The following is a 72,089-nucleotide window of genomic DNA, read 5'->3' as shown; positions in this document are numbered from 1 at the left end:
CAGCAAACATTTTTTATTAACCAGTTGGAAGATTAATATAATTTACCACATTAACACTTTAAAGGATGAAAAGAATCATTTTAATAGATGAAAAATTACATATTAAAGCACCTATTTGTTATAATACCTCTTAGCAATTTAATATGACTCAGATAAATGTAACCCCATAAGCTTATTAAGTTTATATAGTGAATGTATTCTCTTTAAAGTCAGAGAACAAATGGTTGCCTTTCAACGATGTTTCTATGCAACATTGTGTTTGAGATCCTAGCCAGTGTAACAGCACAGAAATGTTAAGAAAATTAAAAGCAGCTATGAGATTGGAAAAAAAGGAGCACATGCTATTTTTACATGCCAACATTATTTTTATAGACAATTCAACAATAGCTACATGCAAATTCTAAGAACTAATAAGAAAGTTTGCTGAGTACAAGATTTGTACATAAAAATCAATAGTATCACAATACACTAGTGACAAAAATTGTTTAATGTTTAAGGAAAATAATATACTTAACAATACATTTTGCAATATCAGTAAAGCAATGAAGAAAACAGATAAATCTAACAAAAGATTTCACTGTTCAGAGTAAACTATAAAAATGTATTGGAGCAGATAAGAAAGACCTAAAATAAATTTAAAAATTATATTAATGGATGAAAATACTCAATATAATAAAGATGAAAATTATTTCCAAATTAATCTATAAATTCAATAAAATTATAATAAAAAATCACAATAAAGTTATGGGCAAAACTTGACAGAATGTGATCACAAAATTCATATAAGAATAGACAGTCAAGAAAGACAAAAGAAATATGAGGAAAAATAATTACAAGGGGGGACTGACACTATGCGATATCAGTATTATTTATAAAGCCATCATATTTAAAATGGAATATTATTGGTACAGGTTCACATCAAGAGAACAATGGATCCTGAAAGGAAATCCATGAATGTATGGAAACTTTCTGTATAACAGAGGTGGCGTTAAAAATAGTGGGGAAGGGATGAGCTGATTTAAAAATGGCCTGGACTTCAGATTTATCTTATGCTGAACTGAATAATACCTCAAGCCATCCCTATGGGATCTGGAGGTGTTATTTGGTCCTGCACACATTTCTTACTAGATGTCCCTAGACTGGACTGGGTTGATGCTGCCGCATAACCAACTGGTTATCTTGCTTCTCAGCAATGGTTTAGGTGTCCTCTTACTTCAAGAATTCATCAGTAGGGCTGTTTCAAGGATGAAAAACAGTTGATTTCATGTCTTGATTTCCCTCCAACTTCCTATGTATGCATAGACCCAAAGTCCAGATATTCAAATTCAAATTCCAGCATCCTTCTGCATCTCCATTAAAGGCACATCATCACAGACTGCCTAACATCATATGATTCATTTCATTCTTACCTGTGCTTGTCGCCCCGCACCTGCTCAGATTTGACAGGTCTGGCAGTGAAATAGTTCTCACTTTCATCCCTCTACCTGTTTCCATTGTCCTCATTATCCTTTATCTAGATCCTACTAACAGCTTCCTAATTGATCTTTCTGCACCTCATTTCTCCTGCCTCCAGGTTATCTCAGCCACTGTTGACAGAAATCTCAGAGCAGGGCCCTGAAGGTGTCACTCCCTTATTCTGATGCCTTTAAAGACTCCCCAAGGCCCATAGAGTCAGGAACAAACTCTTCAGCCTGGTGTCTGAGGCCCTGGTGATCTGGCCTTACTGTTCCCAGACATCTTCCCACCAGGCACACTTCCATGCTGCTATGCCTTAGTGAAGTGGGTCTTTGCTGGTTTTCTCCAACCCAGAATTCTGGTCCACAAACTGTAGACTGTTACACCTTTTTCAGCTTTCAGATCAAGTCATCAGATGTGATCTCCCTACATGTTTTCTTCCTGAACTCAGACTGGAAGCAAACGCTGCCCCTTCGGAACTGCCATGGTACTGTACCCTGTGGCATTTATTTCTGTGTATATTTTTTTTACTGTTGTATTCATTCATTTATTCATTCGACAAAGTAACAAATGCCTTGATGGTAAAAAATGCTCAGTGAATAGCTGTTGAATGAAAATAAGCTTGCTTTTTTGGTCATTTTACTTCTTTCTGTAATGAAGGAAAAGATATCATAAGCTGTTTGTGGTATAATGTGGTTTTTTTCTGTAAAATCTATTAATAAATTAAAGCCTAAAGTTAAGGATTCAAACATACTTTTTTTTTAACCTTTAAGAGAAGTTTTTATTCCATTGTTGTTATTGTTTCTTATGTCAATCACAGAGAAAAACAGGTGTTTGGAATGCTGACAAGTCATGTTTCATGACGACCTCATCAGCGTGGACCCACTTTCTTTTCTTGTAGGCTCTACCTGTTGATGGAGTGTGAAGGAGGAGTGCTTTCTGCTTCAAGAATTTATCCTCGTGTAATTTGGACAGGCATCACTTCAAAGCCTACACATGCCTCATCATCACCAAACACTTCTGACCACATACCACCAGGTCATGTTTTCCCAAAACCTTTTTTAGGTTGGCTTTGATCCTTAGAGCGGGCATCAGGTGACACGTCTAATCTCACTGTAACAGGAAAGATGCAATAATAGTATTTGTGATCTTTTCCAAAGTGGAAAAAATTGCATATTCCAGTTCTTAAGGACATGATTTCTTTGCAGTTTTCTATGCTTGCTCCTGTAGACAGTGGCCTTTAAATTTGAATATGATTCTAGATTAACTGGCATCCAATAAAGAAACATTTTATAAATGTTACCACAATTCACACCAGCACTGGGAAATGTCAATAAATAGGCTATATTTAGAAATGATTTCCATGAAATAGTCACTTTTTTCTTACAGGGCCATGATATTTTAAATGTTCTTACTTGCTTTTTTTTTTTTATCCTTTTAGTCATTTAGACATAATAAAACCTGCCTTCTAAGTAGTCCCATAATTTACTCAGCTGTGAATATTTGTCTTCTTGTTTAGCTAAAGTTGAGAGTGGAAGACCAGGCATTTATCACCTCTGTGCAATATAAGAAAATATAATATTAAAAATATTTTTTAAATTTAAAAGAGCTTTTTAAAAAGTATGTTTGAGCTCTTAACTTCAGGCTTTAATTCATTGATTGATTTTGAAGAAAAACAGCCACATTATACCATGAACAGCTCATGACATCTTTTCTGTCATTATAAGAAAGAGGTAAAATGGCCCAAAATAAAACCAAGCTTATTTTCATTCAAGAGCTGTATATTAATAACATAATATAATACAGGCATGTTTTCATTTGACTTCAGATTTGACTGCCTTTGTAAGTTGAATCTACATAACACAAGTGATCCTATATCATACTTATTCAGTCACATTTTCCTAAGCTTGCCATTTTTCCAGCATTTATAGATTTAAAAATATCTTTTTCAATGTATTTTAATGTTAGCATAAACACTTTTACGTTTGTTCCTTCTCTTTGACAAAAAAAAAACAAACCCAAATCAAAAAGGACAAAATAAATCCAAATAGAAATATATAAAAAAATAAATCCTAGATTTAGCTTGCTGCATACAAGGAACAACTGCAATAATTTGACCTCTGCTTCTTGTCAATTTCCCTCAAAGACAGCCTAGCAAGAATGAAAGCCTGACAGGCAGTTCTCATGTACTATTTGTTTGCTTTCTCTGTAGCATCATCTGAATATAAGGTTACTATTTAGGGGTATTGAAATGTGTAAAGTTTGTATTTTCCCATCACAGAAGAAAAAACCACTTCCAAACCATTCTGATTTTTAAATTTGAATATTTCCAACAGGGCGGGATGATCCTTTTAAAAGCAATTAAGATATGAAGGGCTCCAACTGACACATTTAACCCCATGAATCGACTTTTTTTGAGTATCTAACATATACAAACAGTAAATCATCTATGAAACATGTTGTATGTCAATAAGAAGAATTCAATTAAGTTGATTATGCAGTGATGAATCACAAAAATGCCATGTAGACTTTCTAGATTTTCTAGTTACTGTGGCTTGACATGGTTAGAAAATAATATATGAAGGAGGGAACTGGAGATATATTTGAGGTGGGGTATAATTTGGGGGAACATAAAATAAATTCCCCGTGTTGGGTAACACTTAAAGAAAGGGCGAAGCATGAGCATAAACAATGTTAACAGCCCAGTGGTGTCCCTGTTTGGTTTTGTACTAGAAATGTCAGTTATATTTACCATCACACATTTCCTTCCTGTAAAGAAGGATCTTCTCCATTCACAGCCTAGAAGGGGCAACCTAAACACACCTGGACAACCCTCCCACCACCTGCCCAGCCTCTGCTGATAGGTCAGTGATCACACAACAACCCAAGCCAATTTGACTTTTGTTCCAGAAATTGAGAGCAGATATGCTCAGAAACTGAGTCAGTCAGGGTTGGACACTTGAAGTGGAGGGTCATAGGTTTAGGGACTAGGGCTGCAGAACAAGATGGATTAAGCTGATGGTTGGAAAGGAACTGCCCCAGTAGGCTCCTGGAGAGTGCGAGAGAGCTTCGAAAGAAGTATCTGTCTAATGACTCCAGTCCCTGTGAAGTCCCATTGTGTTCCCTCAACTTGATTTCTTTCATCTAAACCTGTTTGAGTGTTTTTTTCTTCCTTGTGCTAAGTAATCTCTGTGACAGTGCTGCTTTCTGGGTACACTTTAGCAGTCACTGTTTATTTTTCATTGACCTCACTCATTATTCCTAGGCTCTGATATCTTTCTTGCTGTCATTTCTGCTACTTATAGAGCCCTTTTCTTTTTCATTACCCTTTACTGTTTTCTTCTCCTTATCTCTTCTTTTTCCTTCCATCATTTACCAGTATTTTTCCAGCATTCTCACTAACATGGTATATGGTGGTTGAGTGAAGATGGGGCTACTTGAGTTTGGTCAAAGAACTGGCCGATTGTATTATACAGGCAGTAATTTTCTTGTCATTGGCCCTTGGCTATTTTCATCATGGCTTTATATTTGAGTATTTTCTACTTACTTTGAGTGAGAATTATTCCAAAATGCTAAAATAACTGAACATCCATTAGCAACATAACAAAAAGTATGCCTTTCATTGCTTTTCTCAAGAAATCAAGAAAATTTAATAGTTCTCCAAATCCAAATAATGTGGGTAGAAAGTGGATGATTTATTTCCGACTTAAAATAAGTAACATAGAATGTATTTACTACCTATGAAGCTGTCTAAATCACTAGATTACCCATTTCTACCACTGGCCATCATGCTGTTAGTAGGAGAAGGTGGGAAACAGACCAGTTAGAAGTCACAGAAACCCATCCTGGGTAAAAATTAGTGCATTTAAAAGGCTACTTCGTCTGTTAGCTTATTTAGTAAGTCATTCTTTCCTTCACTCAATAAATGCATATTGAACTGCCCCCTATGTACTCAGAAATGATCAAGACTTTGAGAGCACAGAAATACACAAATCAAACAAAGTCCCTGCTTTCCTGAATCTTATATGTGAATGAAGGCAGATATATAACAAACAGATGAATGTATAATCTAACAGAGGGTAATGGATGCTGTAAAAAAAAAATAAAGTAGGATAGGGGGCAGAGAATCCTGGGGATATGGTGTGGTGCTCTTTGCACTATAGCAGTCAGGGAAGACCTTGATTTGTTGACTTTTTTATTGAAATAGAGTTGGTATACAATATTATATAGGTTTCAAATGTATATCATAGGAATTCAGTAATCATATACATTACTAAATACCACAGTAAGTGTAGTAACTATCTGTCAACATACAAATTACAATATTGTTTGTAATTTGTGCTGTACTTCATCCCTATGACTAATTCATTTTATAATTGGATGTTTGTATATCTTTATTGCCCTCACCTATTTCACCTCTCTCCCCAAACCCCTCCCCTATGGCAACTACCCGTCTGTTCTTGTTTATGAGTCTATTTTTGTTTTGTTTGCTTGTTTTTCAGATTCCACATATAATTGAAATCATCTGGTACTCCGTAGTATATATGTAACACATCTTCTTTATCCATTGCAACTTATTGTGGCAATCTATTGATGGACATTGAGGTTGCTTCATATCTTGGCTATTGCAAATAATCCAGCAGTAAATATCATGGTGCATATGTCTTTTTGATTTAGTGATTTTATTTTCTTGGGGGTAAATTCCAAGTAGAATTACTGGGGTGTATGTTATTTCTATTTTTAGGTTTTGGGGAAACTTCCATGCTGCTTTTCATAGTGCCTTGATTTGTTGACTTTTGAACAAAACTCTGAATAATTAAAGGAGGGAGCCATGATATTCTCTGGTGCATTTTCTGGATTATCTATAAATACATGTTTGATCACATGAAGAACTATAGCATTCTACATTCCACCATGGAAATTTCATCACAGAAGGGATGCTGACATGGCCTGCATGTCAGGGTATAGTGGGTTAAATTGTATCTCCTGAGAAGATATGCTCAAGTCCTAACCCCTGGTGCTTGGGAATGTAACCTTATTTGGAAATAAAGATTTTGCAGATGTAATCAAGTTAAGACTGGGCCATACTGGATTCGAAGGAGAGCTTAAATCCACAGACTGGTGTCTTTAAGAAAAATGAGAAGGAGGTTTGGACGTAGAGACACAGAAGGAAACCCTCCAGGGAAGAAGACTATGTGTGATGGAGGAAGAGAACAGGGTGATGCACTCATACGCCGAGTAATGTCAACCATCAGCCGCGACCACCAGAAGCTAGGAAAAGGCAAGGAAGGATTCTTCCCCAGAGCCTTCAGAGGGAGCATGGCCCTGCTGACACCTTGATTTTTGATTTATAGGCTCCAGAACGGTGAAAAAACACATTTCTATTTCTTTAAGCCACCACTTTGTGGCACTTCATTATGGCAGTCTTAGAAAACTACTACAGGGAGAAAGCATTGAATGGGCTGTGATAATTATTCTGAAACCCACACATACATGAAAACAACCACTATCACAACAGCACCAAGAGATTTCTTCTTCTTTTCTTTTATATGAATAATTAAGCATGTATGAAAGCACAAATGCTTAGATGAGGACCAGTAGGAAACTTGAGGTCACTTTGTCCATGGCTTCCAACCATTGGCAACATAGGGCCTTGCTTCCAATTACTTCAAGAGATATCAGGCAGAATATTCCAGTGATATTCGAACATGTCTTTCATCTTCTGAGCATTGAATTTGTCTCTTCCACTTGGCCAAGGTGCCAGGTGTCCTTCTTGAAGCTGCCCTGCCCAGAACTGTGCTTCAGGAAGTATTGCTTCTAATGAGGATTTAACTCAAGATCCAGGTGCTGGTGTTCCCATCAAGATGATGGCATTAGCCGTACGCAACCACGACAAAGGAAACACCTTTTCACCCTTGCAATGTCCAGATGGGTAGGGTGGGGTCAATGAGCAGAGTGAAGGAGAGCCAGCTGACTCCAGAAAATGCTAATTCATAACCGTCAGTTTCTCTATGCAAAACCAACTGCTCATGGAGTGATTTTTCTCTGGTGAACACATCCTTTTCAGGGAATAGATTTCATATGTTGATGTTACAAACACTCCATCATGTAGGCCAAGACAAAAGAACTGCCTTAAAATCTTAATGATCTTGTATCTCTTCCACTTTGAGCCAGGACAGTCTTCTCCATGGATATTTGTGCTCTGCTTGGAGCAGTGTTTGGGACATCCTTGCACTCCTGCTTGGAATTCATGCCCTCTGCCATGTTACCTTGTAGTTCCTCCACTAGGAGTAGTGTGTTCCCACTCTACTGATGCTCCGTTTGGCCACTGGCTCTGCTTTGGGTAACAGAATATGAGCAGACATGGCAGTGTTCTTTTTTTGAGCTTAGGTATTCTGAGGCCTCTCACGTATCTGATCTTTTTGCCTGTGCTTCTGTCATCATGATGAAAAATATGCCATCATGTAAAACATCCCAGCAAAGTGATGGCCAGAGGAGGGCAAGAGACATGTGGAGAAGATCTGAACTCAAACCACAGACTGAAGACAAGATCCACAGATCCGAGTCTAGAATACGCAACCCCCAGCTGATACAAAAATGTAAGAATGAGAATGACAGCTTGTTTGTTTTAAAGCACTGAGTTTTTAGGGTGTTTGTGGTGCAGCCTTATTTTGGCAATAATGGACCGATATGGGTGGGTTCTGGCAAGCAGACACATTTTATGGAAAACAAATAAATTAATCATAGTAATGACTATTGATATTTTCCCGTGGTCATGGAGAGGGAGCATGATGTTCCAGAAGGAAATGCAGTGAGCATGCAAGATTACTATTCTATTGGTGATGACCTTTGTTATATAAATCACCCACCATACCACCCCAAGCTTCATTTTATTCACTTACCAAATATCTCCTCCTCGCCCAGGGTGCTTGGGGGAATGACATGTAAAAAAGATATTTGACAAGACTTATATGCTATATATACCCATATCTGTTATGATCATTAACCATTATTATCATTTGCTCATTGTTTTATTATGTATATAAAACCTATTACATTGATATGTTGAAAGAGAGGACCAGGATTGTTAATCAGCTATAAGGTAGGACATCAGTTTAATAACACTCCCTTGCTGTAACATGATAAATGCATTTTATTATTTGAATTTATATTCTCCCCCTAAATTTATTTATTGTCCTTACATCTTGATTTAACATTTTCCTGTGTAGTCCAGCTAATGGTACATATAGGAAGAGCAGACAATCTGATAACAAGATAAGTACACTAAAAAGAGATAAGCACAGTTTAGTCCTTATCTACAAAGCACTACCACTGTTCTTATACACAACAATGTGATTATATTTCAAGGACCAGCATCTATTTCTGAAGTAGATGTTTGTGTTTCAGGCAGTCTGCTTGAGACCATTAGTGTGACTGGAATGAGAATCTCTCAGTTGCCCTTGTGGCTTTAGCATCCATAATTTTTATATGTGATATTCTGGAAGAATCCATGGGTTCTGGCTACAAGGAGACCTGGTTGAGCTACTGTTAATGTAGCTGATTGAAGCTGAGGGATTTTAGGGCCTGATGCTGGAGAAGAATTTGCTGTTTATCTTATGGTGTCATGGATCATGGATGGATTTTATTTGTTTATCTGTCACACAAAATCTTACTGAGCCCTAACTTGAAGAGGTTTCAGAGCAAGGCTCTGTGGTAACTCTTTGTCGGAATCACTTGTCTGCCTCGCTGGTATGAAATCTGGTCATTTTCCTTCCTAAAGAGGAACACTGTGATCAGAAGACCTCCTAGCGCTTTCTAGTCTTCTAGTGACATGAAAGAATTAACACATATTTTTCAGCACCTGTCACAATTTGGGAACAACTCAGGCAGTGGAAAGTGTAGCAAGCAATCGATGTAGCCAGAAGGGTGCGGGCATTTGGAACACTATTCATAGGTTGCTCTTTTATTCTTTCTTCCTTTCCCCCAGCCCTGCTTGTGGGTGTGAGTGGCAATTTAAATGAACCATAAAACATCCCTGGAAAAGTCTGCAGCATGCTGAAGGAGGCAGCAAAGCATTGAGATGAATGGATTCAGGAGCTTTCTGAGCTGGGGAGAGACAGCACCTAATATTTATGGGACCATTAAACTCCCATGTGCTCTGGACTTATGAACCTGGAGAGATGTCATCCAGTCATCAATCCCAGACTCTTTGCTGGCATTTATCAAAATCATGGCCCATCCCAAATACGGATGATGGGACAGAGCCAGACATTCCACCCTGAAATTCACCAACATAACTCTCCTTGCTTCCGAAGGGAAAGGAGGTATTTCTTCTGCATGAATGGACAATTGCTTTTTCTTTTCAAATAAAACTTGCATTTATTCATTGCCTAAGTAACTCTTACAAGTCTTAAGATCTCAAAGACCAGAGGATACCAGTGTAGACTTATAGAAATGAGGGAGGAGTATGTGTAGAAACTCAGGGAAAAGAAGAGAACAGTAAGTGCTATTTACAACATGGTGTTCTGGGGAAATTAAAATAAAAATTGCATTTGACAGAGCTTTATAAATTGCCTTTGGACATTTACCAAGGACCCTGGGAACCTCTGCAGAGCATAAAAGAAGCCCTACAAGAGATGCCATTTGTTTAGCTAACACTGCTAAATGCTTGTGAGGCTCATTTCTGAGGTGGAGGGGCAGTCGAAGCCTGGGTCATAATCACAATGGGAATAAAATTCTGGTCCTTGCCTATCTTTGATATTCTGGTGACATGGAGGCCATGGCAAGATATCAACTGTCTTAATACATTAGTGACACTTTTCTCTTCTGCCATCCAGTGACCAGTGTTCTGGCCAAACAGAATGTTCCAGCTCTTCTCATTCAGGCACATCCATGAGATTGGAGGGTAATCTTTGTTCTCCATCTTTGCGAGTATTAGACCCTGAGCCCAATATCATAGTCCCCTGCTCTGTACCTCTCTGGGTCTTGTGGATTATTATACATTGGCTCTTGAACATGGGTCTTGAAGAGGTGGGAATGAGTTCACCTTTGTTCAGTCATGCTATAATTGCGAAACATTGTTGCTGAAAATTACAGCAGAGGTATATACATATTTTTCTGACTCAGGGCTCTGCAAAGGAAAGGCTGCAGGTGTCTAGAGCAGGGGTCAGCAAGCACATTTATTTCCCTTTTGTAAAGTTCCAGATAGCAAATATTGCATGCTTTGCAAACCATGTATGGTCCCTATCATGTACTACTGGCTTGTGTTTTATAATCCTTTGAAAATATAAAAACCTCTTTTAGCCCGGCAGTTTCAGCTGGCTAAAGTCTTGATTTCTCCTGTGGGTTATAGTTGCCATCCCCCAATTTAGACTAAGACTGGATCAGAGCCAGGTAGCCCAAGTGATGACTTGTCTCTTTCTTTATTCTCTTTAGCATGAATAATTGTCAAATAGATGCTTTATGCCCAATAGAGTCCATTTATTTTTCAGTATACAAAATATAATAGGCTCCTTTTGGAAGTTTTTGCTTTTACTCTACTTGCAAGCTAATAAGTTAGCCTGCCACAGTTTCACGAATGATGGTAGAATTCATGAGACTCCTGAGTCAGAGACAAAGAACAGTTTATTATTTACTGCAACAACAGTTGACAGAATATGAGTATTTTTGTGCTGATTCCTCGAGCACCAGTTTCCACAGGGTGACACATAGAGGACCACGTGATGTCTGCATGCATTGTGGGTTGCATTGCAGGAGAGGAAGCCTGATTTTATGTAATTGAATCTTTTATAGTAGGCAGTAAGCATACTTCTTCATTGTTCCAGAAGACGCTATCTTTATCATGCCAGGCTGTAAGCAAATCTGCTCTTTGTTCTAGAGGGGGATACCATTTCCGTCTTCCATGACAGTTTGAGCAAATGAAGTTAGGGAATAAGGATAACCCAGAAAGCCTCACTAGAAAAGTCCCTGTTAATGATTCTGTAGCCCAGAGGAGTTGTTTTTTTTTCTTTTCTTTTCTCTTTTAGTGATGTTGCTAAGTGCATTTGAAAGATGTTGCCTAGGGTAACACAGACTTATTCAAGAAATTTAGTCCAGAAAATTAATGTCACTTGAAACTTAAGATGGTCTAATATGGATTTCCCATGGTTACATTTCTATTTCAGTGATGCTTACTCTTCATTTTTTGAGTCATCTTCTTCATTGAGGCGGTGCTTCAGAAGCTCAAAGCCTCTAAATCCTCATTTCATGAATGCAGTCTGTAAACAAGAACAGAGAAATATGCTAAACTTCAAGAGACAAATCCATGATTGAAATACCAAAGTGATTATTAATGATCAGAATAAAATTGATTTCTGCAATTTTAGTGCAATTTTTGTTATTTCAAACTTATAATAAATAATGAATAAAAAGAAAATGTAAGTAGAAATCTCTTTATTTGAAAATGTGGTTTATTCCTCTCTCCCCATCACGAAGGAATTTATGATCAGAATAATCCAATGTAAAGAAGTAATACTTTTTGAAGTTTAGAGTGCTTATGCTTGAAGCAGGTTACCTAGCTTGACATCCTGCTTCCAGAACATACAGCTTGGAGGCTAACTTAATTTATGTGTTCCTTATGAGGTTATTGGAAAGATAATTTAAGGTAATGATTATAAGGTGTTTGGGACATTGAGTGAATAGCAATCTCTGTAAATTTTAGAGTGCTTAGTTACATGCATCAGAAATCATTTTTAACGTTAAATTGACAAGCAGGAAATATGATGGCTTTTTTAAATTTTATCTATGAAATAGATGAGATGTTCTCTAAACTTCAATTTGTAGAGACTCTAAATGTTCTCTCCCAGAGAGATATCACCCTACGCTCTGACAGGCAGTTAGATTAGGGCAGATTATCTCACTGAAATTAGGTACTGGGCTGGTTTGGGGCTGGGTTATAGACTCTCTAAGGCTCGTCTGACTGCTGGCCTGCCCTATACTTGGGATATAGCCCCCTAGTTTTCCAACTGAGAAACAGAATTATCTGTAGGGCCAATCCTCCATGGCATATCTTGAACTCCATTTTTTTTTTTCTATTAAGCACTATTTTTCAATTGCTTCTCAGTTTGCCTTCCTAGCCTCTTGGCCCTGAACAGCTTAAGTGTCTTGGTATTTCTAGCTGGCACTTAATAAATAAATAACACTAGCAGTCCTGGAGATTGTCCCATCCTCTATTGATTATGTTTTTTGAAGGAGAGATTCAGTTTTGTCTGGAAAGTAAGAACAGGCTCAAGACTTAGCCAGAGGGTAACAATTCTTGTGTTCTTGGCCTATTTCTAGTTTCAGTGTTGGCCAATACAATGATCTACAATGATGAAAATGTTCTAAATCTGTGCTGTCCAAGCAGGTAGCCACTAGCCTCTGTTGAATACTTATAATGCAGTTATAGCAGATGAGGAAATGAATTTCTAATTTTATTTAGTTCTAATTAACTTAAGTTTAAATAGTTACCTGTGACTACTTGTCCAGATGGACATCACTGCTCTATACTGTAGTTTTCAATTGACAATATCCATCCAGTTGGAAAGTATTTTCTACCAAGTGATTAGATAACTGGAGGGTTGATTCTGGCTTGTTTTGGCCACTTTTATGTGTCATTTTAGAAGGGTTTCAATAAACAGCACCACCCTTAACAAAGTCAAGAGACCTGATTGCCTGTGACAGTGAAAGACGTGAGAGACAGAGATGTTGAAGAGGATGCATGCTTCCCATCTTTGCGGCCTTAGAGATCAACATTCAATGTTTTTCAACTTCATTGCTCTTAATGATGTTTTAGTATTAGAGCCCTTAGTACACAAACGCTTTCATGAAACTTCAATACAGAGCACAGATAAAACCAGGGATGCAGGACTTACAGTTACACCTGATCTCGTTTCTCCCTTTCCCTACTATTCCCTGAGGACAATATAGGGCAGTTCAAAAATCATGATTCTAGCAGACCGCTCTGATTCTATACAGGAGTAAATTGAAACACAGGGAAAAGAAGTCCCAGCTCTAAGGTACTTGGTGCTAAAACAAAAGGGGCTCTCATGCAGGCTTCTCGTCTCCCAGTTCAGCATTCTCTACCATGTTGCTTCTGCTTAAGGCTTTTCTGACTTCATCAGTCTTTTTAATGCCTCTAAAAATAAAAGTAGACTGTACCCTGTAACACAGCAGGTCATCCAAGTCCTGTCTGGAGTTGCTCACTATTGCCTGCTGTGCCTTTCTCTGGTTTTCTCATCCATGCTCAAGTTCCTTAAAAGTGGGAACTATGCCATCTCTTCCTGTTATAATCACTGTACACTTGGCAGAATGTTAATAAGCCTACGGTCAATATCCATTTGAATGATGTTCCTTGTTGTGAATCACTTTACTGCAAGTTCACTCAACGTCCAGCAGTGCCCTGGTTCCTTGGGCAAATACAGAATACAGAAAACAGTCTCACTGGAAAACTGTGGTGACCTAAGGAGAAGACACTGGTTGTATGATCATGGGGACTGAGAGGCAAAGGAGAGAATGAGACCCACACTATTGAAGGTAATGACCCAACCACAAAATGATGGTGCTACTAATCCCCAAGGCGGAGTACCCTCCACCCTGGTGGATGATTATGAGAAGCGCTTTGGTGCTTCTGGTAAGCTGGCGCTCCAGACAAGCTGGTCACTAGCTCAGGGAGATGGGGAAGCAGGGTGAGGCTGCACTTCTGGGCAACCCAGGTGGATGAAGGCAAGGGTAGCATCGGTGTGGAAGAGGATTTGTCAGCAGTTGGATTATGGGTCTATTGCTCCGTAAGGAAGCACCCAACACTTAGCAGCTTAAAACCACAAACGTTTATTAGGTCACGCGGTTTCTGAGGGACAAGAACCTGGGAGCAGCTTAGCCGGGTATTTTGGCTGAGGGTCTCTTAGGAGTTCGCAGTGAAGATGCTGGCCTTGCTTACAGGCATCTGGAGGCGTGACAAGGGTTAGAGGGTCTGCCCCCATGCCCACCCACCTGGCTGCTGGCAGGAGGCGCCGATCCTCACCATGGCACCTTTCTTTCCCAGGGCAGGCGATTCTAAGAAAAAAAGACCAAGAGGAAGCCACAGTGTCTTATATAATCTAATTTCAGAAATGATATATGCCATCCCTTCTGCCATATTCTACTGGTCACGGACACCCACTCTGGTGGCGGGAAACTGCAAAGCTTGGGAAGCACAGCCTATGCCCTCCACTTAGACTACGTGTAAATCGTAACTTTTTCATCTCCAGCAGATAATGCCTCCTTAGGTGTTCACAGGTAGAAACCCCGACACCCTTACAAAAGGCACTCTTTCGTGTTGTCTGTGTTTTCCCGAACTTTCCTCTGCAAGCATGCTTTAAACCCACTCCTGCCCTGTCCCACCAGCGGGAAGTTATTTCAAGGGAGGCAGCTTTTCCATTACAGTCATTTCCCAGGCCCCTCGGTCAGAAAACAATGAGAAGGACCCTCTAGTACATCCCTGAAAGGAATTGTGAGGAGCAGTTGTGTTTCTTGGGTGGATGGTGAAAACTGTTTCCAGGGAAACTGCCCCAGAGCCACCCACATAACTGTAATGTGCCTGAGTTTCTTATTTATTAAACAAGTTCTGTTTTTGGTGGGGATTTTTTGCATACTGGAGTGTAAGCCTTCAGACCACTGCTGCAGAAACATTTTCAAAATACAATTTTAACTTTTATTAAAACTATGCATCTTTCATGTGTTATATGCATGCGTGTGTGTGTGTATATATTCAGATTTTTAAAGCGTAAATGACTGGTATATAGTTGTATTCACTGTGTACATGTGATGTTGAATCCAACTTATTTATTTATGTGTTCTACCTATGTTCCATGGTTTTACATTTTCTTCATAACTATTTTTCATGCATTCATTCAATAAACTTTTATTAAATGTTCACTCTAATCTAGGACCGTTGTGAGCACCAAGGATATAGCCTTGAAAAAGAGAACAAATTCCTGCTCTGACGTGGCTGGCATTCTCTCTGAAGAGACAGGGCATAATGATCAAGTTAGCACAGTGATTTCAGTGTCTCTAGGGAAATAAGCAGGTTACTAGGATGGAGTGCCTGGGGTGAGGCGTTTATTTAGACTGGGTTCTTCAGAACCAGGGAGGTCTCCAGGAGGCTGTGAAATCTGAGCTGAGGCCTGAATGGGGAAAGAGCCACGAGAAGAGATAGTGGAAGAAATTTGTAGACCGGCAGGACAGAAAGTGACAATCCTTCGAATCCAGAGTAAATGTTTTTGTGGCTGGGAGCAAAGTAGAAAGTCGATGTGGCTGGAATGTTGGGAGTCCTGGGGAGGGAGACAAGGGAGAAAGTCCAAAGAGTAAAATAGAGACAGGTTATGTGAGGCTTTACAGGTCAGGGTAAAGAATTTTGTTATTTTAATTGCAATGAAATCCACTGGAGAGTTTTAGCTAACATCTAGTCCAAGTAGGAATGTAGTTTGCATTTAAGAAATATTTGTTGAATCAATCAACAAACCATGCATCACTTAACCATTTATAGAATAAAATAGACACTTTCTTATTATACATCTTATGTTTCATACATTTAGCTTTTGTCTAAATTATTTTATTATTGTCTGAGTTTCTAGTCCCAAAGCTTTGGGGGTCAGTATAAAGTTCACAAAAGTATCTTTATTAAAGATGTCAGAAAACATTCTGCACCGATTAGAAAAAAAACAAAATGCAGGACTTTCCTGGGCTTTTGAGATGAGATGGAAGTGCTCAAATTTGTTTTAGTGAGACCTCATTTTAATATTTATTGTCATATGTCAAGTTTCATATGTCTACATTCATAGTACTTAGTGTCAGCTGCACATTTTGCAAAAGTATTGCAAACGGCTTTAAGTGAGTCACTGATGGATGCACCTTCACGAGTCAAAGAGCAAGGAACAGGGTGTATTGGAAACTGTATCTGAGTAGAATAACTTGGGAGTCTCACTGCACCCAGAAATCCTGCCCCCTCTGCTAAAATGTTACGGAAGTAATGACCCTAACATTCTGCAGGCTGTCACTGCCTTGATGCTTAGGCTAGAAGGTACATAACGGGGAAAAAAATAGAAACCCCTCTACTTTCTGGGGAGCAGACCTGTCCGGATGAGACTAGACATCTGTAAGACGGAGGCTGTCCTCCTCTGGATATGTGAAGACACTCAGTCTTGATCCTTCCAGTAGATTACAATTTGTGTGTAAATTACACTCACTCTTCTTAGTAGGATGGGTCGGGCTGTGTTTTGCTGGAGCGCTGCGTGGGCTGGGGTGCTGCCTTGAACCCATATTCTCAGCAGAGGACTTCAGCAAGACGGCTCCTCTCCATGTGCCCTTTCTCCTACCTGCACATTCCCTGCCCTTCTCTGGCTTTCCTCCTGACACACCCCTTGGGTAGGCACTCCTTCTGTTTTGTCTGGGGCTCTTTCAGCTTGTCGTTCTACCCACACTCCTACGCGGTCTCATCCAGTCTCATGGCTGCAGTTCAATTATACAGACAGATGCAGATTCAGTCAGGATTCCCGGAGTGAGACGACCATCTCTCCATCCCCACCCATCTGAAGTCTCAGCTTCTCTGTTCTTTACCACAGTAAATGATCTCATTTGCCACCAAGCTGTTTGATACAAAGTCCTTGGAGTCATTTTCTACTTCCTCCCCCCAGTTAATCACCAACTCCCGCAGACTCGAGACCGAGCCTCGGATGATCCCGGCCACGCCCGCCTCTTCTTGGTAGTGTTTCCCTTACGCTACAAGATGCCCCAGCTCCACTGGACTGTTCCATCTCAGGGCTTTGCTTTTGCCTCACTCTCCCTCGCCTCCAGGCTTCTGCATACCCTGTTCCTTCTGCCGGGAACACTCTTCCCTTCGCTCAAACCCTTTACCTAAATAAAAGGTATTTATTTTTTATTTTTTAATGTAAACATCACTTCATGCAGGAGTCTCTTCTGGATAGTTTAGACTAGCTCGGGACCTCCTCTCTCCCCTGTCTACTCCCAAGGTACCTCATCCTTCCCCTATTATAATTTCCTATTTACAGTTACTTAGAAATTCACCTTTTCCTCTAGACTTCTGTTTACCACTGACTCCCAATTCTGGCACATGGAGGGTACTCAACTTGAATGTTGAACAAAAATTAAGAGAACTAGAACTTTCACATGTGTATAATGACCATATCTCTCAGTCAAGTTTTGGGGCATATAACTCGTACAATGTTTGGCATGTGGCCTGACAGACACAATATTTGAAGTCAAACTGTCCAACCTGTTAAAAAATATTAATCTACAGGATGTTGTCAGGGGCATGGCATGTGAGGTGGTAAGGGTGTTGTACAAACAGGGTCTGAGTCACTACTGTGCTCGTACTGTTTCTTCCCACCTTTGTGCAAATTTATTTGGTTCTTAGTTATTTTCTATCATCTTAGTCAAATCTCAGGGCCAGAGGCAATTAAAAGAAAACTAAATGCAAAGGAGTCAAGATACCTAGGGACTGGCCCCGTTATACAGGCACACTTCCCTCCCAGGTGCCTACCCACTCTGTCTCTGTACTATGTCTCTCCTTCATGAGCTCCTCAAACTCTGCCCATTTCTCAAATATCTGTTGTCCTAAACCACCTATCCTTTCACACCCCACATTTTCCCTGAGTGGCCCCATTCATGCCCATGACTCAGCCCCCACTCATACATTGTTGATGCCCAGACCTTTATCTCTAGCCAACACTACTCACGAGAGGGCTAGGTTTGTGTGACCAACTAATAGCCTAATAGAAATTTCCAGCTGGGCATCCACAAGGCAGCTCAATGCAAAACAGATTTGTACTTACCTTGCATTTCTGCTTCCTCTTGCTCTTTTCTACAGTTTTCCGATATAAACTTTAGAGTTATGATACTAGTATAGGCACACATTTATTTAAGGTTAATGATCATCCAGGCACTATTCCAAGAGTTTTTATATAGTAGGTAGATCCATTTAATCCTCAAAATAATAGGTACTATTACAATCCCATTTTGCAGATGGCGCACCAGAGCACAAACTGCTAAAGTAACTGGACCCAAGATTGAATGGCAAAAAACTGGGATTCAAACCAGGAGAATCTGTCTCCAGGGTCAACACATAACCACTGTCATGTGCCTTTAAAAGCATTAGGTTTTTAAGTTTTGTATCCTTCACAAGTGAACAGATGCTAAAGGATTGATTTCCTAACTTAATGTACTTAGCACTTAGCTCCATGCCTTTACATAGTAGTGTTCCCTGAGTAAAGCAAGAAAGGAATGAAAGCGTGCAGGAGAGATTGGAAAAGGAACTACAAAGCTCACCCCAGGTCTGATCAAATCCATTGTAAAAAGCTGTCCTCCGTTCTGCCCACTTCCTTGACACTGTCCCTTCCTCAGGTATTTACAGCTCTTCACAATCCCAGACAGAAGTCCATAAAATGTGTCACAAAAGAAGTGGGAGGACAGAGTGGAAGCAGGGGACACAGGGGGGGAAAAAACGCAGTATCTCCCACTTCCCTAGGCTTTTCTTTGTCACACTAAAGCAGAGTCTGACACTTTCTCTGTAGCTTTAAAAGTATAGTTGCATGTTAACCTCAAGAGGAATACCATATAGTCAGATAATTTGATTTTCCCAGGAAAGAACCAAATAATAATAACTAATTCTTACCTATGATCAAGTTCCAGGCCCTGTGCTAGGCACTTTCTAAGTCTATGGGTGCTATTATCAGTTCTGCTCTACAAGTGGGGTAACTGAGGCCAAGAGCCTGGGCGAGGAACTTGCCTGGGATGACAGAGCCAATCACAGCTGATAGGATTTGAACACAGGCTGTGTGCTCTTGAAGCTTCTGCTCTGAACTCCCAATGCTGTGCGGAAGTTCCTCATCAAAATGGACTTTTAAAAAACTTACCCAGTGACGAGTCAGGGATTGGAGGGAATCTACCATTGGCAATATTATCCTATTTGGGGAGGGACGGTGACGAATGTCGTTGTCCATTTCTGTGGTGGAATTTTCCCCATTCGTTATGCTGGTGGCTTCATCAGCGTGCAACCTGGAAAAGCAAGACAAGGCAAAGAGGCCATAAAAACACAAAAGCAAACCTTTAAGTGAAGCCTGTCCATCCAGCTGCAGCTGCCATTCATTTCAATAAATTTTCCACTTAACTCTGGTGACAGGCAGCTCATGAATCTTGGAGAGCAATGGATCACATCAGAGAACCTGGAGCCATTTGGAGGCTTAGCGAGTGATGCAATGTTTCAATGTGTTTATGCTTAATATTAATTTTAATTTGTTGAATAAACCCTGGATCGTTTGGAAATGCAATGAGACTTGGTTTACAGGTTGCCGTTCCTTTTAAGTGATGAAAAATATAAAAGTAGAGGTGAATAAAATGCACCTTCATTATAAATATACTGGCAGAAAATTGCTCATTTCCTCATGACTTTAAGGATCTGAATACTCTTATCTAGATCAGGGGTGTTACTGGTTCAAGGTGGTGTTTTGTGTTGGTTTGTATAAGCAGAGATGAGTCAATCTGCACAAAGTCTGAAAGAAAGGTTACCCTTTTGTATCCAACTTTGATATTAAAGCCACTGCTCAGGATCGAATACATTGTTAGCCATTTTACTAAGCATTTACTTTTTATGTTTTGCTAGCTGATGCCAGGAAAATAGCAGCCCTTCATTATAATTTTAGTAGCCATTTTGATAAATTTCTATAGTTCCATAAGAGAAAACATGTTTCTAAAGCAACTGAGGAATATTTAATTTCTTAGTTATAATCTCTCACTGCCCCAAGACACTATCTTTCCCCCTAGTTTTCTAAAGCTGTGTCAGAAATCCAAGACTTCAGGGTGCATGTAGTCACATTTAAAAAATAAATGTGACTATATCAAACTAAAAAGCTTCTGTACAGCACAGGACACCATCAACAGAACAAAAAGGCATCCTACAGTATGGGAGAATATATACATAAATGTCATCTGACAAGGGGTTAACATCCAAAATATACAAAGAACCCATACGCCTCAACACCCAAAAAGAAAATAACACAATTAAAAAATGAGCAGAGGACCTGAACAGACATTTCTCCAAAGATGAAATGCAAATGGCCACAGGCACATGAAAATATACTCCACATGGCTAATCATCAGGGAAATGCAAATTAAAACCACAAAGAGATATCACCTCACATCAGAATGGTCAACATCCAAAAGGCAAGAAACAACAAATGCTGGCAAGGATGAGGAGAAATAGGAACTCTATTACACTGTTGGTGGGAATGTAAATTGGTGCAACAGCCATGGAAAGCAGTAAGCCGGTTCCTTAAAAATCTAAAACTAGAAATACCATTCAATCCAGTAATTTCACTTCTAGGAATTTACTCAAAGAAAGCAAAATCCCTGAGTCAAAAAGATACCTGCACTGCTATGTTTATCACTGCACTATTTGCAATAGCCAAGATAAAAAAGCAACCTAAGTGTCCATCCATAGGTAAAGGGATAAAGAAGATGTGGTACATATACACAATGGAATTACTCAGCCATAAAAATAAAAGAAATCCTGCCATTTGCAACAACACGGATGGATCTAGAGGATATTATGCTCAGTGGAATAAGTCCAGAGGAGAAAGACAAATGCCATATGATTTCACTCATTTATGGAATATAAAAACAAAGCAAAACAGAAGGAACAAAACAGCAGTAGACTCAGAGGCACTGAGAAGTGACTAGTGGTTGCCAAGGGGGAGGGTAGGGGTTGGGGCAGGTAGTGGGGAGAGTGAGGGGGATAAAGGGTCACAAAATTTCCATCATAATATGAGTTGGTCAAAGGGACAGTAGTACAGCATAGAGAATATAGTCAGTGTTTGTCTAACATCTTTCTATGTTGATAGATAGGAACTGCACTAGAGAGGCTGAGGATTTAATCATATGGGTAACTCTTGAACCACTGTGTTGCACATTTGAAACCAATACAAGATTATGTATCAATGATACTTGATAAAAAAAATAAAAAATAAATATAAGAAATGGCCACATAAATACCATCTTCTTTGGGTTCTCTGCATCTTCCCCATACAGGTTAGTCTATATTTGGGACCTAATCCACTTGAGTTCCATAAAGCCATTTTACCATCATAAGTTTTAAAAAGTCAGAAAACAAAGTACACTCAGTGATGAAGATCATTTACTCTTCTCTGCCTTCTGTTCTTTTGTTTCTGGAGACCTAGAAAGGAATTGAGATTAAACGTTTGGGTAAACACTATTTATATCCATGCCAGATATTTTTTTGGATACCTGGGGCTATCCCCTTCCTTGCCAGCCATTCCAAGTGCAATAGGTGCTTGACGTCTAGAAACTACAGTGCCCAGGCTCCTTGTGGATAAATCCTGCCAACGACAGAACCTTGCGTGAGACATAGGAAGCGGAAGAGGAGATGTTGCTCTACTATGGCTACTGCAGGCAGGTGCAAGAGGTGTTCGCAGATGATTTTTCGGAAGGCTTCTTGAGAGTCACCCACTTTGGTGAGACAGGTCGCTGCAGTCATTGACGTCCAGTGTCTCTCTCTGGGTGTCCTAAGGATCACCTGCACCGGCGGAGAGCAAGCTGGGACATTGGCGGTGGCCCTTTGCTGTCCCAGCACTTCCTCCCATCCAGAGAGCAGCCTCGTGGTGTGCAAGCCTGCAACAGTCTGTGTTAAATTTCTTTCACCGCTAAATTCCTGGAGTCATTCCTGGTTTTCTGATAAAAGACTCCCCAACTTAATATCTGAATCAAAAACTCATTGTGAGGTAGCACTTCAGAAAGAAAAAGAACTCTTCAGTACTTATAAAAAGGAGCACAAAGAGGTTTTGTTATCCCTGTGTAAATGATGTGAAATTCACAGTGAATCCCTAACACGCATTTATTTTTCAGGCTGAGAATTTTAAATGGACATTGCATTTCACATGTAGGGAGAATAAATGACCTAATTTGAATTGAACCTTTGCTCCGTAGCAAAGTCTTTCACCTCTTTCTCAATTTCTCTGCTTTTTGTTGTTGTGTATGTTGTTTCAGTTCATATATCTCTATGGTCTAGGTTTTCATATGGCACAGAGTAGTTGTATAATAAATGTTGGTTAAGTGAAAATAAATAAATCAAGGAATATATGAACGAAAATTGATGTTTTCATGTACCAAAAGCATCTTTAAAGTTTTGTCTAGTTTTTCCAGCCTTCCGAATTCCCTTGAAATACTCTGTCTGGGGAAGTCTACAGATTCCTACCCAGCCAGAGGATTTGTTATAGCTTCTCAGCCTTCAGACAGAAGACTAACCATATCTTCATTCACACATACTCCTGTTTACTTGCTCATTCATTTATTAAGCACACTGACTCATGTACATACATTGTATTCAGTAAAGGAGATAAAATGGTGAATGAGGTACAGTCCCTGCCCTTGAGGACCTTAGAGTCTAGGGAACTCCAATAAGAGTAACGTGATAAGACTCAGCACACAGTAGAATACAGTGTAGGATAGAGCCATAGTCCCTTATCTAACACTCTTGGGGACAGATAGATTTCAGAATAGAACCTTCTTTTTTCAGCTTTAGAAAGACAATCTGGTGCCTATATTGTGTATTTTTAACCCTCTCAATGGCATCTGATACAATACTCTAAAGCCACACACATCAATTTTCCTATAGCAAATGTGTAACTGTTCTTAACCAAATGGGGTAAGTTTGTACTAAACATGAATACGTTTGGCTTTCAAAGCTTTTCGTATTTTATGATTATGAATAAAGGGTCTTGGGATCTGCACAATTCACTACAATATAATGCAAATAATACAAGGGGAACAAATTGTTTGGAGGTGTTATGTGCGTGAGGGGATCTATTCCAACCTGGGTTGTGAATAAAGGCTTCCCGGGGCCCACAAGTGAAGAAGCAGGAGTTGGTCAGGTGGAAGAAGAGGTTTTAACAGGTGGGGAAAGATGCTCCTGCAGAAGCAGTGTGATACAGTGACGCACGTGACGCACAGGCTGCTGTGGAGGGAAGAGGACGGCGCATTCTTGAAGCTTCCAAGAGGTGCAGCGAGTGAGATGAGGAGCGTGGAGCAGGGGGGCGGCAGCCAACTTAGGGGAGAAATGCAAGTAAGGAGCGCGGAGTCTCATTCCTGCATGAGCTCCTGTGCCGCCAAAGTTCGTATCTCAGTCTCTGATCCTGGTAATTGCTCCTCTCTAAGCTGTAAACAAAGCTGCCTCCCAGTGGCAGGTCCACACTGTCCTGAGCTAGACGCTTGGCCTTCCCTGCCCACGAGCTTTCTCTCAGGCCCAACCTTGCATTGCAAAGGCCTGCAGGCAGCCTGGGGCCACAGCTTCCCAGCTGTCTGCTTTATGGCCGGGCTTTGAGATAGGATAGGCTTGCCATTCAAGGTCCGGACGGCCAGCAGTTCGAGTTCACCCACTGCCATTCAGAATAGTTGCTGTATATGATTCAGCTCTTTCATCACCTGTTATTTAAATCATGGGGTTAGATGGTTCTGCTTCTCCATCCAGCCCACGCACCTTTCATTATGCCAGGAACTGCCTATGTAAGCTCAAGCCTGGCAGCCATCTGCAAATATAATCTTCACCTCCAACTTCATTTTTATTTTGGGCATCCCTCTGCCACTTTTGAATTAAATAACAAGAGCAGAGGGTGCTACTTTTGGTCTTTGAACCTGGGTTAATTATAAATTGGCCACATACTAACTGTAACATCAGGCAAACCAGCCTCTCAGATGACTTCTAATTTTGAAGAAAGGAAATAGAGGAGGACAAGACACACCCCACTGGGTCGTTGTCAAGATGATGCATGCGAAGCGCCTGGCATATGCTGAGTGCTCGTTAGTGGCAGGTACCTTCCACACTATAACTACCTCCTCCCTTGCTTATTTCAGAACGTACTGTGTGGTTGTCATGCTCATGTCGTTCTCATGGGGATCACGGAATAAAGTTTCTTCTAAATGGAACATTCCTTGTGTCAGTCAATTTGAGATAAATTAATTTTTCAGATGGGAAAGCAGATCCTATTTGAGAGGTTTTCTCCAAGTGAAAGTAGAAATTCTCATTTCTTCCTGGTCCTCTCTTTTCCAGGATTTGGACCTTTTGGACGACAGATTGCCAGCTAAGTGTGAGCTCCAGGCTAGTGGGCGATTCGAGCCATAGGGGGCGGATCAGGGACATGACACATGCTTAGAGAAAGCCGTGTCTCTTAAATGAGATGATCGGAGTCTGAGGTAACCTCATGCGGGGCTGCCTCACTGCACAGCTCCGAGGGGCGCCGCTGTCATCCCGGCGTATGCACAAGGCCCCCTCCAGACTCGGACAGTGTACAGCGTGGGCCACCATCATGTGGCCTCGCTGCCTGGGCTGTTACCTTTGTATTATCCCGAGGCTTCAGTCAAGTCCCATTTCAGTGCTCCACCCTTGGCTTGGCTGTGCTTTAGCAAAGGACGCGCAAAGCCAGGGTGTAAAATGAGAACCAAAACCCCGAAAACCTATAGGGAGATATTGGGAGCAGGACTACCTAGTGAAAGAAGGTGAAGGTGAACCTTGGGGTCAAGGGTCACAGCCCGATCTACTGCTTCATTTTCTTAGGTGGAGAAACTCCCACCAGTCACAGTTTTGATATTAGCAGAGACAATTGTATTTTCCTTTGAAACATCCTTTCCCCCGACTTTCTTCCTTTTAGTTCTGTGAGCACTTTCCAATGAGAACTTCACCTGCATGTGTGACGATCCTACCCAGGTTCTCTGAGGGAAGCTGAGTTCTGCATTCCTGATGGAGACAACTTCTACCTCAGGTCTTAGAGCTTCCAAAAGAGGTAAACAGCTATGACGTGATTCAGACACAGCTTTACACTCTTCTCAGCCACAGCCTGCTTCCTCGGCTACACTCACTGCAGTCCTGTAACAAGCAAGGCTGGTGTCTGTTTTAGGAAATGTCAAATCGCTAGAAACCTGGCGAGTGTCTCCAGTGACTGAACATGGCTGTTCCCAGGGCAGCTTGTTCTCTGCCCCCAAGTCCACAGGATATAAACGCTCTTCTCTCAGTTTCTATTCTGTGGAAATATTTTGAAGTAGGAGTTGGAGTTTGTTTTTCTCCAAAGGCCCCCGTGAATACTGCACATGTTTTTTTTGGAATTCCTCTCAAAATAAGTAAAAACTGCTGCTGGAAAAAGATCCTACACTTGCAACTTCCCTTACTGTGCTCCTTGTAGCAGCAGTGTTGATCTGACTGTCCCCCCTGTATGACTCCATCTTTACACGCACAATGGGAAATGGGAAATTGGAACTGTTCTTCCAAATGCTTATTATTTATCATGCACCATATTAAAGTTGCATATACATTATTTTATTGTGACTTATAAATTCTTACTATTGACTTACAAATTCTTACTATTCCTAACACAGACATGTATTTAAAAAGTTAATTAACTTAAATAAGGTTGGTAACTGATTGAGGAAAGATTTAACCCTGCATCTAATTGATTCAAAACCCATACTCTTAACCTCTCTTTCATACTACCTCTCAATACAGTGACTGAAACAAATAGGACCTGAATTTAAATGTCCCCATTTATTTGCATCAATAATTGACTTTGCTTGTGTAAATATGATGGTATTTAACAAATTGAAAACCTCTTAATGAAGTGTAGCCCTATGGGCTTCATATCCCCATTCATGATATAATTATTCTTCATCCACCACTCAACATTTAAATAAGTGTCCCTCTCCTGGGTGGCATTTCCAAGCTGCTGCCCCTTTGCTATCTTTTCGTCTTCATCCATGACTTCACCCTCCTACCTCTGAGGGGCTGCCACTTGTGGAATAGGCCTGGCTTAAGCCACTGCTACTTTGGGATTCTGGCATTGCCAAGTCCTCATTGTAAAAATTTCAGGTGGCTATTCTAGGGTATATCTGCATAGGAAACCAAGAAGACTCCTTAAAAAAAATTATCCTAAGGGAGTGAGGGTCAGGCCCAAAAACTTGTCCCCAAGACACTGCCTCAGTCACTGAAGCACGATGCTGATGGGTATGTGTTTTAGGGTGAGAGTGGGAGTGGGGACAGTGGTGCTGGATTCTGAGCTTAGAGGGTGTTCCGTGGCGCTTTACCTTCTAACTCAACCTCACGGACCCCCAGGCACAGTTGGGGGAATGCAGGGTAAGTACAATCTCTGCAAATAGCAGACTTTGAGTATACTGTTGGTACTCATATCTGTGAGACACAGCATCCAAAAAAATGTGGCTTTGGTACCCAGGGGACACACTATGGAGAAACAGATCCATTCTCCCCACCACTTTAATTCAATGCACAGAAGATTCTAGAGACCACACTTCTGCTTGGATCCATTAAAGCTCCGATTCATTAAACGTATGCAGGACCCATACTGTCAGGGACTGGCCATGGCAACTGCGATTCTGAGTACTGGTACACAGGTGGCCGTGGTGCCAGCCAGGCCAGTGGTAGTAGCAATGATGCTGGTAGACCCGATGCAAAACTTGGACGAAGAAGTGTCAGCAGAAGTGCCCCCCCACGCACCCCCACATGCTTTGCTGGCAGGAAGGGCAAGGGGACCTGTACCTGAGCATGTAAGAGACACACCTGTGATGAGCTACAGATAAAGCGCAGACTCAGAGAATGGCTAGATGGTCTCTTCAGGAGGACCTGGAAGATGTGAAGGGAGAGAAGGGCTGGAGAAATACCTGAATTACTCACATAATTCTAACTCACCGAGTTATTCCTCTTTGATTTTGCAAGGACCTTCCGAAAGTTGGGTCGTTATATCCATTTTACTTATAAGGAAGCTGAGGCTAGGTAAATTGCCCAAAATCAAACAGCAGGTAAAGAATGGAGAGGGGATTAAAAACTCAAGATTCTCTGATTTGCCATCCTTTTTGTACCCTTCCTACTTTTCGGATGCTCATAAAAATTGTTGTCTTGTATAAAATTAAGTTTCTTTTACCAGCTAATTAGGCTTATATAATTATACTTTTCCTTTCTGCATTGGCTGTTAGAAATCTGAGTTGGATTTTTTTTTCATTCTATTGATAGTGTTAACCTAGGTGGTTAATGTATTTAACAGATTTTTCTTCTAAAGGGTATAAATTTTCTATTTCCCTTTTAATTGCCTTTTTTCATATCTACCTTCTCTATTAGCTGCCTCAATCCATTCTGGAAGCAAGTGGGATAGTGTCTTTAAATAAATAAACAAAGAAATACATAGACTAAAATCGCTACCCACAGAGTGTCAATTGGATTAATCGTTAGCAGGGATTAAACTGAGCAATTCCAGGTGAAATGGAGATGCCACATAAACTTTGATTTTTTTTTCCCCAAAAGCCAATGAATTTTGCTGACTTCCTGAAATTCCCATACAATCTCCCCTTTTTATCAATGTTAAATGTTTGAGAGAAGCTTAGCAGGGGTTGGAGAGCCGGACTTCAGCCATGGTGCACGAGAAAGAATGTCTAATAGCCTGAGAACTAATAGAAAGAAAAGAAATAATGTGTAGACCTATCTTATCTGAGTGCTAACATGTGCTGAAGAATCACAAACTGGTCAACTCAAAGTTCTTTGACTTCATGAAAATGAGTCAAGAACAGTCTGCCATGTGAGTCTGAAAAAAATGTAGGTTGAGCATATTTTGAAAGATGTTACTTAGTGGGCAAGGAAAATAGCCTTTGCTAAGAGAAAGAAACAAGAGTAAACAAGTTACGCACCTGTGAACATCAGCAGTTGTTCCTGACTCGAGCTGAAGAGTATGTTCCAGAAAGGAGTTTGGTGGAGCAGAATTGGTCATGAGAAGTTCCTGGAGGTGGAAAGACGAGCTGGAACACAATTAGGACTTTGCCTGTGAGGACACTGCATTCAAAAGCGGGAGCAATCTGGAGATGGAAATGCAGTATTGAACAGCCCAATAGGCACATTCTGTTACCTTATGAAGGAAGGGTGGGTGGGACTAAGGGAAACCACTAAAACAGAGCCCTCATCTACCAGGGCGAATGAATGTATTGGTTCAGAGGGGATCTTGGTGAAAATGCATGTCAGGACTAGGAGGTGAATTACATTTAAGACATTTGCAGAGAGGAAGAAAACAAATATTTTAAAAATATTGTGTGGTTCTGCAAGCATGATGACAGCGGTGGCGGATTAGGTTTTTAATTTTCTTGCATCCCCGTGTTGAATCAGGAAAAGCGGAAATAAACTAAGCAAGCGCACAAGAAGCTTGGAAAACATTTACAGCATAGCGGGATGACAGTGGAGCCTCTTAATCCCAAAATGCAAGCAGTTTAGGGCACATGATCCAAATCCAGAAGGTGGTGCAATATTGGCATTTGAATGAGAGAAAGAAAAGGGAAGCAAGGAAGAGTCTGACAAACCCAAGGGAAGAACCCTAAATAGCCAAAAAGTATTGACTAGAAAGTAATGTGGACAATAGGTAACTAGCGGGGGTTTTACTATTTCCGAAGCAGGTGAATGCAAAGGTTGTCTGTTAATTTATCAAGGGGCAGACAGCTTAGTTCCTGAAAAGTCTTGAAACTAGACAGCCAGAGCATTCTTCCGTGACAGGGTGCCAGACTAAGGGTAAACTCTGAGAACTGGATTCAAATTGACTGGCATAAGGAGAATTGCAACCAAGGAAAGAGAAGGTTTTGATAAATGTAGTGTGGGGAACAGAGCCCGCTTTTCAACATTTCACAGAAGCAACAGAAGAGGGAGCTCTGCAAAGTTGCATAAACAAAACAGAAAACAAAGCAAACCTACTTAAACTCAGTCTTTGCCTGAAAGTTCAAATAAACTAAATTCGCAAGAAAATAAACAGAAAAAATATCAAAGCCAAATGCCACACAAAGTTAACAGGAAAAACAGAATAACACTGTACAGACAATGAAATGAAACAATAAGTAAAATAACCCTCCTATGGACAATGAAAACACTCCAGAAAGGTATTTTCTAAACACAGAATGTATAATACACTATTAAAAAGTAACTAAAGAAATGAAAGTATGTAAAACATGAGGACAAAAATCATAAGAAGAAAACCTCATAAATAGGTGACAGAACTCAAGAAAGACTTCAAAATAAAAGAAAAAATAATAATTTCAGAAAATAACTGGACAGAAAGGTGCACGACTGCAAATAAGTTCAAAAAGAATGCAGTAAATGAAAGAGGAAGCGAAAATGAAAAAAATAGAAACTTGAAATGAATTAAAAGAAGTTATAAAATGTTTTTGGCAAATATGGAAAAAAAGAAAAATCAGACCTAATATGCAGAAATAAGAGTCTCCAAAGAAGAAAATCAAAGCAAGGAAGCAGAACAAGTAATAAACACTAGAACTTCAGGAACATGCTGAAAATTTTTAAAAAGGTTAGACGAAATATTACAAGAGCGTACCATGTTCCTGAGAATTTGGCTCAGAAGATAGATTCTAGTAAAGACAAGACAGATTCCTGTCACCCCGTGAAGAGGGTGGTGAATGAAATGATCTAGTGGGAATGATGAATTTGGAAGATTTAGAAGTATGAAGCAAAAAGTAGATAAAAAGATAATGATATTGGATGACTACTTCTGAACACCATTGATGTGCTAGAGATAATGAACAGCCGAGAGTGAGTAGCAGGTGATTGAAAGGCAGATGTCACAGAAAAAATACAGACAAAACTGCCCTCCATATGCAAACGCTCAAAACATATTCTTCCTGTGAGCCCTTCCAAGGGAAATTTATTAGAGTCAGCTTCAGACAAGCAAAATGACTACACAGACCTTAATAGAAGGGCTGTTGATGTGTTACTAGGAGAAGTAATGTTACATACATGTTAAAACAGAGACTGGGGTATGTGATAATCTGCAGACCTAAACTGTAGTGTCTAAATGATAAAACACTGAAGAAATACAAGGAAATTATTGCTTTAAAAAAGGATATTTGTTAATAGGAGGATTAAGGGAGCTGTAATTGAGATGGAATGCAAAGAGGGGTTTCTGGGGCACTGGGCAAATTTCTACTATTGAACTGGGTGGGGTTACAAGGGTCTCAACCTTAAAATAATTCAGTGCTACACATTTGTTCTGTGCAGTTTTCTATCGCCATGCTTTATTTTTAAATAACAGGCAAAAAGAATAAAAAATAAACGATGCAACTATGGATGTGTTTGGCTACCCAACTTCTACTAAAGAAAAGCATTTCTGTTTGATTTGGTTGCATCTAGGTATAGACATTCACTGCCAAGACATTCTTCTCATTTACAGGTCTCCCATTCAGCCTTCCTTTCATTTATTCATTCAGCTTGCGGGTCAGTGCGCTTTTGTTGCAGGCATCAAACACAAAGTACCGAAAAAGGTGGACAGGCGAATTGGCTATTCTCCATTCCCCTGCCCCTGCCAGGACCCGTGCTCCTTACCTTCTGTGATCTGCTCTGTGCTGCTGGGGAGGATCGCTTGGGACTGAATCTTCCAGCTTCCAGGTCCTCTGGTTTCTGTTTAGGTTTTACCAGTGGGAGACACCATCAAGAGACTGGAAGACAGGAAGAAAAAGAGGTCAAGATATGTCTCGCCTCACTCTTCCCCTCCCTTCTATACTACAATTATGTCAGTGGCTTTATCCCTTTGTGACAGCTGCTAGGATTCCTCTGCTCCAAGGCACCATTTCTCGCTAGAGTTCCAGAATACTGTTTCTTCCTTCCTCCTTTAAACTTAGGGGGGTAATGGATTAATGATATTGCTAGTCCCTGGGTGCCTCAACACTCACGTTGGTTCCTTTGGCAAATTGCAAAAAAATATTTTATGTCCATGTCCTAACTTTCACAACCTGTGTGGAAAAGCAGTCTTTGCAGATGTGATCTGGAGAGGAGATCATCTTGGATTATGCAGGTGGGCCCTAAATTTAATGACAAGTGTCCTTATAAGAGACCAAAGAAGAGAAGACACAAACACAGACGAAGCAGAGACGCTAGCTCAGCCACGTGATAAATGTTAACACCATTAGGGGTAAGTCCGGTGAATATCAAGCACCGTTAATTTGATGCAATGAAAATGACACTTCTTTTCTGTGGTCTCCTAAGAACCCACAACCTCATCCAACCGTAAGAAAAAGTCAAACAAAATCAAACTGAGGGACATGCTACAAAAATGTTTAGATCATAGAAACCAAAGTAAACCAGAAATTGTCACAGATTAGAGTTACCTAAGGAGAGCTGATGGCTCAAGGCAGCATGGATTGAATCCCAAATGAAGAAAAAAGAACCTTTATGGAAACACCAGTGACATCCAAGTAATCTGTGTTTCAGTAAGTAGCCCTCTATCAATGATCATCTCTTTGTTTTGGTGGTTATGAAGGTGCTGACAGTAGGGGGAGCTGGATGAAGGGTACACCCTCTCTACGGTTGGTGAACTAGGTGTGTGGAGAGTTGAAGCATTCCGAGAGTCTGCCAAGGGCTTGAGGGAGGTGGTGGGATGAGATTGGAATTATATAACTGTAGTAGTATAAATAATAATAATAATTACAATAGCAATCAGTATTTTAACAAGTTCTTAACAAGAACCAGGTACTAACCTGGGAATTTTGTGTAAAACATTTCATAGAATCCCCATTGTAGCCTAAAGAGGCTGATATTAGTTTTGCCTTCATTTTAAGGATGTGGAAGCTCAGACTGAGAGAAATGAAGCAACTTTGTGGGTGTCACTCATCTAGGAAGGAGATCTGTGATTTGAACTCAAGTCTGTCTGACTTATAAACCCATACTCTCAAGATTACATTTATTTTCAGGCTCCAGTCCAACCAAAAACCAAGGACCAAAAATACAGAAGGGATTCATTGTTAGCTTTGCTACATGGTCAGTAGGCTAGCTTGGGCTCAACTGCATTGTATTCTTGGGGTTTCAGAAGAAGCAAGGGGTAAATCCCACGCTGCAAGTGTTTTCCAAGCCTCTGCTTATGTGACATTTGCTAGTATCTCATTTGCCAAGACACATCACATGAGGGGTGGAGGCTCACGTGTGAAGATGCAGACCACTGCCAACAAGGGGGCCCACAGCATCACACTGCAGGGGACTGGAGCATGGAAGAACACGATTAATGCCCACTTTTCAGATTTCTCAGATGTGCGGCCACTCAGACTAGGGAGAAGAAGGCAGTGGCAGGTCCAAGCCCCCAGACTTCCAGCTCAGGGGGTCTCCAATGAGCTACATTACCCATAGGTTGAGTCTTGAGATGCAGGGATTCAGACTGTGTGGGCAGAGAAGGGTCAGGGAAGTCTGGTGAGCAGGACATTGTACACCTGCCAAAATGCAAGACTGACTAAAATAGGGCCAGCTGTGGGAAAGAGCAGGTGGACGAAGGCCTCAAATGTCAGGTTCAAACACCCGGCTTTGCCAGGCCAGGAACTCTCCAGGCCAAGGATTGGATCCAGTTCATTCCCTCGCCCAGGATAGGGCCCAGAAACAGGTAGGAATTGGTAAGACTGTGTGTTAGGAGAAGCGAATACGTAAATGTAAGGTAACACATGGGTGCTTGCACTTCATACATTCACGTATGTAAAAAAGTACAAACTTTTTATTTTAAAGAATTAAGTTAAAAAAAGTACTCTAAATGTAAGGCTCACCCTTAAGAATAAAATTTCCTTTGTCTTCCATCTTGCAAACTACTATTCAGAAAATTTTGCAATGTGATTTTTTCCTTACATTTTTTGAAAGTAGTCGGTATACTTACCATTTTTTAACTTCTTACAGTGACTTTCTTTGCTCCACAGAAACCCAGTTGAGTACTTTATACCAACTCATGCTTCCTTCCTTCCTGTTCACTCATTTAAAAATAGCATAGGCAAAAATACCAAATAATTGCATAAAACATCAGGACCCTGATCAGCTGACAGTGGACCTTTAAAGAAAAGATGTCCTCCAATAAAGTACGTCCGAACTGGAAGTGTCCAAACATGTCACAAGTACACCCAGGGATCCAATAAATTGCTAAGTTCACCGTAACAGCTATTATTCCAGAGAGCAGCAGCACCAGAAGCAAAGCAGAAACTGCCCAGAGGCCACATATTTCTCCTCCACATACTGACTCAGGGAAGAGCATAGGCACCATCAACAAAACAGAAGACATCGGTGCCTGATTGTTCGGTAGCTGCATGGCATTTACATGCAGCTCAAGTGGTTTGCTTCCTACCCACACTGAGCAAAGGGGTGTCACTAAAACATCAGCAAACATCATTCTGAGGACATTAAACTTCATCACAATAAGAATTTAAGATTGCATCTAGTGTTGAGCTGTATTCTGGTGGAGGAATTCTTCTTGTGGCAGAAGGTCTAGATGGCTATGATAGCTACTTGCCACCATGGCTATGCCCTTGACCTGCTAATAGGAGCTGGGGGTGCTGTTCTGTAGAGAGAGGTTAGTGAGGTCCACATAGCCACAGAAGTGGAAAGCCCAGAGAAGGGGTATGTGGCCCAGCAGATTTTTGGATCCAACTTCCGGCAGACATACAGGCCTAGCCAAGTGGCCACAAGATGCACCAGGGTTAAGCTCACACTGGGGATTCTTTTATTGAGGGGCATGATGCAGAGGGACGCTAGCAGGCTGGGAAGGAGCCCAGTGGGGTTGCACCTGCTGCCTGGCCTGGGAGAGGTGCCCACCTGTCAGCTTCCAGGTGAGCAGCCACCACTATAGCAGGTATCTGCTCCACCGCCACCCCATCTAGTGACAGACTCCTGACTACACAAAAATTACAAAGGACAACACATTCAGGTCTTATTGTTGGGCAGGTGTAGATATTTAGTTTACAAAGGGTTTGGAATTCCTTAGATCACTTTACTTAGGCATCTCTGCTTTGCCCAAGCAGTGATGCTATGGAAACAGCACAACTGTCCTGGGCTAGTGTTTAAATCAGGAGTGATAAGGCCAGATGTGGTAGATTCTACCTGGTAGAATATCAATCTGCTTATCCTCTAGGGGGTTTTATTCAACCCCTCTCTTTGATAATAATTGTTGGTGCAAAAAAATCGGTTTAATGTCCTGAGGAAAATCATAAACTGTGAAATGATATATGATTTAATAGAATGCAGAGTCGGGACCTCCTTTCTGAGAGGCAGAAAATGCAAGCAGTTGCAGTCCTAGCTTGAATCTTACTAGCTGTGAGGCCTCAGGAGTGTTACTTATACTCTCTGTGCCTCAGTTTCTATATATGTAAAAAGATAATATTAATAGTAGCTAGTTCCTGTGATTGTGAGGATGAATGAGAATGTGTAGCTCACAGGGCATGCCTGGCATAGGATGGGTGCTGTCTTGTTAGTGATGGTGAGTTACAGTCACTCATCTGGGTGCCAGGACAATGCTTTTATGCATTTTATAAAACTGTTTAATGAGTATGTGTGCTTTTCAGTTAAAACAAAACCAAACAAATCCTTTATATTTTAATATACTTCAGTTAGATTTCTGTTTTAAGGTTAATTTAAACTGTTCTTCAAGAAAAGTTTTCTGGTATAAGTTCAGGAATATGTGTGCTTTCTATCTGAATGACTTGTTGTTTACTATAAAACAGTGGTTCTTATTTTAGAGGATTAAAATGAAGGAAATAGGAAGGCAGGCAGAAAACTCCTCCCCAAAACACATAAAAGTGGAAAATACAGCAAATGCAACTAGACCTGAAAATGACCTGAGGGCTGCAAAACAGACTCCCTTCACCTGAGGAGGAAGAGAGGACCACACAGAAAAGGGCCAGAAAACATAACAGAGACATCTACTACAAAGGAAGAAACACAGAAACCCTGAAAAAATGACCAGACAGAGGAATATGACCCAAACAAACAAGACAGAACCCCAGGCAGAGGGCTAAATGAAACAGAGATCACCAGTATTCTTGATAAAGATTTCAAAATCAATGTCATAAACATGCTCACAGATTTACAGAAAAGTTTTTATGATCTCAGGGAGGACTTTAACAAAGAGGTAGAAAACCTGAAAAAGAACCACTCAGAGCTGAAGAATACAGTATCTAAAATGAAACACACAATGGAGGGATTTAAAAGTAGATTGAATCATGCAGAGAAGATGGTTGACATGGAAATTAGAGAACAGGGAAACAAAGAAGCTGAGGAACAGAGAGAAAAAGGATCTCTAAGAATGAAAGAATGATATTAAATGCCTATTATTGAAAGCCACCGATTGTTGGGGTGGCTTATTACGTAACATTATGATGTGACTAGCAGTAATAGATCAACTGGTCTTATGATTTTGCTTTTGAATGAATTCACTAAAAAATTGGGCTCTAAATTGATATTTGCAAATTCATCTTTCCCCCCCCTACTGGGATAATGGTATTATGTATGTGATTTGAGCTCCCTACTTAAATATATATTTGGCAGAGTATAGAGTGGACTATGTAAGGACAGACTTCTACCAGGATTAATTTCTACAAGATGTAGAAATGTCTTTCAGATCACTTTAGAATTCTTTCAGGACTGTGAATATGAGTGACCTTTATTAAGAACTTAGATGCACGTGGGACTTTGAAATAAAATAAGCTCTGAGTTAGAAAACAATTGGTGTAGCAGTATTATCTATTGCATTCTGGGGAAGAACTGAATGGCTTCATTATTTCAGCCTTTGAATTTCCAGAAGCATTTCTTCCATTTGGCTTGTGAGATTAGGGAGTTAGCAAAGAAGAGACAAAACAGCACTGGGATGAGCTGCTTTGATTCTTTGTGATCAGAAATCTCATTTACATAAAATGAGGAATAATTAAATCTCATCTTAATTGTGATCTCTCCTAATTTAATTGAATTTTGATACTTAGGTCAGTGGCTGGAATGCAAAGTCAATTTCTTCTAGAAAGGCTTTTAAATTAATTTTCCTCCTTATTCACAGGAGGAGGCTGAGCGAGCCCAATCTGAATGAACTATTCAATGAACATGTTTTAGGTTTTGGACAAGTTCATTGACAGGCGTCCATCGAGCTGGGGAGGGTTTCCAGCCGTATTTAGGTGTGCTTGGTTGTCACTGGTAAATTCCAAGATGTAGGCAGATGTGGAAGAAGAGCCTTGTGTTCTATGTGGCAGAAATTCATCTTTAGTCGTATCTCTTTTTCTCCTGAGTATGAAGTGAATGACATGAACTTGAGAAGCAGTAGCCTAAAGGCGAGGTAACTAGAATCAGAGAATGCTAGAATACGAAGCCACCTGAGAGGCCAGAAAAGCTAGTCCAACCCACTGCATAAGGAAATGGAAACCCTCAGAATTGGCAAACCCCTGATCTCCCCAAGGTTGTAGAGAGAGAGTGAATTCCATAGTTGGGTGATCCATGTAGATTCCCCACCTCATAATTCTGGGTGTTCACCAAACGGATTGAGAAAAATGGTCTGGACTGAAGGTTCCCAAACACAGAAATCATTTACGATGGCCATGTGCATAAGGTGTGACTTACTGGCCTTCCAAGGCAGAAGGAGTTGATGTCTTTGCTTTGCTGTGCCATCAGCACATCTCTGGGGACCCTGCCGGGTGGTCAGCCACCTGAGCAGTGTCTTTCCCGTTGGGGGTTCTCCCAGAGCACTGCCTATCCTGGCTCCTGGCCCGCTCTGGAGTCCAAGTTTACTGCAGGATCTCTTCTGACAAAGCTGCTTTGGGTGCCCCATGGCCTCAGGGTCACGTCTGTCGAGGCAGTGTGGTGATCCGGAAGCGTAGGTCAGTGGCTTCCGGCAGGGGATGGTTACATAAGCATCCTGCCAGCCACCCGAGTGGAAATGATGGCCCCAGTGCTTCTCCAAGAGAAGAGAACATGCCGGGGGCAGTGTGTGGCTGGGTGCAAATGTGCACATGCTCGCTGGCCTGGCGGGAGGTGATTTTTCACATCATTAGAGGAAGCACACAAGAAAAGGCTCCTCCATCTGCCGGACTCAGGATGCCCTAAAACACCGAGTACTTCAGCTTTGTTGGGGCTTTGAGGGGCTTAGGGTCGGTTTATTTTTATCGTTACTTATTCTTTATTCTCATTTCAAGTGGCAAGCACTTTATTCAGTTTTCTAAACAGACTGATTGGCCCTCTGGGTGTCCGGGAATGAAAGGTCATCCATCCACTTTACAAACACATCCACTCGGGCGGAGAAAGCTCAGACCGTGTGTGACCTGAAAAAGCGACTCACGTGGTGCCCCCGGGCCAGCGCGGTCCAAGGGCTTTCCTGGGAGTGCTGAGAGGCCAGGAGGACTCGAGCAAGGTTAGGAAACGGACTGGGCTCTTAAACCAAAAAGAGAAAAAAGATGGAATAAGGAAATTAACAAACACAGCAGGAGGGAGAAAAATGGATTAAGAGGGATGTGGAGAAGTCTGGGGGGTAGGGGGTGGTGGGTGAAAAGGAAGGATCGCTTTTTTTCTTTTGAGAAATATTTCTATCAGGACAGCATTTGGCCAGAAGAAAGCAGGCCTCAGTTCCATTGTATCAGATTAACACCAAATAGATTTGTTTCCTTCCAGAAGCAAGTTTCATCTATTCATAAATCAGAGAGCAATATAGCATAGTGGCTAAAACCTCAGACTCCTGAGTCACACAAACATGAGTTCGCATCTATTAACAGTTTACTATGTTCTCTGAGGCTCCGGTTTTCTCCTTATACAATGAAGAAAGAATAGAAGCTACTTCACAGAGTTATTGTGAGTATTCAGTGAGATAATGTGTAAGAACCCTTTGTGGAATGTCTCACACGTGGGTGGTTGATTCTTGAGTATTAGCTGGTATTTAATGAGTACTACAAGGGCCACAGCCCCAGTGAGATTTAAAAAGATACACAAGGGTAGAAAATTCCCTCAAGGAACTTTGAATCTGCTGGTGAATAGCAGGTTAACATATGAAACAATACTGAACAGCCCAAGGCAGTATAAAATGCATGGGACACACTTAAGTCCTAAGTGGCTCCCATGGGCATGAAAAGCCAAGAGATCATGGTTAATCATCAGTGAAGTGGTGTATAAAAGTAAGTACTAGAGAGGGGCAGCTTTAATGGGCATACAAACCACCCAGAGATCTCCTAATAATGTAGCGCATAGTTCGGTCCTGGGCTGAGCCTGGATCCTGCATTTCTAAGGAACTCGTAGACGACCTCCGTGTTGCCGGCCCTCAGACCACTCACTGAGTAACAGGGACTTAGAGAGCGGCTGAAGCGCCTACTCAATGATCAGGCACTCCTGCTACACCTGTTAAGTAATAAATACAAAAGGGGATAAAAGTGACAAAAATCACCACCATCACCACCAGCAGTGTTATCTAACTGAAACAACTAGGGAAAAGTTTTTAAGTATGGAATGATCCAGGGGCAAATCTTGATTAAGTACTAAACAGAAATGAGTAACCACTGCATGGCCACACCAGTCAGGGAGGGTTTCCTAGGTAAGTGCCGCTTAAGCCAAAAGCTAAAAGAAATGACAACAGGGAGTCGGAAGGAATAGGGGAACAGATCCCCCCAACTCTGCATCCTTTTTCTTTTTCACTCTTTTTTAATTACAGGTAATTCGTGTCTGGCTCTCAGATTACTTTTTGGAAAACTCGGTCCAGCATTTCTGGGACTGACACCCTCCCCTCCCCTCCCCAAACACACACACACACACAGTAGGTTACTCCCTACTCATAGGAAAGGACCAAAATTAGATTCTTCTTATTATTTATTGTTAGACTAAATTGAAGCCATGTTTCCTTTCCGAGAAAGAAAAGCCTAGAGAAGAGTCAGTTCCCCAGGTTGAGACCATGGAAATGTTTTTGATGTTGGGAGCATTGCTGAAATGCGAGAATGACTAACATGTTGTCCTTATGGACAACAGAATTCTAAGTAACAGTGTGTGTTCATTCTGATGTATAATAATACTAGGCACATAAGATGAACTTCCTTGGTGAGGAAATGAAATCTGCTTTGGTATCTTATCCAGCTGAGCAGATCTTAAAACGTAGACTTCAAATTGTCCTTTCTACCCTGGTATTTTTCCAAAGTCCTACAAATAAGTTATACCCACTATGTCTAGGAAGCAAACTGAGGGAGAAATTATAGGGACGGAAAGCAGCTGGTTTATTGCATCAGTGGATCTATTCTGTAAACCCACATGTAGAGACAGGAAGGGCATTTTGTGCCTGGGACCAGAACAAAGATGATTTGGGAACTGAAGCCTGACTAACCCATAGACCTTGGTCACTGGCCGAATGGAGGGCTCCCCGAAGGGAGAGACGTGAGGAGCTTTAAAAGGATTCCTTAGACTACAAAACCACCATCATGCTTACTTATTACAGAAATTTATAGCATATGGAACAAAGACTTTGGTTTCCTAATTAGAGAGATTAATAATAATTGCCTGCATTTTGGAGGCTTTTAACCTTTGATGGCATGACAACAATCAAACACGGCAACAAATACTATAATAGTTTGTCTTTTTGGAAATCACATTTCCCTCAGTATTGGCTTTTATATTTTATAATGGCTTTTATGTTGTATCACCACTTTGCAGCTTGTACTCTGATTATTTCTGCTTTAACAATCAGTGCTTCAGAGGTCGTGGGGAGAAATCAAAGCGCCTGTCTTTTCAAATGCTAGTGGCTTGGATTTTGTTTTCTTCTGGTTTTTAAATGTTTTTATCCCAGTCTGTTTATCAACCAGCACTGGAGTTCCACATGCTGCTGGCTGGTCCCATCTTAGGCAATGTCAGAAGCTGGCTTCTCATCCAAGGAAATTTCAAAACAGCTACATATATTCAAACACAAGAATCTTTCATTGCTGACTTTTTTTCAAAACATCTGTGAAGTTTGAGCATTTGAGCATTGTTTCCCAAGCAGACATGGGATAGAGATAGAAAAAGACATCCTGGAATGGAAGAAGGGTAGATGTCATCATTTCAAGTCTCATTTTTCATAGTTTTGTTGATGAAGACAAAATGAAAAAGAATATAACACCCAAGGGCAAAAGAAATCACCTTGGGCTCCCCAAAAGATGAAATAGCTCGGATAAGGGAAATAGCTCTTGCCCTGGGTCTTCCCAGTCTCCCCACTGAGAATTTGGAAAGCCAATGATGGGAAAGATAGGGAATCAATTGGCAGGCCAGGTCTGGAGCTTCTGACTTCCTTTCTTCCATTCCACGACACCACAGTGCATCTGAGAAATAAGTAAGGGACAGAGTCACCCTCAGGAGTGGAGTTACCGAGGTAGGCTGTACTGAGATAACTGTGTAGGATGGCTTTGAGGACATCTCAGCCAAGTCAACAGAACAGAAATTGTTCATTATGAAATTCCGGCATTGGGTCAGAATAGCCTGACTCCAACAGCTGCACCATTTCCCAAGAGGCCCCATTACTTTGGGCATTGGCTGGGAGCATCCTGAGGGAAGCATGGCCTCTGCGTGAACACTGGGGTAGAGCTGAAGGCACAGCGGCCAGGAGGTGGCCAACAATTAATGCTCCTTGCCAGTGGTCCTCTGGAAAAAGGCATGTGTTAAGTAGCACACTGTCAAGGGCCACCCATGCATGGGCTCTTCGCTGTGCATAAAGATCATCCACCAGGATAGAGAAGCATTATTTTAATCAGACACATCAATCTGAACTCACTGTAACAAAGGTAAGCAGATCAGAAAAGTAATAGGATTTCTACAAAACAGTACAACATTCACACAAACATAGAGTCAGAAAAACTAAAGCTTAAAAAGAGCTCAGAGAGGGAAAGGACTCTTTTCTTTTAAAACACATTTGTACCATGAATGAAAATGAAAAAACTATAGCTCCTTTTCTTGGAAAAGATGGAACACTAAAATATTCATTTACTCACTCAACCAAAATCTATTGAATATCTCACTACACACAGAATTCAGCTGTGCACCAGGAGTAAAGATAAGAGATATTTTTTTCATTTCCATTAATATAGAGAGGGTCATGGACCCTTTAGAGAATCTTATTAAGCTAGAGACCAAAGATAGAAAAGGGTTTTGGAGGGAACACATGTTCAGAAAGAAATGTTAAGTGGTGAAGGGGTGAAGGAAGAAGAGAAAAGCAGCATATAATGAATATTCACAAAAAGTTTTGCATAGAGGACAACTAGGTTCTTGAGTTCCCTAGATCATAAACTACTAATTCATACTTGACTTGTCTTCTCTGAGAGGAAAATGATGTTTCAGACAGAAACAAATAGAACACATATTTACTAGGGTAAGTGAAAAAAAAAAACATTGTAAGAAAGTATAAACTGCTCTTGGTGTGTTTATGTCTATTGGTTGTAATAAATTTCATCTCAGGATACTCAGGGGGTATATATAAATAACATTGCTACCTCACAGTATGTTTTCTTCAAGAAAACATGGAGAAGAGAACACATGTTGTGTAAATGATGGCACAGTATCTCCAAAGGGGAAAACTATAGATAAACTGACAGACAAGTTAGTAATTCTTAGTATTGTAGAACAGGTTGATGTGTACTTAGAAACGGAGAAGTAATCTTTAGTAAGCAGTTAATAAAAGCAGAGCATACCAACCAAAGAGCCTTTACTGCCTGGTTATCTCTAGCCTGGCAGGTTAGGGGAATAGAGTAAGCAGCATCTTCTGTACTTTGGCAAAGAGTTAATAGATTCTTTCCTGTGACCTTGGGTATTGGATGGAGCAGTGTAAGCAGTATCAGCTATCTCCTAGCTGATAATACAGCTAGGAGAACATGCAAAAGCTTCGTGGCTGAATCCAAAGAATCATTACTACCAGACTGATGTTTCATTGGTGTTTTCTCAGAACGCCACCTGGCCAGTGTCCAGTTCAACATTTTATCAATGACGGTGATGATTTCCTAGAGTGCATGCAGTTACAGCTGGGGCAGAACATCAAGCTAAGGGTGTTGCTAATACTGTAGTGAAAGAATCAGCATCTAAAATGGATGGGTTTAAGTTGGGGCCTTTTTTGTGTTTGTTAAATTTAGGGATAATGGAGCAAGGACACTCAGAGCATAATAGTATCCTTTCATTTCACATGGGGTAGGTCACACTTGGAGTAGTGCTACGTGTATCCCGGTGCCATGTTTTTAATAGTATATTTGCAGACTGCACCTGTCCTGATGAGAGGTCTACAATGATAAAGAATCTGAAAATAGTTCAACGTAAGAAATGGTTGAAGGAATCAGGGAGTGTTCAACCTGGAGAAGTGATTCAGAATGTTCATGCTGTTTAAATTATTCAGAAGGATTACATAAAAAGAGAATGACATGTCATTCTGTGACTGTGACTGTGGAGGAAAGAACTGGGCAGTGAAAAATATATTATAGGAGAATGTTTATTTAGCTTAAAGAAGAACTTTTTACCACAGATTGTTGAGAAAAAAGGAAGGAAGGACATATTTTAGGAGTATGACAAATTCTCCTTTACTAGAAGTATCCATGTAGATACTCAGGTAGGGAAGTCAAAGACCACCTGATAACGTCTTAAAGCGAGAGTCTTGCCTCAGAATTCAGCCAGGCTAAAGCACTCTAAGGGATGCCGAAATAGAAAGAGTTCTGTATAGAGGCAGGTCAAGGAAACTGGTCCTCAGCTTCCTTCAAGTACAATGATCTCTTTGGTTCTTTCTGATACAAAGTTCTGATGTTTTGCTCTGGAAGTTTTAAATTCATTTAAAATCATTTCATGATCTCGTATCAGTCAGGATAAGTTAGATTATGCTGCAGCAACTAACAGCTCCAAAATCTCAGGGACTTGAAATAAATGTTTGTTTCTTGCTCATATTACATGTCCATTGCAGGTCAACAGAGAGCCTTGGGAATCCAAAGTGCTCTGGCTTGTGCAGCTGGCAGAGGGAGAATTCAGTAAATGACGCACTGGCTCTTACAGACTTCTGCCTGTCTATCCTTCACAAGGGGAGCAGGCAACGTATGGTCTTTGCTGGGCTCAGAGCAGAGGAAAGCCAGTTATCCTGAGTGGTAACTAATGATTACCTGAAATTAAAATGGACTGACTCATGCTTTCAAAAAAACAAGGAACCTAAAGAAATAGCGTGGATTTCTGTTCTGGGATGAGGTCCTGTCCCTGTCATGGACCCTCTCTAGGCAGCTCACTTTATCTGTTTATACCTCAGTTTCTATAAAACAAGAAGTCTCTCTCTCTCTCTCCCTCAGGATTATTGTTTCAGTACAATAAGTATGATTGCAATTCAGAATATTTCAACCACCATACAAATGGAGTGGATAATGCATAAGTACTCATTGCCCAACACTAAAAGAAACAACGAGAGGTCCTTGTTTACTGAATGAGTTTTTGTAATGTTCTTAAATGTAGGAAGCTCTTTCGCGTGTGCATTTTAATATTCTTTTAACTGTTCCCCCACTTCCCAGGTTGGAAGGTAAAAGCAGCTGTTTCACTGGTCCACAAATGCAGACTAAGGCACACAAACCCAGCAAGGAGGCCTCCGAAGACCCCAGAATCTGCATCAGGATCAGGAATGCACAGTGCCCAGCCCCTGACCCCCTCCGTGCCAGTTTACCGACTCTCCTCCCCCACTTCAGTCTTGCTCCCTCTCGTCCTCCTATTTCAGTCTCTCTACAAAGTCTTGGCACAGAGACTGCCCTACCAAGGCAGTGGATGAGGCCTTCTGCCAACGGCCTTCTCAAAAATAGTACCAGCTCACCGGTGGCCTGGTCTGCTCCCCTGGGGAAGTCACGTGAGGGAGGCTGGGAACATGACAGAGACGTTTTGGTCCAAAGGCAGGCCAGATGTTCCAGGCATCCATTCTCCTTCTGCAGAGGGCCAAACAGTGATCGTGGCATCCAGGAATGTGGGCACAGGTCCATGAACCTGCAGCAGGGGAACTGACTGTGACTTGGGGGATGAATTGAAAAGTCTGGAGGCACAGGTCGCAGACTGGGCAAGGTAAACACAGATGCTGGGGCTTTGTTCTTCCATTAAGGAATGCTGCCCTACCATGGGGTAGTGGGGCAGTGTGGCGAGCTGGGCAAGCATCCTGGCTGGGGCAAGTCACACTCTCTCACTTTCCTCCCGGCAGCCACTTGCCAAGCCAACCTAAGAGGATTTATCACAGACTCAATGAAAGATCACCAAAATGCAGGCAGGCATAGTGTCTTCCCTTAGGGAACTTAGAAGTTGACTGCATAGACAAGACGAGCATATGTAATAATTAGAAAGAATTACAAGGCAGTATAGAAAACAACTAAAATGGTAGAATTCAGATGAGGTACAATTCAAAAGTGGACTTGAATTATTAAGGAAGTTTTTTTGGTAATTTAGTGTGGCTTGTACCTAAGATCTGCCTCTTCCCTACTCGTCCAGATTATTCCAACTTCTTCCAATCTAACGTAGACAGTTTCTTCTTAACTAGTTAGCTAGATTTCCTCTTCAAATAAACTGATTTAAAGAATCACTTTTTCAGAGAAGCAGCTAACCACTCTTCTGTAAGATTAAGGCATGCTTCCCCCACCTGCGTTATTTGAAATGATTAGAGTGAAATTTTCCTTTAATGTAGATATTTTAGTCCTTGTAATTTTCAACTGAAAACCAAATATCGAACTGTCATTCTGTCCAACTGCTACTCTTCCTGTGCTTTTAAAATAAAAATAATGCTGCTAGCATGGAGAAGACAAGTAATGACTCTATAGCATCTTACTATGCTGACAGACAGTGACTGCAATGGGTTTGGGATGGGGGGGTGACTTGAAAATATAGGTGAATGTTGAAATCACAATGTTGTTTATATGAAACCTTCATAAGATTGTATATCAATCATACCTTAATTTTTAAAAATGCTGCTGGTCATAATAACACATCAGTTCTGTGTTGTACTATCAAAGCAGGAAGAAGATTTGGAGGGTGACTAAGGGAAGAGGCCCCCTCCCATATAATCCCAATTGATGGCACCTGCATTCCACTCTATGTTAAGGACCACCGTGGACCCTTTTGCTGCTGCCTAATATGGCAAAGCTAATGTATCAGGTGCTCAGCTAAATGCTTGCTGGATGAGCAACACCTTCATTTGTTGAGAACTCTGCACCCACATTTTCCTTGGATTCACCAAAGCAACACACTTATCTCAACCTAGATGGGGACTGTGACTTCTTCTCCTTTGCTTGTCCTGGTTTAGAATTCATCACCCCAAATCAACTCCTATACAAGCATCCTTTTCTTCTCTTTTGTCATGAAAATGGGACTCAAGAAACAGTAATTTAGTGTTTTCTTTCATCAGAACTTGTAAAATGATAGACAAGAATTCCTTGTGTTTTGCTGAAGTTTGGCAAACAGTGGGAAAGTCACAGCTAAGGAAGGATGATGGGAAAGGAGAGAATCTCAGGCAAAACCTGCTTTGGAAAACTGAAAGAAAGAGATCTCATCCTGAAAAACAGTCAGTCTTCTCACCTTTTCTCTGGGTACCTTGTGCTTAAGGCTGTTTAAGGGCTCTCCAATGTATCATTTTGGTGAAGCTGACTAGCTATGCTCTCAAAGAGCTTGATATGACTGTCAGAATGGAGACAGGTGATGTTATGTTGAAATAACATTATTCCCATTAAGCATTCATGGGGTGAACATTTTATCATAGGCCACCCGGAGGGCTGGACATGAGACCCTTTCTTTCTTAATCCTATTTTTAGACAGCTCATGTTATACACGGCACTTGCACCTGTCATCAGTAGTCTCAACAGCCAACGGCCCGTTTGTGTGCTACTCTATGTGTGGGCCACATGATGAGCTCTGGACTGGGCCTGAGGTTGTATGAAGGTCACCATGGCCCATGGCCTTCATACAAGGGTACCCTTACCTGTAAGCCCTTGACTCAGAGTCAAACATTAATATCCCGAGGCAGTCATCCCAGTTGCTTTGCATGAAGGAAAATGATTTCTGGGTTCATTTGTTTAAAAAATCCCACCAGTATGCATACACATAAATCCATAGTCATATACATGTACAATACATAATTACATTTGAAAGATTTAAAGTTACATGCCAAATGTAACAGTTGCAACCTATAGGTAGAGAAGAAAGGAAATGGGGGAGAAGGGAAGAAGTCATGAAAGAATATTTTAACTTTTACCCCAAGAATCTTGGTATTGTTTGAATTTTTAACAGCTAGAATATTTTTATTGCCACTTCAGCAATTTTTAAATCTCTTGGCACAGAAGCTCTTACATAATATGAACTTAAAGGGAAAAAAATAAAGAGGGAGGGAAATGGGAAGGAAACAGGAAAGAAGCAGAAATGGGAAAGAAAGAGTATGTACATGTACAAATTATCAAGAGCTAAATCCATGAGCTCTGAATGAATGCATTGGTTAGAGATAAATGAGGTTAGTTTAGAAAGGCTTTGTGAATTGGTTGACTTTTGAACACATTATTTTATATTACATAATTTACTTTAAATAAATAATAAATGAGATTTGTTATATAGAATTAACAATAAGAATATGCTTATGGTATCATATAAGATTTTCCCTGCAGAGAATCTGGAAAATAGAGAAGAGCACATAGAAGAAAATTTCTACTAGCAGTAATCCAACCTACCCATTAATATTGCAGTGGATTGCCTTCCATTCTCTCTTTTTTAAATTCTTACACTACGTTTTGAAGGGCAACAGAAACATAGCATCACGGAGAAGAGGAAGGCGGGGGCGGGGAGGCCATTCTAGGAGAGCAGGGAAGAAGAGGTCACCAAGAGCTGTGAACTGCTCCTCTATCTCGGGCCTGAGATCCCAGTGAGCTTGCTTGGACCTAGAATATTGGTTATTGTGTTTATCTCTGAAGTCTTGTCAAAGTAACAGCTTCTGTGGGTCTCAGTTGTCTTCTCTTTAAATGGAGATACTCCCTTTATCCTACCCTCCTTGCTGCATTAAGTCCCCCAGACATAAACAAAGCACATTCCAATTCCTGATCAGTTCTTACCTGGACTACAGAGGGATACTATTATGCAGGTCTGCGGCCTAGCTCGTAAAAGCCTGCTTAACACAAAAAGCAGTTGAAATGCCAAACCCGGTACATATAACAATATGATATTCCACCAGAGGATGGGCATTTTAAGGCAGATTCTTGCATTTGGGGACCCACCCACCATTTATTTCTTCAAGAAAATGCATTTTGACTGTTTGGGAGACTGTCAGTCCTGCTTATGAGTCTGGGGCACCCCTTGGCAGCATTATCAGGGAGAGAAGAATGTAGCTGGGGACAGGCTGCATTGTCTGGAGCAGCCCTAGCCTAGATACTGCACAGACCAATCTCCTAAGAACAACAACAGTGCAACAGCAGTAATGAGAGCAGCTATTTATTGGGAGATATCATGCTTTATATGTACTATCGCTTTGAATTTTCATGTGTCAACTCCATCACATAGTTACAATTATCTCCCCAATTTTATAAAGGAGTAAACAAGGCACAAAGGTTAAATAGCTTCCCCTCAAGGTCATGCATATTTATCTGAGGTGAGCCAGCATTTTAACTCTGATAAAATGACTATAGTCTCAGCTCTTATCAATTGGTAATAGATAGGCAGAAGGGAGAAGCTCAGTTACCTTTGTGATCTGCCATCCCTTGGAAGCCAGGCCAGGCTATTATAGAGATCACTGGCCATTATGTGAGGTATTCTAAAGGGTAGGGAGACGGTAGCAGAAATCTGACCTTTCTTCAAGAGCTGTTTAACATGCAATTGTCTATGTTCCTCCATACTACCATCCCAGAGATACTGCTCTGGGTGGCGTGGCACTGGGGATGTTTGTCCATCCTGCTGGGAGCTGTAATGCTGCTGGTCATTTAAGGTTCTAAGATCAAATATTCTGACTTTAGGATCTGGCAGGACAGTGGGGGAGATGTATAATCATCCCATTCTCTCCTGCAGGGCTCACTTCTCTGCTGGATCTATATTTCTGAATCATCTCTCAATTAGAATCAACCACCCATAGAATGCTCTGTTTCAGAAATGTGTCCTTTGATTTTAGCCTCTGCACATTTCTTTTTTCCTGTTTTGCTATATTGCTTATAATGTGTATGCAGCTGCTTGGAGAGCAAAATATGCAATCAGTGTGATGCAATCATATTCCTTCCTTATCAGGGAAGGAAGAAAATGCCAACTTGAATTTTATACAATTTTCAAGAGCTCCATGATGCACAATGATAAGTTCACTTAATTGATGTGATCTTAATTGGAACCGCAAGGGAAATTGGAATGCACATAGAGTTCAGTTGTTTGCGTTTATAATAGCACTGTTTGGCTGAGATTAGACCATTATCTCTCTCTAGTTCCTCAAATGATGGAGAGTTTGTATTTCTGAAATTTGCTGAAAATGGAAAGCCATATTACAGTGCTTTTTTTTCCTCGTCTTTTCTGTTATGCTGTTTTGCTGTTTCATGTAAGATTTGGATTTTTGAGTTATGTTCTGAGAATGAGCTACCATAAGTAGGTATATATATACATACATACATACATATGTGTGTGTGTGTGTATAGATATATTTTTCTGTTCATGTTCCAACAATTAGAGGCACAGGGACAGCCGTTCACGTTCATTATCAACTGACAATTTTATTTATTTATTTATTTACTTGTTTATTCACATGTTTATTCATTCAGCAAATATCTACTGAGCCCAAGCCATCTCTCTGCCTCTGTTGATAAACATAGAAAATGCACTCACTGAAGTGTGGTGGAGACAGTAGCCTCTATGTCATAATATGGGAATTAATAAAAGATTCTCTTCCAGCTATTAACCCCTCTTTCTCTCTTTTTCTCATTTTTATAGGTACCATGACCTTGAAAAGGTATTGGAACTAAAGTCTTCAAGCAACTTATTTGTTAATGAATTGCCAAGAAATACTTCTTGAGAGTTCTTGGATAAAAACACTTGCTTTGTATGTTAGAAAGTGGTCCATTGAGTAGTGAGTGTGTTTCTTCTGTCCTGGGTTATTAAGGCTTGAAGCTCCATAGACTGGGTTGCTGATAACACTGGATTGCTGATAATGGCATGACTGGCTCTATTTCCTGGTTGATTCTCTCACCCAGAGGTCATGGGACCTTTATGTGGAAGCAACCCAAATGTCCATGAACAATGAATGGATTGACACGATGTGGTACATCCGCACAGAGAATATTATAGTTGGTCATATAAAGAACGAAATAATGCTACATGTCTTAACATGGATGAATCTTGAAAACATTATTCTGGGTAGAAGATGGCAGTCATAAAAGCCCAAATACTGTAGGATTCCATTGCTATGAAATATCCAGCACAGAGAAACCTATAGAGACAGAAAGCGGATTCACGGTTGCTTTGGGCTGGGAAGGAGAGGAGAAGGGAGAATAAGGGAGTGATAGGTAGCCAGTGAGTATGGAGGGTTTCTTTTTGAGGTGATGAAAAGGTGCTAAAATTAATGATGGTAATGATTGTACATACCTGTGAATAAGCTAAAAACCATAATTATACACTTTACATAAGTGAACTATAAAGGATGTGAATTATGTCTCAATAATTTTTTAAATAAATAAATATATAATAATACAATATTCTTTCTTTTGTTCTCCATTACAGTGTGAGCTGCCCATTGACACTCTTATCCATACGAACACACTTACCTACCACCCACTTAGTGAAAGCCTGACCAGTGATCATGCTAGCTGTAGAACCATTTCCCTGAAAACCAGGAAACCCTGCTGTCTTCTCCTAAAATAAGTGGCTTTTTCCCTTGAACTTCTATAACATTGAATCCAAAGGCCAGGCCTATGCATTTTTTATTATCTCTTTGTTTGTCAGTTTTCTGTAAGCAGTCATGAGCCTGTCCAGGGCACTGGCTATTTCTTATCTGTCTTTGAATTCCTAGCATCAAACATTGTCCCTTAGAGCCAATAGTTTCTCCGTACATAATAGAAGAAAGAAAGAAGGAGGGGGGAAGGGAGGGAGGGAGGGAAGAGAAATGTGGAGGGAGAATTATCACTTCATTTCATCAGGAGTCACTGAATTCTTGCATATGTGGAGTCATGTTTTGTGTGCAAGAGTCTGCATTAGACTCATGCTGACCGAAGCCCTCAAGCAATGTGCACAACGTGCAATTGAGTGATGAGTTAGACATGAGCTGAATTTATGGACATCTATGGAAAAATACCAGGGAATACCATCAGAATGTCTGAATTTTAGATAAATTGAACTATTTAACCATGGTTTATAATAAATACAACATTACTCTTTAGTTACTGTCCATTTGGTGGCTTCATATATGAATCTCAGATGTATATTTCCCTTGATCTGCGTTGGTTATAAATTCAAGTCCCAGGACCTTAGTTTCTACACCCAATGTCTCCCAAGGCATGAACTATAGAGCAATTTATGAATAAAGACTTATTCTCTGAATAAATGGCTAAATGACAGCATTAAATGAATTTTCTAGGAAACGTGACGTTGTGTGGCACGTTTTAATGTTGAGTTTAAGTTGATACTTATTCATGGTTCAGGAAACAATCTGAGTCTTCATATGCTATAATTTCAGCTACCCCACGTAAAAGTCTCTATCACAGGCTATTTTGTGGCATTGATGTAAAAGAAAATATTTACCCATAGGACTTTTGTTTCACCAATAAAAAGAGATCAAGTAATTGCATCCATAATTCCTCTCGAACAGCAGTAGCCAGGTACAAAAAGGAACATTTTCTCTTTGACCTTGTGCCTCCCAGTCCCCAGTACACCACCCCTTACTGTTCTGGCTGCCAACCCCATTGCATGTGTGAGGACATCAGGTGCTGCTCAGCACTTTCTACAGTGACATTCTGTTTGGTCCATGCCAAAACATAAATCATTATCACCGTGAAGCACTTACTAAATGTCTCCTTCTGCATAATGCCAGAGAGTGGGTTTTATAGCTAGAGTCCTGACCTACTGCGACTTTACATGCCTTCTTGAGCAGCTGAAAACAGAATCAGAAAGTGGGTTGTTACCTACAAAGGGACATTTTTAGCAAGGACAAGAGTAAAACTTGTCACATTATCTACATGGAACATTTTTGGGAGCTATAAAGCAAATTATCCAATCAAGAGTGTGAATTTGAAAGTAGGATTTGGAAGCATTGGAGCCATCCCATCAGTTCTCTACTAAGCAACTTGATCCAGTGGAGAAAGACTGTGAGGGGCTCCGGTCCAAGAATTAAGGGTGCTATTTCCAGTGCTTCCAAAACTCAGAAAGGCTGGCTTCACTGTGCCTGGGCACAGCCACCCTCAGGGCAATGTGAGGCCACACTGGGTGTCCCTAGGTGGCCTTATGTGTGAGGAAAATCATGTCCCTTGCAAGCTCATGCATTTTTATTCTGTCCCACTCTTCAATATACCAGGCTTCCAGATAGTACCACATGATGGAGATACTAGGGAGAAGAGGAAAGCAGCTTATGCAGGGTCATGCTGAATCCTCCTGATACTTGACTAGCCTCTCCACAGTCATTCGTTTGATTCAACATGTATGGAACACCTGCTGTGTTCCAGTCACTGTTCTAAATGCCAGGTGTTCAGTGAAACATAGAACAGTCTCTCTTTCTACGGGACTTATTTTCTGGTGGAGAAGGTGTGCACATGTGGGCCAAAGGGTGGGAGTCTTTGCCCAAAGACTGCTCTTTGAGCTCACCTAGATCATGAGAGTGGAGCCCTCATGAAAGGCATTAGTTTTAGTGTCCTTATAAAAGAGGCCAGAGGACTCGCTTGTACCCTTCTGCCATGCAAGGACATAAAGAGAATACAGCCGTCTATGAACCAGCAAGCAGGCCTCACCAGATGCAAAATCTGCCTTGATCTTGAATGTCTCAGTTTCTCTGAAACTGAGAAACAAATATTTTTGTTTATAAGCTGCCTAGTCTATGCTATTTTGTTACAGCAGCCTAAATGGACTAGGACAGAAGTTACCTTAAACTGTCTACATCTCACCTTCCTTATTTATAAAGTGGGAATAATATTAATAGCCACCTCTTGAGCATCTGTGAAGAATAAATGAGGTCATGCATGTCAGTATGTATCATACATGATCTCCTCTGTTTCTCAGTACTGACTTACAGATGTCCTGGCTTAGGATGCGTCCAAGCCTACTCACCGCTCTTGTCCTCTCAGCTCTATTCCTGCTTCTTCAGGGTGGAGGCACTTTTCTGTACATCATCAGTCTACAGTTTTGTACATTTCCTACAGTGATCTTTCCAATGGCCCTACACACAGTAGGGGATAGGATGCTTGCTGACTGCTGCTGAGAAAATGAAGCGGATGTCATTTGTACGGCCTTGCTATTGCTGAGAAAAGCAGCACACAGTGTGTTAAGGGGCCTCACCGTCCATCTGCCTTACTTATGCCCACAGTCCCTGATTCTCCCCACTAGCCACAGTCCAGATCTCAGGCACTTCCGGTTCCTCCCTTTCATTTGTTCAAAATACCCAGTTAAACTGCAGCGGTCAAGGCTTGGGGAATTCTCCCTTTGTCGTATGTCTTCAACTCATTCTGCGGCTTTAATCACTGCTGCCTCCCCTGTCACAGATCTCACCACGGTATAAGCCCTTTGATGGCGGAGTGTTTGTCTCTGCTTCCCATTATGGATGCTGACTGGTTTCCACCCACTGATTTAGAGCAAACAGGAGCCTTGATCATCACATAATAAATATACACTAGCAGATAGTTTCCTCTGCCTATAAACCCCAAGGAAGGGGAAGAAGGCAAGTGAGGATAGCAGAGCTTTGCTATCTGCCTTGTCCTGAAATCTCTCCCTCTTCTTAGTCATATGCTGGAAAAGCAGCCTCAACTTCCAGCTTATTTACTAAAGGGAGCGTACGATGTCTGCCATACGCTGCCCTGTTCAGGCATCGCCTCCCCACGTGTGAATCATATTGCTGTGTGGAACAAAAACAAGTTGTAAAACGAAAACTTCCATAGTGATGTTGAATTGCTCAGAGCTCAAGAAGACTCCCTTTGCCTTCTCCCTCTCGAGCAATTCTGAAACACTCGTCAGCTCGGGTTGAGAATAAACCACTTTGACAAAGTTCTTCTTCTATGATGAATCTTTTTTCTCTTTTGTCCATATCAGTATTTTTTTGGTTTTGTTTTGTTTATTGACATATAGTTGATGTACAATCTTATACTGGCGTCAAGTACACAAGACGGTGGCTCACCAGCTCCCGCATTATTAAATCCTCACCCCACCGAGTGCGGTTACCATCTGCCAAGATTGAAAGATGTTACAGAACCCCTGGTTATATTCTCTGTGCCATGTCAGCTTTTATTTATCAATCCATTTCCTTTGATTTTGTAGGCACCACCTTGGCCCCACGCTTGGCTGCAAATAAGAAATATGGATGTATCCTCATGGCTGAAACATGTAAAAAGTGGACAGTAAAATGTGAAACAATGGCATTCAACATACTGGATGTCAGGCGGTGAAGGACAGTGATAACTGAGGGGGAAAACAAATGAGGTGAGCCCGTAGTCACCCTCACTGGCTGCCCGATGACAGTCTCAGGAAGTGCCACAGGCAGGGCCCTGCAGCCTCCCTGACTGAAGACCTGATGCTGGGAGTGCAGGGATGCCAAGAGAGCCGCAGCTCACAGAGCAGAAGACAGGACGGGAGAGAGCTCCCTGGGCAGAGAACCCCAGGGAGCTGCGGACGGGGTGCCCAGAGTACTTAGCCAAACACCAATTATCATAAACTGGAGAGACTACTTCCTCATCTATCTCTTTACGTGCAATAAATATCTGCAAAGGGTGGTCGTGGAGGACATCAGAGGAATGCTTAGGGCGGGCTTGGCGGGTCAGGGACGTCTTCCTGGTGTGGTTGAATCTAACCCGAGAATTAGTGAAGTCAGCCAGACAACTACTGGAGATATTAGAAGGACACTGCAGGCCAAGGAATTACATGTATATGTGATCAGAGACAAGGGAGATCATGAAATACGAGGGAAGTCGAAGAGGTTCAGTACGGCTGGGTTAGAGAATGAGCATCGGGCAGAATGGGTATGTAAAAGGGTCTCAGAGCATGAAAGGTCCTGTGCCCATCAGTAAGAGTGATGGAATGCCACTGAGAGGGTTCTTTTAGGGATGTAATATGTATGACACGTCATAGGAAAAAAATCACAGTGACTAGGACTGAAGGCAGAACTAGATGCAGGAAGCTCTGCTGGGGTTGGAGGGAACAGGAATCAGATTACAGGATGGAGGCTTGAACTGTAATAGTGAAAGTGGGATTTGAGATATGAATAATTTGAGAAGAGTTCCTTGGTTACTTGAGAGAAACAATGCAAGGAATTCAACACATGAGTAGCTTTACGGAAAGGATGGTAAATTCAATCCTGCGTACCGTGCCTGTGTGACTCCAAGAAGATGTGTGCAATACAGAGAAGGGGCCTCAACTCTATCTGTAAAATCTTCTTCCCCAAAATAGGAGCCTAATGCGAATAAAACTAAATGTTATTGCTTGGTAGACTGGGCCAGTAATGCATGTTTACTTCTATCCTTTATTTGCCTGTACATCTGAAACATTTGAAAATTAAAAAAAAAAAAATACAATACAGAGTACGGTTAACTCAGAGTCCCTGTGCTGTGCTTTAACTAAAAGCTGGATATGTTGCACACTGACATTTTAAGACACTGCCTGAACTCATAAAAAAAGCAAGGGGAAATTTTCAAGCCCCACTCTAAAACTTGTTTCCTGGGATCTAAAATCTAACCCTGGGGTCTAATACAAAATGAATGTAAGACTTCCTCTTTATTATTTAGGGACCTTCAAAAAGGATTAAAGTGGTTGACAGATGCAAACCCGAATAGTTTCTTGAACAAACTAACCTCAGTTTTGGCCCCCAGGATTCCAGTAGGTACAGTTCAATAAAATAGGGGCTAGTAATTATAAAAAACCAAAAGGAAACGAACTACTATGAATGACAGTTAAAACAATAACAGATTTAGATTCCCAAGTCTTCATATACGGGAATTATCAAATAAAAAATATTTATGCATAAAATGTGAAATGAAATTAAATACTAAATTTTGAAAAATGAGGAAAGAACAAAGGCTATCAAAAGCAACCTTGTAGATTCAAATAAGAACACTTCTATAGAAATAAAAATACTTTCACTGAAATTTAAAGCTCAATGAATGAAATAAATAGCATATTAGACGTAGCAAAAGAGAGAGATGGTAAACCCTGAAACAGAGCTGAGGAGATTATTCTAAATGTGGAAGAGAAATAGAATGAGGAAAAAAATATGAATGCACAGAATAAATGAACACAACATGACAAGCAGAACAAATAACAAGAAATGCACCCCAATTGTATGGTAGGGAGACTACTATAGGACATTGGAGATAAAAAGAAATACTGATCTCTTTCTCCCCAAAATGACAGGTAGCCTCATAGAAGACATATTAAGAGCAGTAATAGAAGTCAAATGATCCATTTTGATGACAAAGAAGTTACTGTACATTAGAATTACTTACTGAGCAAAATTATCTTATAAAAGTAATAGGTAACAAATACTTAGAAAGTATCAATTCGGTAAATGTGTACAGAATGTAGCTAATAAAAAAGGAATGGCCCCAGAAGTAATGATGAGCAAAGGACTAGTAAATATGTATGAGAATATAAAGAGGCAATACTTTTATAAAATGATAGACTAATAAAATCAAATCTATGGGTGGAATTTTAAAAAATGACTGAACTAAAGAACTTGCATAACCCAGATGTCAAGAGGAAGTGCCCAGAGCTAAGTGTAACAAAGCTTTCGCATTGTTGGGCATAGGAAACATTGCTATTTACCATTGACTTTTAAAAATTAAGAATGCTCAGTAAAATTTCAAGTAATTGAAACAAATGCACAGGTAGGGAAAACTTAACTAATTTAGAAAATTTAGCAGGGAAAAAGGACAAATCTTATTGAAATGGCAAGTGATTGGAGTAGATGGGCATTCAGATGTTATTGTATTTTGTAGATCAACACAAATTGACTATGGTACTAGTAAAACAATTTCATATGAAACAAAGGGAAGAAAAGAGTTATTCAGTAAATAATACCAGAGGCATTCCCACAAAGGAATAGGCAAGTGTGCCCACTCTATCTACTTTAATTTAACATTACTTTGGAGTTATTACTCAGCATAAGAAAACAAGACAAAAAATCAGGGGCATAAGAACAACAAAAGAGGAAGTAAACGTGCCTCTATTTACAGATGGAAAACCTTTAGAGAATCAATGATTAAATTAATTCAACAGTAAAATAATTCAATGAAGCAGCAGGATATAAAATTAACATGCAAAGATCAATGGTCTTCACACATACAAATAATAACCAAGAGACAAGGAAAACTCCCATTTACAATAGCAATGAAAAGATTCAAAATAGAATAAACGTAGTAGGAAATACTTAAAATATATTTTTTAAAATGGTAATACTCTCTTGAAAGACACCAAGAATAAAGCCACTCCTTGTTAATAAAGTTGGCATCATTAGGATATTAATTCTAAGTTAGTTTATAAATTTAACATGATCCCATAATACCCATGAGATTTTGTCATAAAGTAGATAAGTTGCTATCATAATGCATATGGAAAAATAAATATGCAAAAATATCTATGAAAACACTGCAAAGGAAGAGAGGAGACTGTTCCCACCAGATATTAATAGACAGACAGACAGACCAATGGAATATAATCAAAGTTCAGAAATGGACCCAAACATATACTGAAATCTGATACATTATAAAGGTGTTAATTTAATCACTGGAGCAAAGAAAGTCTTTTTAGTAAAAGACAGAAAAGAGAAAATTAGATACATGCCATGGCATACACTGACATAATATCCAAATGGATCAGAGATGTAATTGTAAAAAGTGAAACTATGTAAAGACTAGAATAAAACATGGATGAATTCCTCCTTAATCTGTATTCAATAAAAGAAAACATTGGTAAGTTGATAAATTTGTCTATAAATAAATGAAAGAACATTGGATAGTACAACAAATTAAGCAAAGTGAAAAAGGAAATGATCAACTGGGAAAAATATTTGCAACATACGTCATGGAGAAAGAGCTGATATTTTTAATATACAAATGATTTTTTAATTGAAGAAGAAAAGATTAGAAATCCTACAGAAAAATGGGGGAAGACCCAAAGTAACACTTCACAAAACAAAATATAAAATGGCCCTTGAACTATGAAGCACGCCCTCTCACACTTTGTGAATGGCAGTACACAGTAGACTCCTTGTGGAAGGGAACTTGGCAATATCTAAAAAAATTATGTGTGCATTTATTCTTTGACCCAGGAATCTCATTATGGGAATTTAACCCAAATGTAACTTAGAACAATCTCATAATACATTTGCACAATGTTATTCATTGCAGCATGATTCACAATGGCAAAACTGGGGAATGTAAATATTTAAGATGGGAGATAGGTTGAATATACACATGGTGGAGTACTATGCAGACGTCAAAAATACTGAGGCAACCTCTTTACGCTGATATGGTAATGAAGACCACAAAAATGAAAAATATCACCTATAATAAGCTATGTTTTGGTGAAAATTAGAGGAAATGAGGAAAAATAAATGTATCTGCTTATTTTCATAAAATGTTTGACATGGAAAAAGAAAAGAACACTAAAGCAGGTGTGGTATGGCATGACAAGGATATAGGATAGACCAACACTTCCCTGAGGCACTTTTTGGTTAGTGTTGACTTTCAGAAGCGTGCTAATGATGTACAGGTTTTAAAAAACACAAAATCAACAAAGATAAGAAGGGAGGAATAAAACTAAAGCTGAAAGCAAATTGAGAAAAAAATGAACCACTGCGTTTCAAAGGAGTCCCGTACCTCGCTAAAGGATAAATCTACAAAAGAAACTAATCTAAGTACCTTATTAACACAGTATTTGACCATGGACTGGATGTTGAAAAAACTCAATAATTCTGAACTATTTTTAGTAGATTTTTTTTTATAGTGGTAGGGAAAAGACATTCATAAATGATTTAAAGTGTATTTTAGGACTAAGTAAATGCATCAAATTAATTGGGATCCAGATTCTCACTGTGGAAGAAATAAGGAATGGTAGAAGGAAGAAAGAACCCTGTAAGGATAGGTTAGAATGGGTGGTATCACTATAAACTTGTAATTTCTAAAATACACGTATGTGTATATAATGCATATATATGTGTGTGTGTGTATAGAGATATATTAGATATGCATATAGTACATGTGCATAAATCTTCATACATGCATATATTTCCTAGTGTTGTCCACTGGAAGGTCATTGAAATAAAGACACCATAGTAACAATCAACATTCCTAATGCCCAGACCTTGGTCTTTAATACCACAAAAGGGAACCAGAACTCCTTAGAGAAATGGATGATTCCATGGCTGGGCCAGGCTAGATATAAGATGAGCTTGGAACATCTTGTGGTGGCAAAAGAAAAGATGTGCTCAAAAACTCACATTAGCATGTCTCCAAGATCTAGAAACCCATAATATGGCTCCCACTGGCCTAATCTGGGAAAAATTGAGCAACAACAAAAAAAAATCAGGACAGCAATTATAAAAAGGAATCCCTGACTTCATACTGCTAATTAGAAAATAAACAATGAGAGATGAGAGAAAGAGAGAGAGAGAGTCAATAAATAAATAAATAGGGAGAAAAAAGAGCTCTTGCCCTCAGTACATTGCTGAACGCCCAGTGGTCAAAATGGAGATGGCTGGACTTGGAAATACACTATGAGACTGGTTCAGGCAAGAATTATCAATGGATCCCAAGCCCAGAGGAATTATTGGCAAAGAGCAGAATAGTTGCATGGTCTTAAAGCTTCTCTTCACAGGCTACTTATTAACTGCAAGGGGGAAAAATAGCTACTATGCAGTGGAGAAATCAGGCAACAGCCTGACTGTGGAATGAACATTATAAACATCATCAGTGAGAACCAGATAGACACCATGTCACTACAGATGTGATACTGGATAAAGACAGAGTCACTGATGTCATATTCCAGCCAGCAATAGATCATCTGAATCTATGCATGAGGAAACACCAGATGAAGCCCATATGAGAAACACTCTAGTAAAAAGATTAAAGACTACTGCACCCTTCCAAAATATCAAAAGCATAAGAAAGGCTGTAGGCATGGTCCACATATAAGGGGACTAAACAAACGTGACAACTATGAACAAAATCTGTTCCTAAACTGGCCCCTGTACTGGAGGGGAAAAAAGGCTATTAAAAGACATTATCGTATTAATTGGCAAGATTGAAATACACATAGCAGATAGATAAAAGTATCATTAATATTAAATTTGCTGACGTTGATAACTGTCCTGTGACCACATAGGAGAATTTCCCTCTTCTTGAAAAATACTTATTTAAGTGCTTATGAGGAAAGGACCAATCAATATATTGGCAATTTAATTTCAAATGGTTCAGAAAACATATATATGTGTATGTCTGTATATGCGTGTGTGTGTCTATATCCTTATGTATATGGAGAGAGAGAGAGAGAGGAAGGACAAAGGGAGAGGAGGAGAGGAATAGAAGGAGCACAGGTGGGAGAAAATATCAACAGGAGAATCTGGGTAAAGCGGAAAGGGATTTTTTTTTTTACTACTTGTTCAATTCTAAGTTTGAAATTATCTCCAGATAAAAAGTATTTAAAACATCTTGATCCTCCAAGTAAATGTCGGAATGAACCGAATAAAATAAAACTTAACTAGGGAAAAACAAACGAACAAAAACCAGCCCAGCGTGAACCCCGGATGGGGACATGCGTCTTTGTGCAACACTGGTGATAAAGTTGGAGGCGTCTCAGCGGACTGTGGGTGAGGCATGGCTCTGCAGAGAGGCTCAGGGAACCAAGGGCAGAGAGCAGAGGGCACAGGCCTGCCTGCACACTGATGCTGCAGAAGCCCATGTAACGGCTCTGCGATCTTTTACCGGGGCGTTCCTCCAAGCGGTCCCCTTTCTGACAAGTCCTGGGGTGTTCAGAGAGGTGTCGGAGCTGTCTTTGAGGGCCCCCAGGATGTCTCCATAGAGGGGTAGTTCAGCCTTGACAAATTTTTCTGGAACTGGCAAAGCTGCTTCAGGCCCTGAATACCTTTTTGTCTGGATCTTTTTCTTCCCCCAGTCAGCCCCTTCTAGGGGGAAGATACGGGAAGGAAAACAAAAGGTAAGAGATCCTCTAATGCTGTGGTGGCGTGGGTGCTGCCTACGCACACTCCGGGTGTCTCCATCCATGCCTGCAGGACCCCCTCTGCACAGCAGAATAACCCTTCCTTTCTGCACCAGAGATTGTCTGCTCTCAGAATTGGTGGCAATAAGGATAATGATGAAGAGGACAGGCTGCCAGCCCATCTGTCTGAGTTTTCACCAGGCTCCACCACTGACTGGCTGGAAGACCAAAGGAGCGTTACTTGACTGTGCCTGAGGTTCCTTACCAGAACGGATATAAACACTGCACTGCGAGGACTGAATGACTTAATGCTATAAAGTACAAATCCCAAGCCATAGTAAGCGTCCTCCACACTTAAGTTATTTTAAATCTCCTTAACAAAGCCCTTTAAATGGTGAAATTTTAGGTTTCTCTCCCCAAGCTGTATTGTGAAATATACCTGTTTATTATTCTTTTTTAATCCGATCCTTTCTGTTTCCCTCTTACGCCCTTAAGCTGACTGGCCACATTCCTGGGGAACAGTCCCTGACCCGTGAATATGCACACATCCACACATGCACACGTGGGACACGGACTAGACCCTGCAAAAAATAAACCTCCTGATGCACAAAGTGAGGTCTTTTCCTCATTAATCAGCAGTGTGCGCTCTCTAGCCAGGGAACGCAGGCTAAAGGCAGAAGGAGCAATGGCTGAAGAGGCCTAGAAGGCCTTACTGACCCCAGACACCTAATATCCTAGGATGTTAAATGCTTTATGGAGGGTACTGATATTTAATTGAGTTACGGTGGGAGCATATTAGAAGTTCATGGTCTCTGCCACTTCAAACTGCTTGGATTCCAATCACAGCTCTGCCCTCCTTTCTGCAGATTCCTTAAGCTCTGGGCCTTAGTTTCGTTAACCATTAAAGACAGGACCCATATCATAGACTCAGTAGAGTCATCCATAGGAAGTGCTTACAACAAGCTGTCCTTTGTACCATGTAAGCATCATCTATCAGTATTATTTCATCTGCATATACTCAACAAACAATAATTAAGCAATTGCATTATGCTAAGCAATGGGAATATCGTAATGAATAAAACAAATAGTGTATAGGCTAATTAGGAGAAAGCAACAATCAACAGATTTAAAAAGTAACAAATTGTTGTGAAGGGAAAAGAGGCTGCAGTAAGGGGGGGTACTGGATGAGTCAGGACAAAGGGCCAGGGGTTAGGCCCTCCAGCAAGGCTGCTTTATGGAGGAGGCATTTGACATGAGGTCTGAATGAGGGAAAGAAGCCAGTTACTGAAGAAGAGGAAGAACCCACTACATATGGGGATGAATAGACTGTGCAAAGGTCCCAGGATGAACAACAGCTCTCCAGGACGGCCTGGTTTAGTGGGTGAGCGTGTGAGTGGCCTGCAATAAAGGTGGAGGGCAGATCATGCAGGACCAATCAGGGCATGTAGGAGTTCACATGTGATTTTATGAGCCCTGTGAGGTTATAAAAGGCTTTTAGGCAAGACGGTAACATGATCCAATTTACTTTTTCAGATGTTCTTGCTGAATGCCATGTAAACATGGATCGGCTCAAGGGCAAGACAGAATACAGGCAGCCTGAACCCTCTCATGGGGGTTTGACTGATGCATCCTATGAACTGCCCAGACCACCCAGACAGGGGTCTATGTGGTCACACATGCAAAATGCATCCCTCCGTATTTCAGGGAACCATTCCAAAGCCTTGTGTATTCTTTGAGCTCGGATCATTGATGTTCCATTGGGAATGAGAAGAGGAGCATGTTTTGGCTTTTGGATAATGTCTTGCTTCTTATAACATGTGGCTTTGATCTATTTGAATGGGAACCTCAGTGTGCTTAGCTGACATCATTATTACCATCTCTTTGGCACTCAAAGGATAAATTACATCCCCTCACATTTTTTACTTTAATTCTACAATAAGCTTGTCTTCATATTTTGCTATTAATAAGATTTACTCTTCTGTTCTGTAAGTGGACATTGGAAAAAATGATCCCAAGGTTTAAAATTCTCCCCGTATTGACATTACCTATATGCTCAAATATTTGTCTGAATTGCTGTGCCTGTTTATTTGCTCGCTTTTGAATAAACATTTTGAATCCCTGGATCTACATGGTTCTATGAATCAGTTTGACTGTTTCTTTTTCCAATTTTTATTCAGGCCTATGGGATGTTCCATAGACATATTGAATGCCTGTTGGTCCCTGTTCTGTCTCTCAGTGGCTGTATGAATTTGGACCTCTGAGACTGTTAGCTTTTCCAACTGTGACCATCTCAGTTCTAATGTTCTGTGGCTTCAGATGGTACAGATTATACCGGGCGACAAAGCATGGTTCCATTTAGGTATGACTTTGTAAAATTGCGTCACTGGGTTTTCTGTGAACCAGATGCCAAGACAGAGTTAGGAGTGCAGAGGTTATTACTGAGGAATAAGATTTGTGAAAGGAAAGAGAAGGAAACAGGAATGGGCTGGCGTATCATCACACTGGACACAGTCCTAACAGAGCCTCTGCCAGCCCAGTTCTGGGCTCTAGACCAGTGACTGCACAAAGAGTCCTGCCTTGGGCAGAAATGGCCAGAACCCTCTTAGCACCCCCTTGCTCGGCCATTGGCTTTAGAGTCCCACCAGGAAGAGCGGGGCCTCAGCTGGAAAGCTGCAGTGGTCCTGAAGGAGCGATCATCTGGACATGGACAGCTAACCAGAGTCCTTGCTGCTGGGCAGCAATGCCATCTTTGAAGGAGAAACAGTAACATATCTCTTTGTCTTCCACGTGCAAAGACCACCCCTATGCATGTCAAGGGAACTTGTTCTGTGTGATCTACTTTTCTATACACATGAGGGAATAGCTTCTCCTTTCTTCCTAAAGGTAAACAGAAAAGGGAGGTTGGTGCAGCAAACGAGAGCCCCTGTGGGTGCCCTGGTCCGAGGGCCACAACTGGTGCTCACCACTTTCTTCCTCCAACGGTGTCTTGATTCTCTGCTACCCTCTCTGCTTGTGCCAGTGGCTGCCCTGGTGGTGCAGCCCAGACCTTCACCTGAGGTCTGAGCTCCAACTCAGCCAGGGAGGTGCACCGATTCATTCCCATCCCGAGCCGGGTAAGAGAGAACCAAGCAGCAGCCAAGTGGGCCCCCTGAGCCCCACAGGGATCTCACTGCCTCGGTGTAAGAGCGGCCCCACTGCCCCTGATGATCGGGATCGGTCACCACTGAGAAGATGCTGCAGCTTCCTTGACCCATCAGCTCCTGGGCACAGGTGCCCAAGGTTCAGGCAGTAGCTGTAGCTTATTGCTCAATGAGACCCTTGCTGAATACACTGACAAGAGAGGCCCCCCTCTGGGGAAGAGGACCTGTAGGGAAACAGGAGCCATATCATAGGAACAGGAAGCACAGGCTTGCAGCCAATTCAAGAAGCCACGGTAATGGATCAACTCCTCGTATATATCTCGGTTCTCAAACACATGCATTCATTCTATTGTGAATCCAGTGTCATACAAACATCTCTGATTCGGGGCATATATTGCATTCTGAAGAATGATGTCCAGTTTTCAGAGAGTTTGGGAGAGAGCCTTCGGGCTGGTGCTTTCGCTGTGCCTTAGTGCACTACCTTTCAGTGCCCTATGGCAGCTCTAGGCTGGCAGCTTCTGGATGTGTGCTATGTCACGCCTCTAGTGGATCCCATAGGGTTGAGCCCCCTCCCACACTTCTTTCACTGTAAAATGGGTTCTCTGATCAGATCCTATGTTGTGTGGCATTCTGTCCCTCTGATGAAGCATTCTGTGAACCCGGGAGAGTGGTGTTAACTGAGGCCCCGCAAGCAGGAAATGTAAAGCCTGTACCTAGAACAGGTATCCACCCCTGAGGGATCCAATGTAATACACTGCTCAGTTGATCTCCTCCAAGAATAGTGACATAGTGGGGCCTCCAACTTGTCTTCATTGCTAGTAGGTTAGACATTCATAGGCGGCAATAATTAACTGACCTCGTGAGTGGGAGAGAGCGCTATTAATCCCATACAAAGCTTTCATCTGCTTTCAGGAGCCGCTTTGTTCATCTGTCCTTTAAGCCGGCATTGGAGTGGTTGCTGACAAAGACTGGCGAACATCAGCTGGCCAAGTCGTTTTTGCCAATTTGGTTGTCAGAGGCATCATTCATGACCGATGCTTTCTGATGGGAACATAGGATTTTTAAACATATTCTTCAGACTTTGTGCCCACTCTAATATATCAAACCACACACATCTACTCCAGAGATGTTTGTCTCCAATCTTCTCATCTTTTTCTTTCCAGCATCTGGATAAGCTGATCAGGCCATTTGCCACTGTCTGTGGAGTATTTTTTTCCTCTCACTACTAACTTTCAAGGTCTCTCCTGAGGGAGGCGATGAAGTGGCCGCCACTAATTTTTGGTTTGGACTCACACACTAAGCCAGAAAAAGCCCTGGCTTTTCCTCCGTCCACGTCTTACCATACGGCCATTGCAGTACACACAGCCGCCCCGTACAGCCCTAAGCGTGAGATGCCGAGGGAGCGAAGGTGCCGTCGTGATGGGTGCCTTGGGTACTTGGCCTATCTGTGCGTGCGGCTGAAGCTGCCCTCCGGGCTCGCTCATGTGCAGTCCTTGACGGACCATCCCCGTTTTATGATGGGGTTCCTGCCCTCATCTCCCCAACTTTATGACTTAGTGAGTCCAATAGGACTCACCGATTCCAGATATACAGTCACAGGTAAAGTGTTTCATCTCTACCAGAGCCCGATAGCATAAAAATAACTATTTTCAAATGATGTGTGTGCTCTGCTGGGGATGACATTGCCTGGCTCCAAATCTTCAGGAGGCTTGCATGGCCGTTCTCCTGCTCCAGCTTGATGCAAAGCCCACATCGCATGCTTTTCTAATGTGGGTATTTCACCCTCCTCTCCACACCCACTCAGAACACAAAGCAATGAGAGATTAAACTCAAAAGGGAAAACCAAAGAATATCACCATGTTCAAAAAATACACAAACACTTCACTAGCAAGTATTAAAATTAGCACACCCCCTTTGGAAAATTGTTGGTCACTGTCTGCTACGGATGAAGATGTGCATGCCCTATAATTTAGCAATTCTACTCCCAACTATATAACCCAATAAATATATGCCGGAAGACCTGCACAAGGATGATACAACAGCATTGCTCGTTATAATTCCAAGATGAGAACAATCCAAATGCCCGCAAACAGAAGAATGGATGAATTAATAACATATAAAGCAACAGTAAAAATGAGTAAGTCACTGATTTATACAACAATATGGGTGAATTTCCATATAAGGCAAACTCAAAGAGTACATGCAGTCGTATGATTCTATTCATAAAACACAAAAATGGGAGAAACAAACTTACAATGTTAGATGTCAGAATAATTGTTGGCTTTGGGAGAAAGATGAAGGTAGGGACTAGGAGGTGTCATAAAGACACCAGCTTCCTGTGGCACAGGTAAGTCTCCCTTGGTGTGGGTTATGCTCACTTTGTGAAATGTCATCTAGCTGTGCACTAACACGCTAAAATTTCATCTAACTGTACACTATTCACACTTTGCTAAAGTTTATCATGAATAAAAATAAAACAAAGCACATGTAACTAAAAGGTTAAGATTTGATAGAGCTAACTGGTAATATCCAGGTGCTTGTTACTATTATTTTTCATTTTCTCAAATGCTTCAAAAATTCAGTACAAAAAGTTTCAAAGAACTTGAAGATAGTGACAAGTCAATTCTAAGCTTTTTCAAACCTGTTGAGAATTTGATTAGTAATTAGAGGTGCATCGATTAGGGAAAAATACTTCCTGCTTAATTGGCCAGGTCAGAAGTGAATGTATGAAAAATATTATCATGTGAATTTTAACCAAAGTTGGCTCACATAGCTTCACAAAAGAATTTTATCAAATATTCAAGGATCAGAGAATTCAAATCTTATCCAAGCTATTCAAGGATTATGTTGAATTCATGAGTTTGAAATTAATATTGTAAATGTGTTAATTCTCCTCAAAACATATGGCAATCTCAAGTAAAATGTCAACTCTAGTATTTGAGTAATTTGTCAAGCTAATTCAAGTTTGGTACGCAAAAATAAAGGACTGAGAATAGCCAAGACATTCTAAAGAAGAAAAAAAAAAAGGTGTGAGCCTTGCTTTACTAGTTACCAAGACATTTTAAGCTATGATTATTAAGATTGTGTATCTCTCTCACAATACACAAATAAAACAATGGATCACCCAGAAGTAGATTATGAATACCTGGATCCTTGTTTTATCACTGACTTTAAAGAAGATAAAAAATCATTATGACAAATATAAAATCATCAGATCTAGATGACAACTGTCACAGAAAAGCATGAAAATTTTAGAATATAATAAGGGAGAATATTTTCATAACTCACAGTAGGGAAAATACTTCTTAAACAAGATCTAAGAGACAACAACGATGTAGAAAAAAATTATAAACTTGACTACTATTAAGAAATTCTGATAATCAAGCGATATTACAAGAGTGAAAGTAAGAGCTACACAGTAGAAGATTTTCTAAAAATATGTCCAAAAAGAGACTTCAACCCATAATACATAAGGAACTATGAATCAATAGGATGAGCAAATTGATAGAAAAATTGGCAGAAGAATTGAATCACTATTTCATGGGGAAGGAAACTTGAATAACAACTTATTACATTAAGAAAGCTTTAATAACATTATAGTCAGAAAAATGCAAATTAAACCCACAAATACAATGATACTAAAGGGCATACCCTCCAGATTGGCAAAAATGTAACTATCTGACAATACCAGGTGTTGGTGAAGGTAGGAACTCTCATCTACTGGCAGCGAGAGCATGAACTGCATTACTCATTTTAAAAAACAACTTGGAATTGTTTAGTAAATGTACACATGTACACTCCTGGCTACCAGCAATTTCATTCCTAGCAAGAATGTTCATAATATCGTTGTTGTCAATTGCCAAAAACTATAAGCATCCCAAATGCACTCCAACAGCAGAATGGATAAATAACTTGTGGTATATCCAATATTTTTAAAAAATACAAACTGTAGCTATATACATAAACGTGGATAAATCATAAATATATTACCTGAAATAAACAAGGAACGAAGAAACACATTTTGTGTGATTTTATTTATATAATTTTTATAAGCAGGAGTGTAAATAACACATATTAAGGATGCATACAATGGCAGTAAAAACATTTGCTTTTTTAAGAAAAGGATTGATTATCATAAAAGTCAGAAGACTCGCTATTTGTAGGGAAAGGACTGGGGAGACTATCTGGAGGGTCAGAGAGGTTAGCTCTCAGTGTTACGTTTTCTTAACTTGGATGGTGCTTGCACAGAAGCTCATTTTAAAAGTACCTTTAAAAATGTATGCATTTATGTAGTCTTTGGTATATACAATACATTTTTAAGTAAAAAAAGGAAAAAAAGTGCAAGTTCCAGGAAGCCAAGTCTTAGTCCTCAGCCCCTTCCCTGAGAGGGCGTGTGATCTAGCAAAGCAGACTTCCAAGGTGGGAGACCCTGATGGCAGCTTGTGTTCCTTAGTCACAGGCTCATACTTGTTAGACTGGACGCCTGGATGTTTTTGCTTTCTAGAGCCACCATCTTTGATTACAGGGTGTCCAGGAGCAGTGTCAGAGCCTAGGTAAAACACCAATTTAGCAAGAGCATTAAGAATGTGTATATCACCCAAGGTGTGTGGGAAGTCCTTTTGCGTGTTTTAAAAATAGAAAATACGTATTTAACCATTAGGAGTGAATTAAAGTATCACCTGGTGAAATAAGAATGTAACATCTACATTTCCCAAGACTTCTCCAGTTCTGTGAAATCAGTGTTTTCTTCTATGCACCTTTCATTTATCATATTCTTCTACTACCCAATTTCAGGAGAAACTCAATACCAAGTAGAGGCCTTTCACTGAAATGGCCTCTTATTGAACAGACTTGGGTTAGCCAAAGTATAATTGCCTCAGGATAATTAGTTTCCATTTCTTTTTTTATAATCCTCAGGTCAGTTCTAATAATTGTTTCTTTAATGTCTGTGCTGTATACTAGACTGTAAACACCTCCAAGAGAGAGGGGGCCTTATCAATATCATTAACCTCTATATTCCCAGCCTTGGAGAAGATGTTCAGGAAATATTTGTCAAATGGCAAATAAACAGACAAATAGACACATGAATTAAGGAACATTTAATGTGACATTCCTGGGCTCCTTCATGCAACGGCAAGTTCAGGGTAAGAAATTCATCTTCTCCTTTTGTTTTTACTATCAAGGTAATTTTTCACAGATTGAATAAGCAAGTGGTTATGCTAGTAAGTGTGTGATTTAAAAGAAAATCAAAAGGAATGTACATTAAATAAAAAAAGAAAATAATATAAGCATTTGCCATTTCAACACTCAAAGATGAAAAAAATAAAAACAAATAATGGTCAATTTTGGCAAAACTACAGAAAAAAGGCTTTCTGTTATTGAGAGTATAAATTATTAAAAGATTTGTGCAGGTAATTCATCAAAATGGACCAAAACCTTCCAAGTTCCATTTCTAGGCATCAATCTTCAGGAAATACTAAAAGATGCTGACAAAAAAAAGAGTTGAACAATGTTCACTGTAGCATTATTTGTAATAGTAAGAAACTGGAGACATTCATTCTCCCAAAAAGAGGAAATTCAATAATCCAGGGTATATTAATTCAATGCAATACTCTGAGTCATTAATGTTTATGTTGTAGGAAAATAATGACATAGGAACACAGTCATTATATATCATTAAGTAATTTTTAAAAAAGGAGATTTCAAATGAGTATGATTGGTATCATCTTGTTTTTCAGGAAAAAAAATCATACATGGGCATTAAAAATACCTAATAAAAGCCCTAGAAGAATATGTGGCAGTATGATAGTGCTTATCGTTGTGTAGTAACACTATGGGTAATTTTTAGTCTTTTTCCTATTTTCTAATTCTTACACTGAATTTATGTTTCTTTTGTAATGAGAAAAACAGTAAAAATTAATTAAATTCTAATGAACTGTATATATAGCCATAGGAAAAGATTGGAAAGATATATAGCAAAAATTATATAGCCCATCCTGGGTATCAGATAATGGGTTATTTTCTTTTCTTTGCATTTGAATGTATTTCTGATTTTTCTGCAGTAATCTCATATTATTTTTGTAGTAAGAAAAGCTATAAAATTCCCTTAAAGTTTAATAAAATGCATAGCAAGGCATAGGAAGATTTGGAAAGATGTACAGCAAAACGCAAGCAGCAGTTATTTGTTTCTGGGTATAGCGCTAAAGGAGTTGTATATATTTCCTTTTTTAAGACTTTCCTAACTTTTAGAGTGAATGTAGAATATGCCTCTAATGAGAGAGAATGTTATTAGAACTTTTGCCCACTAAGGTTCAAGCACAAGTGTTGGAAGGATGTGGAGAAAAAGAAACCCTCTTACACTGTTGGTGGGAATATAAACTGGGGCAGCCACTGTGGAAAGCAATAGGGAGGTTCCTCAAAAAACTAAAAATAGAAATTCCATACAATCCAGTCATTCCACTTCTAGGAATTTACCCAAAGAAAACAAAATTTCTGATTCAAGAAGACATATGCATCCTTATGTTTACTGCCACATTACTCACATAGCCAAGATATGGAGGCAACCAAAGTGTATGTCAACATATGAACGGATGAAGAAGAAGTGGTACGTATATGCAATGGAATATTGTTCAGCCATGAAAAAGAAAGAAATCCTGCTGTTTGCAACAACATGGATGGACCTCAAGGGTATTATGCTCAGTGAAATAAGCCAGTGGAGAAACACAAATCCATATGATTTCACTTACATGTGGAATCTAAAAACAAAACAAAACAAAATGAACAAAATAGCATTGGACTCATAGACACTGAGAACTGATTAGTAGTTACCATGGGGGAAGGGATGGGGTGAGTGGGTGAAATAGGTAAAGGGAATAAAGAGGAACAATATCTCAATCATAATATAAATTAGTCATGGAGACGAAAGTATGGCATAGAGAATCTAGTCAGTGGTTCTGTAACATCTTTCTCTACTGACAATAACTACACTGGTTGGAGTAAACACTTAATAATGTAGATAATTGTCAAAACACTATGTTATAGAGTTGAAACCAGTATAATATTGTATATCAACTATACTACAATTTAAAAAATTGAAAATAATTTACCCAACATTTTAAAAAAATGTTATGAGGACAAAAGTCTCTTAAAAAACTGAAAGCCCTGGGAAAATCACTTGGAAGGTTCTAAGAAGTTGACTGAATGGACTGTAAAGATCAAAGCAATACCTTCTCTCACAAGAATTGTCCTGGGAAAAGAAAACAGTGAATCAATATCAATGTACTTATCAGAAACCAGGTCAATAAAATTCACACCTGAAACATCAAAGCTAGATTCACAAAGCTTGTTTCTACCTATGAAAGTCTAGCTCTTTCTGATTTTTAAATTCACAAAATAATACCGAATGACAGATTATCTGACAGAAAAAAATATTTCAATGGAATCATTGCTTTAGGAACTCAGAGCCTTACCCACTGCTAAAATTCATCATGTAAACCAAGCAGTGGGGAAGGGATGACCACTACTCTCAGTAAAGACAGTTTCTAAGAGATATTATATGTGTTAAAGGCACATCTTCATGGATGGGAATTAACTGAAGCCATCTCGAATTGTCAAAATTCTGAATTTTAGAAGACTATAAAAGAATTATAATTATAATTTTGTTCCATACAATAATTGCAGTTAGTTATGAATTATTACAAGATAGGGCCTGAATCAATAAAGTTTTAAAAACTTACATTTGTATAAAATTTTTGTTTCCTTATTTGGTTACAATGCAGCAAAGCAATTAAGACAGCTTCAAATGTTAGATTTCCAGCATCCACAGAAAGTAAGTGGGAGAGCATGACTTTGCACCTTGACCCTCTGACCCCAAGGCCATTGCTCTTCATCCCATAAAACTCTGCTCTAATTCTAATGAATTACAGATCGTGTACAATAAACAATGTGTTGGCTGAAGTCCTTAGGCTTGATCCTTCCTTTTCTTGAGTTGGCTAAACGTAACATCTGCTCCATGTTTCTGACGTCCTTCTACACGGAGGCTGTAGAGATGCCCCACTGTTAAGCCATGGTTGAATTATTATATGTTCCTATTGAGTGAAATTGCAGTTGATAAGGCTTTGATGTAATAGTGAAGATTTTGCTTTCGTTCTGTTTAACTGCAGCAAGAAGGCAGAGAAGAAATGTAAGACTGAAAGCAGAAGCCAGTAACTAGGAAGGGAGTAGGGATGGGCCACTCCTTATGGGACTTTGGAGGGGCAGGTGTGAGCATGGCAAGATTAGAGGGGACCGGATGGGCAGGTAGGCTGTGAGAAGGATGACAAAGCCACAGAAGCAGCTGGTTG

At 40.4% G+C, this 72,089-nt stretch overlaps 1 pseudogene; it reads right to left on the bottom strand.

Moving 5' to 3' along the window:
* Window positions 1–33,214: 33,214 nt before the first annotated feature.
* Window positions 33,215–65,252, bottom strand: LOC130681720 (solute carrier family 35 member E3-like; annotated as a pseudogene).
* Between the last annotated feature and the right edge of the window lie 6,837 nt (window positions 65,253–72,089).

Source organism: Manis pentadactyla, chromosome 19 (assembly GCF_030020395.1).
Source record: "Manis pentadactyla isolate mManPen7 chromosome 19, mManPen7.hap1, whole genome shotgun sequence".
Lineage (NCBI taxonomy): Eukaryota > Metazoa > Chordata > Mammalia > Pholidota > Manidae > Manis > Manis pentadactyla.
Note: the sequence above shows the minus strand (reverse complement) of the source record. Positions and strands in the feature narration are given on the sequence as shown.